At 36.9% G+C, this 61,856-nt stretch overlaps 2 protein-coding genes, 1 long non-coding RNA gene and 5 other non-coding genes across 8 annotated transcripts; 7 read left to right on the top strand and 1 right to left on the bottom strand.

The window, feature by feature from the left end:
• Positions 1-6,778: 6,778 nt before the first annotated feature.
• On the top strand, positions 6,779-6,850 carry Trnae-cuc. Its single transcript has one exon. It is a non-coding gene; the product is annotated as a tRNA-Glu (tRNA).
• Positions 6,851-9,086: 2,236 nt separating this feature from the next.
• Positions 9,087-9,158, top strand: Trnae-cuc. Its single transcript has one exon. It is a non-coding gene; the product is annotated as a tRNA-Glu (tRNA).
• An 809-nt stretch (positions 9,159-9,967) lies between these two features.
• Trnae-cuc lies at positions 9,968-10,039 on the top strand. The gene has a single exon. It is a non-coding gene; the product is annotated as a tRNA-Glu (tRNA).
• A 1,219-nt stretch (positions 10,040-11,258) lies between these two features.
• Trnae-cuc lies at positions 11,259-11,330 on the top strand. Its single transcript has one exon. It is a non-coding gene; the product is annotated as a tRNA-Glu (tRNA).
• A 1,393-nt stretch (positions 11,331-12,723) lies between these two features.
• Positions 12,724-12,806, bottom strand: Trnal-cag. The gene has a single exon. It is a non-coding gene; the product is annotated as a tRNA-Leu (tRNA).
• A 14,085-nt stretch (positions 12,807-26,891) lies between these two features.
• LOC122757539 lies at positions 26,892-29,734 on the top strand. Its single transcript, XR_006357602.1, has 2 exons — positions 26,892-27,137; positions 29,649-29,734. It is a non-coding gene; the product is annotated as an uncharacterized LOC122757539 (long non-coding RNA).
• A 1,704-nt stretch (positions 29,735-31,438) lies between these two features.
• On the top strand, positions 31,439-57,722 carry LOC6582634 (myeloid zinc finger 1). The gene is made up of 8 exons (XM_044009489.1): positions 31,439-31,600; positions 46,416-46,568; positions 53,069-54,108; positions 54,223-55,120; positions 56,214-56,411; positions 56,474-56,760; positions 56,844-56,948; positions 57,064-57,722. The coding sequence occupies exons 3-8, from the start codon at positions 53,599-53,601 to the stop codon at positions 57,658-57,660; spliced, it is 2,595 nt and encodes an 864-aa protein (XP_043865424.1). The 5' UTR covers positions 31,439-31,600; positions 46,416-46,568; positions 53,069-53,598; the 3' UTR covers positions 57,661-57,722.
• Positions 57,682-59,664, top strand: LOC116804312 (protein TRACHEARY ELEMENT DIFFERENTIATION-RELATED 7A-like; the record flags this gene model as incomplete). The annotated part of the gene is made up of 2 exons (XM_032731037.2): positions 57,682-57,689; positions 57,732-59,664. Coding segments are annotated over 2 exons (381 nt in total), but the record flags the coding sequence as incomplete, so codon positions are not given.
• Positions 59,665-61,856: the final 2,192 nt, after the last annotated feature.

The following is a 61,856-nucleotide window of genomic DNA, read 5'->3' as shown; positions in this document are numbered from 1 at the left end:
CAAAAAAGTTGGCATGCGATTTAGTTTTTTGGCAACGATAAAATGTGGGGTAGAACGAAGTGGAACGAGTAGAATCGTGGCGGAACAGTTAATGTTACTGCTGGAATCAACTAATGTTAAATAATTTATGGGCGGAAAGTTTATTTGTATAAAGTTTCTTACATGCAAATATTGCCCGCATAATTTGACAGTTGCTTTACCCTATTTCGGCAGCACGCCTGCTCTCCCTGTCGCACTCATACACACGGGCAAGAGGCAGGCAAAAGTGCAACCGAAATATTTTTTTTCTAGAGCAGCCCTGCATATAACTGTAATGCAGGTTGCTCTCACTCCCTTCTCTCTCGCTCTCTCTCTGTTTCTTCTTCTTTGCACTCTCTTTTAGAACTACAGTTCGGAGGTTTTTTCAATGCTCGCCAAATAAACTTTTATTAAAGCTTTCGGAATAACGGAAACACTTAGCTACATTTATGAGCGCCATCAATTCGCACCTTAAGCCATGCCAATTGAGCGGTGATAAAAAAGGTTTACTCTACACACTGACAACATTTTGGCCCACAAATCCCACCACGTTCCAGCGCTCTGTGGCTGTTAGCTGACCAACTAAACTTGGCGCAGCGCCGAGCGACCCGCAGCCAAAAGCCAATGAATAGCCCAGCGGGCAAATGCAAAAATGGAATGCAAAAAACTCTAAAGATGCACACCAAACGAAGTTCGAGGTCATTGCATTGTACACAAACCCACACACACACACACTAAAACACACACCAGCTCACACATAGTACATATACACACATAGTTACAAATAAATAAAACAACAAATGAATCGAGTCCCCCTCGTAACGCTCTCGTGCCTCATGGAAGACCTGGGGGAGAGCTGAAAAAGTTCCAGTCAAAATTGCAAATAAAGTAAATGGAAATGACTAAAAAAGTGAAATCCACAAAAAACGACCACGGCATCAGCTACAGCAACAGCAACAGCAACAACAGTTACAGCGGCCAACTGCAGTTTGCCGAGCTTTGATTGTTGTTGTTGCTGCGCAGCCTGCGGAGGAGTTAGCGACGCGGCGACTACCATTTGGCACAAAAGAAGAAAAAGCTATTAAAAAAAATATATCGTGCACAAAAAAACTATGTGTTCGGCGAATGACACACAAAACAAGTAAGAATTATGAAGCGTGAAGTGCATGACGCAGAATTACCCTGCAATCGAAATGTATTAGGAGCAAGAGCAAGCAAAACATTTAAATTATTAAATACTTACATATATGGCAAAATAAATTGTTTGAAATAATTATTTCTTTCATAGGTATTTCAATAATTGTAGCTATTCAAGCGTGAGCTTATCAATAATTGTAGCTGAGCATACTTTGCCTGCATTTAATTGCGTGCAGGGTATACGAAAGCACAGCAGCAAAAAAGCGCAATTCAAGAAGATTAATGTTACTGTTCAAGGATATTTCGCTCTATGCTATGCTTAAGCTTTGCGCTGCCAGCAAACGACAAGCAAGAGAAAAAGCAAGAAGCGAGAGTGCTCGAATAGCTGATACCCCGTAAGACAGGCTGAGCTGCTCTCAATGAACTTTGTGTTCATTTGAATTTTTGTTCTCATATTTTATATTTTTTACAACTTTGCCATTAACTTGATCGGCTGCCTGAAAGATTTTTAGGCTTAAAGCTACTAGTTACCAAAATTGAGATATGAAGCAACTGTAGTTAATGCCATGGCAACTCCCTACTAATATAATAGTCTCAACAATCTGTAACTGTCCCGCCTTGAAGCTGCTGTTGCTGCTAGGCATCGAGTGGAGTGTGGAGCACCCACTCTACAGACAAAAACTACGCACATACACCACACACACAGACATCACATACACACACACCACACATTCTCACAGTTAGATTTTAATGACTAAGCGTCGCCTTTACAGCTACTGCTTAACGACCAGAGGCCGTCTGTGGCTAGCACAGCCCCTTCCCCTCCCTGTTTTCAGCTGATTGTTTTTAACGAGCGCAGACGTTAGGCCTACTAACACTCCCATACTCCCATCTTGTCCATCCCCCCTCTCTTCACTCTTTGGCTTTGTAGTTGAAAACTTTGTCTGCGTAGGCGTAAACGCTTCTACTGAACTACTACCCCGCCCTCTTTTTCTGTGCAGTTATCTCTCTCTCTCTCGCTCCCTCTGCTCTGTCCACTTAGCAACTGGTCAGTCAGCAGCTCCGAGCTTCAACTGCCAACTGACTGACTCACTTAATGACTGAGCGGCGAAGCGTGCCCCGAAACGGCAGCAGTTACTCCTGTTATTGCCTTAGCTCCACCTCTGCACCCCAAGCTCCTCACCCTTCCCCAATACTCGCGCTGCGGCTTAATGACGCATGACTGCGAATTTTGCATTCAGTTCGTGTTTAGTTTTGCGGTTTTGCCTTTTGCCTTTTGCCTGGCTGCGTTCAACTGCAGACAAAGAGAAACAGAACGAAGAGCCCCAGACGAACGCAGAGCGAACGGAGTTTTTATGTTCAGCTGCCCATTGATTTGATGGGGAGGGTAGCTTAATGTTATGCAAGTGCATGTGATGGGTTATAAAAATAATTAACATTGTTAATATTGTTTGAATTTTAATAGGCATAATTATGATGATTATCAGGATATTAAAACTAATGATTAATGCAAATGATTATATAAACTACGATAATGTTGTGAAAATTAAAGGCGGAAATTAATAATAAATTTGAAATAATTATGATAGTGCTAACTATGAGTAACAAGTAAAAATATTGATAATCGGAATGCGGAATGATAAGCATACCAAAAGTAATACACATATACATTATGATATTGGAAATAATGATAATAATTAAAGTCATGATAGTAATTACTTTAGCTTATTCACAAATAGTTAATCTTAATAGTTACGATCAAAACTTATTAGTGTATAAAAATATAGGGTATCTTCTAGCTCCCCCTCCCTTATTTCAGTCCGCTTGGCGTATTCAAACTCTTTTTATGATTTTGCGCTCATATTGTTTTCGTTTTGATGAATGCGACGCTTCAAGTTGGCATAAAAAAGCGCAAGTGATTTCCAAGTGTAGGCAAAGGGCATCAAGAGAGAGTCCGTGTGTGTGAGTGTGTGAGTGTGTCTATAGGCAACAACTACTTGATAATTGTGAGCCGCAAGTTGTTCACATTGTTGCATGCTAAGTAGCTGCGAGAACTGCGCACACCCTCTACCACCAGCCGCACACCCACACACACACACTCACGCACACACTCACACACACACACTTCTCAGACAGAGAAGTTGCTTTTATTGCTTGGCCGGGAACTCGGCGCATCCGACAAGGTCTCTAATATGTGGATATGGGTCGTCATCGTCGACAAAGTCAACGAGTTGGCATCGTCATCGACATTTGCATCTCGTTTCAGAGTGTGTGTGTGTGTGTGCATAGATGTTGTTCTTATTTCTTGGCATTTCTGTTTTGTTGCGCACATTCCTGTTTGCCATTTTCTACCATATACAGTCGCCTTTGCCCTGACTTCGCCCCGCTTCGACTCGACTTCGCCTTGCATTCGCCCTGCCCTCGACTTCGCCCTGTATGCGTTCTGCTTTGCCTGTGCTTCGCCCCGTTTCGCCTTGCCCTGCCCCAATGTCAAAGCGCAGCAGTCGCATCTTTGTGCCACGGTCAAGGGCAATTGAAATCGCTTTGCCAGAGCGAGGGGCGTATGAGCAGCGCAGTTAGAAATAGCGCGCGCGAGTGAAAGAAAAGGAGAGAGAACGCACACATCCTAATATATTTGGATATATTTATTATTTAATATTTAATTCATAACTAATTTATAACTCTATTCTTATTTAATTGATGCCTAATTCAAATCTGGGAATTAACTGAAGTACAGAAAATAATAAATAATAAAAATGACTCAAATTTGCATCTTAGTTCGGGTTTCTGTACTCAGTTTGATCCGTTTGAAAACCACCAATTTAAAAGTTAACTTTCTTATTCGCCATTTCAGTTAATCTACGGTTCATTCGTAGAGCCCGGGATATTATATACCTCCATGCGAGTGCCTCGTCTCTAGTGAATTTCCTTTTCGGAGTTTTGGGTTTTACCTTTACTCTCTCCTCGACTTGCGTCTCGAGAACTCTGTGATCTACAAATTGTTCCCTCATGATCTGATTTAGTACTCTATATCAATTATAAAAACACCTAATAAATTAATAAAAAGAAAATGTAATTTTCTTGAATTTTGTACACTTGAAATTTAGTCTTTGCTTATAATTTAAGAAAATAGATGAGACTACTGTGTTAAAAGGGGGCTAGAAATTGACAAGAAGGGCATAGCTAAAGGGTTCGAAAACTTGTTAAGACTTTCGCTACAGTCTCTCAGAGACTCTACGTAACTTTATAAGATATCTATTTGATTAATCTACTTCTAACTAGTCTATTCTTATTCTTAACAACTTATCATCTCATTAAGAAACGGAAATGCCACAGAGATGTTATTGATTGTCTCCAGAGCACTGACAAGACAGGCTTTCAGCATTTGGTGACATCGACATTTGGTAATTAAAATTAATTTTTCACAGAAAAAAAAAAAAATGCTAAAACGAGGCGAACTATACGAAAAGACGATTCAACTGCATTCAAGTCGGTCAGGCTGGCTGGCAGGCAGGCAGGCAGCCCAGCCGTGAAATCTAGTTTTCCCAGTTCGGAATGATAAATGGGGTCTAGTTAGCGTAGCGCCAAAAGAGAAACAAGTTCACTGGCTGCTGTGTTGTGCAGAACCCCAGCTTTTATGCACCCATCTCTCTTCCTCACTCCCATCTCTCTCTCTCTCTCTCTATAATCTGATCGTGCAACTCTCTGTTGCTACTTTTTAATACCCTGTATATAAGTGTGTATGGAAGTTGTTTGACAGTTGATATTGCTTCTTCCTAGTGCTTTCTAGTGAGTTTCTTCCTAAGGTAATGGAAACAGACTTGAATATAGTTTATTTAGCAATTTTAGTTTTCCTACAGGGTATTTTATTTATTTTTCATTTTAATACAATTTTTTCTATTTACTCAAAACATTTAAGTAAAGTCTAACTTCATATCATTTAATATGCATATAGAGTATCCCACCGTCGATCAGTGTTCGTATAACTCCGTTTTCGCTACCTGGTTTGAGTATGTGTTGTATTTCAATTAGAGCAAAAGTCGTCCTCAGCTGCAATTAGCAACAAAGTATCTGGCAATGTGTGTTTTCGCTATTATCATTTAAATTTATGTTATGGTACTACATATATTTGTTACGTCCCACTCTCGATCGGGGCACTCCTCTCCCATTCACCTGGCATACCTTACGATTATGGCCAGCATTGGGCAATTTGTTAGGCGCTGGCGATGCGCTCTGCCAGATAAAGCATAAAAAAAGAAAAGGCAGCCAGGTCTGCTCGGCTGGTTGCGCGAGCATTCAATGAAAATTAACTAGGGACAAATTGTCGATCGTGGCTCGACGCTCGATCGGTAGCCAACTGGCTGATGGCATTGCACGCTTAACGGCTGCTGCTGCTCCGCGGGCCAACAGCTAGCGAAAGAGTTAGCTGGGTGCTCTTGTTTGCTGGCCAAATTGCAGCCCAACACGAGGATTGAGATTATTTGTGGATGCCTCTTGTAAGGCCATTCTCTTTTATAAGTTTTATAGCAAGTGCGTCTAATAATCATATTTGAGCTATATTACGTATACTACTTTTATAGAACTCTCTTTGGCTATCTTAGAAGAGCACTTTAGAACTTGCTTATGGCAAGTGCTTCTAATAACAATATTTGAATAGAATTGTATTGCCGTCTCACATTGGCATTCTCTCTCTCCCTGACTATTTCTTTTCCTTTTTAAATATTTCTCTTTCCTATCGCTCTCTTTGCTCGAAACAGTTTTAAAAGCCTTTTTCAGAACCTGTAAACTATCACTATAAAGTTGATTCAAGTTTAAAGCTTTTCTGCGCGCCTGTTGGCCTCTTCTTTCTTTTTTTTTCGGTTGCTACCCTTATCATCCCCTGTTTGGTATTCAGGCTCTTGCTCTTTTAATAAATGAAAATGTTTTTAATTAATATGCTTCAATATGTCGAGTGCGGCACTTTACTTTATTTTATGCAGCACAGTCAAGCCTGCCCCATACCCTGCGCCACACCCACAGCCCGTACCCCTTGCTGGGCTGCACATTCAGGCTTGATTATTCAGAGCAAATGCCGGGGTTTGTTTGAGGCGGCGCCTCCGTTTTTATTGTTTCATATTTATTCGTATAAGCCCGTAGGCTAAATTTCAATATTTTATTTACATATAAAAAGCATATACATACATGCATACACAAAAACACACACTCGCACACACAGATATACATATGTGCAGATGTGTGAGTAAGAATCCTTCGTTTAAGCAATGCAACATATAAATGCCTGCTTCCCCTTCCCTTTCCTTTCTGTTGCTATAGCTTTCGGCTCTTTGTCAAGCTTTTACGTTTTTGTTGTCGCTCTGTGGCCAGCGGCGAATTTGTTGCTGCTATTGTTTTTGCTTTTAATTATTCAATGCGTAGACTGCGAGCACAGCAAAGCTCTTGTTGTGTGTATGCCGTCTATTTATAGCTATTGCATTTCATTTGTCTTGTTCTGTGATTGGCTAGCTTACGTTTTGATGCGTAAGAAGCAGAGCTGCACTAAAGTTTTCTATGCTCTGTCTATTTATAGGCACTGCGTGTAAATTAGTTGATTGCTGTATAACTTTTTGTTCGCTTGAGACAACCATCCCATATTGTCTAGTGGTTAGGATACCCGGCTCTCACCCGGGAGGCCCGGGTTCAATTCCCGGTATGGGAAGATCATTTCTGGTTTTTTTTTTTTTATATTATAAAAATATATAGATATGATGAGTATTTTATACTGAAGTACTTTTTTGTTTTGAAAGGTTTGACGAATGACCATCAGCTCAAGTCTTTTAACCAATGGAGGCATATTGAAGAGCACTTCACTACCAAAATTAATAAGCTTTCAATACATGCATTCAATTTAGACAATCTGAAGTTACTTTAGGCTTTCAAAATTCTATTTTTTTGCGGCTGGAATATTCATCGGCGGCTGCACCCCTGTTTTTTGTGCCAAAGCATATGCATATTGCAATTTCTCATTTCCGATGCCACTTTTTCTCTCTCTCCCTCTTCCTCTTTTATTGTACAATCTGCATGGAATTTCAACGTAACAAACCGCAAACTTCATTTACAAAATGGCCATTCATTTCAGGCACCTCCCCCCAGCCCACCCATTCCAGACTCGTAAAGCATGTACCTGGCAATTTTTATTTAAAAATGCAAAAGGCTTTGTCGACGCATTGTGCCTTTTGTTGTTGTTGCAATTGACTCCTGACTACAGCATGCATTAAAATTGGCAATCGTCTCTGTGCGGTTGAATTGCTGACAACCTGACTACATGGCCCAGCACCACACCTGACGCAACCACCCAACCACCCAACCGCCCAATCACCCGAGCCACCCGCACCACCTGCAACAATTGCTTCTGACAGCCAACGGACTCCAACTTCATTAGGTGTTGCCCGCCGTTGGAGGAGAACATGAAAAGGTATATCCACAAAGCCAGCTGCCAGATATTGCATGGGGTGTAAGGTAGCACTATGATAAGCAGCAGGTACATACCTACATATGTATATATGTACATGTATGTTTGTATATAGAGATGCATGCTTATATAGAACGAAGTACACTTGCCTAAATTATATATTAATATTGAATCATATCATTTAAGCAGTTTATATAAATGTTCTCTAAACTATTATAGACGTAAGTTAAATAAGTTCAATTTGAAGGTTACAAATTTTGCTAAGTGTATTAAAAATATTTGCTGTTTTTGTTTTTTTTTTTTTTTTTTTTTTTTTGTCTAGGCACCTAAACGTTCGTCATATCATATTTTCGAAATAAACTCTTATCTATTTCATATTGCAGTCTAGCTCTTTGGGCGATAAATCTATTGATTGAACTTGTAATTAAGCTATCTATTTATTTTTAAATATTCCACTAAACTTTGCTAGTTACAAATTTTGGTCAGTGTAATTTAGGAGTCGTTATCTGATTATTCTATTTTTAACTCAATATATTATGTTTTTTGTTTTTTTCATTAAAGTACAATTTGTCCTCACATATTCCAAATATGGCATCATATTTTGTTGTTCAGAAATTTCGCTCAGTGTATTGCCGTGTGGCAACCCCCTTTGCTGGCTTGCATTTGGGTTTTTCGGCTGCGCCTTTAGTCTGTTGCATTTTTCGGCAATGTGCGCTGAGGGCGGAGCAGTTTGACTATGTGTGTGTGTGTGTAAGTGAGTGTACCTGTGCGCGTGTGAGTGTGCGGGTGGGTGGCTGGGTTGTTGGGTGCGCCGTCAGTGGCTGCATCCTTGCAGTGAGCTCTGCCAGTGGCTTGCTGCTTACTCGCTGCCTCCTGATTGCCCCCCTGTGACTGCTCGGCTGCATTTGCATTTTTTATATTTACAGTTTATACGGTATGCATATTGGTTCTCTCTCTATCGCACCCATGCACCCGACTGCAGTTGGCTGCAGCACACTGTGCTGCTGGCTACTGCTATCTCGCTCTAGCTCATTGCGTTACATACACCAAAAATCGATAAAGACAAAAATTCAGAAAAATGCACTTCATGTTGCCATTGTCGTTGATGTGCGTACTTTTTGCCCGAGCTCATATAGTCGAGCATATACATATGTAATGGCATCAAGTATATACATACATATGTATATGGTGTTTACATATGTGCGTATATAGGGGATCAGACCTTATCGCACACCGTGCAGCAATCGCATCGCATCGTAGTTCCCTAACCAACTGCATTCGAGCTCCCAATATTGAAAGGGACTGCACTTTGCACTTTGCATTTTAAGGCAGTTTAATTCAATCAGACTCTGTTTGTGAATATCCATATATTTTTGGACTGATTGACGGGGATATACATATATATATATTTGGGTATGGGAAGATGTATGATTCGAGTGCTTACATATGATAAGAATCACGTCTGGGCAGAGTGCATTAACCATCCCATATTGTCTAGTGGTTAGGATACCCGGCTCTCACCCGGGAGGCCCGGGTTCAATTCCCGGTATGGGAAATAATACAATATATTATTAGCTACTTTTTAAAACAAGTTTATTATTTTGTACATCCGGAAAATTCTTTAAAAATCTAAAAGTCTTTGTATGCATAAAAATGATATAAGTAAAAATGATAAAGTAAAAGTATAAAAATAACTATTTCATCTCATTCGATCGTAACATTTTCCTTAGTCGTTCCCTCCAAATGCGTGCATTTTTTTTAGACATAAAAAATGACATTCTTTTGGGCTCATCGTGTTTTTGTCCCCTTTGCGTATGATCATCGTTAGTTTCAGTATTATCATCAGCATTAGTATTAGTAATGACATCAGCATTGGCATCTGCATTAGTATTAGCATAAGCATCAGCACTAGCATCAGCACTACAATCAGCGGTGTTGCGACTCTGACCCAAATCTCTCCAAATATTATTCACTTCATTCGCCAGTTTTGCATATTGTCGATAGTGATCAGCTATAATATGCATGCGCATTTCAATGATTTTTACACGCCGAGTGGTTGCATCCATGTAACAGTCAAATGCGTCATTAAATATATCGATTGGTCGGATCAATTCATCAGGGGTAGTCGTATAGCCAAATGACTCCATAGTTATATTTACTTTAAAATCTTGCCAAAATTTGTTTATGCATCTCCTATTGATGAATTTTGATATAAAGTGAAAATAGAAATGAAATAATTTTTAGAAAGCCAAATTTAATCTAAAAGCCTACTTGCCTTTACTCTGTAAATCTATAGGTTTTTTGCATACTTATAATCGTGAGCGTGAGTCTTAAATATGACTTTTGGCTAGCGCTGATCACCACTCCCATATTGTCTAGTGGTTAGGATACCCGGCTCTCACCCGGGAGGCCCGGGTTCAATTCCCGGTATGGGAAAATAATTATGTGGATGATTTTTTATTTTTCTCAAATAATGTATTATTTTTTATTTAAATTTTATTTTGTTAATTCCCTTATATATATTTTATTTGTTTCACTTTTTTATAGATTGTCTAAAAGTAACTAATAACATATCATTATCATTTATAAGCATCTATGTACAAATTATTAAGCAGTATATTTACTTTGGTATGCATATAATATATAACAAGTAAGAAAGCTCTAGTCGAGACTGCTCGACTACGAGATCCCCTGAACCCTTGGAGCAATAGATATTTCAATACTTTTTCGCGACTTTCAGCTTACACAAGAAACACCCACACACACACACGCACGTACGCACACACAGGCATACATACACACACACGCATACAGACACACATACACACACACACGCATACATACACAAACGCATACACACACACATACACACACACATACACAAACACATACACACACAAGCAACCACGCATTAACACACATGAGCTGCAGTGTGCGCTTACTATGAGAACTTAATTGTTTAATAACTTTTTTTATGGACGTACGATCTTCATGAAACTTTTAGATTATGATTATAACATGAATATGCATGTAATTGCCAAAGCACAAGTCTCTAGTATTTGAAATACGCTTTTTACAAAAGTGAGGGTGAGGGGGTGAATTTAGAGGTGGGGCGTAAATTCTAACAAAAACCGAAATTGTATAAATTGCAGATAAGCATACATTAAAAATTTGGAGACTCTAGCAATAAAGGTGTAGAAGATATAATTTTATAACTGGGTTTCGATAAGGTTTTTTATCGATAAAAAAAAGATCGAGATGAGTTATCGATTTTTAATGATAAACTTGATATGCGCGCTGTAATTACGGACATTTTAAAAAAAATTTGAAGTCTCTAGCTCTTATATCTTCTGAAATCGACGCGTTCATACATACGGACAGACGGACAGACGGACAGACGGACAGACGGACGGACGGACAGACGGACAGACAGACGGACAGGGCCAAATCAACTCAGCTCGTCACCCTGATCAAGAATATATATACTTTGTGGGGTCTGCCACGCCTCCTTCTGCCTGTTACATACATTTCAACAAAACCATTATACCCTGATTTCCCATTGAAAATGGGTTCAGGGTATAAAAATTGGATACTAAATCCGATAATTTTTATATAATTGTAGATGAATAAATATGAATTTGGAAGCGATCGCACGTCCCATATTGTCTAGTGGTTAGGATACCCGGCTCTCACCCGGGAGGCCCGGGTTCAATTCCCGGTATGGGAAGACAGAGTTAAATTATTTTCATATTTTGTTTATGTTTTTTAAATATTTGCATACACACTTTAAATATTTGTGTATTTCCTCTGCGCACATTTACTCTCATCTATATTTGAGTTTTGTGCTGTCCATTAGCTAGTTAATTGATTTACCTGTAATGAATCTTCATTGACAACTTCACAAAGGACCTGTCTGAACATCCCAGCGAAACACCTGTGAGCTATTCAGTTGCCGATAATCCAATTACGAGTGCGTATTACCCATAATACATGTTGCTGCATGCAGACAAATGCGAATTGTTAAAGTTCGTTGAGCGAAATTTGATTGGCCACGTTTTTTGCGGGCGTCTGTGAGGGAGTGAATCAATGACTGGGGGCTGGCGGCTTATGTCTAGGTACAGGTACTCAGGAGTCCTAACGAAAATTCAATGGAATATAATATTGAATTATTCGAGAAAGGCGTACAAGAAATTGTTCTGTGTTGGGTAAATTAAATAAAAGCAATGCATAAAATATTTTTCTACAGGCCGACAAAACAGGAAAAAAACAACCGCAATGCATAAACAGCCCCGCATTGATGCCACAGAAAGTCCTCGCATGTACTACGACTACATAACATCCTGTCTGTACTGACCGAGCGATTCACGTACCCTCATTTACTTGCTCTCTGTATATAACGCACTTAAAGCCCATGTCCATTACACAAATACAATCTGCCCAGCCTACCTATGTCTGGGCGCCACCTCTCCAACTCCCAGCACTCCCCCACTCGATGCGTTTCAATGCAGCTGGACCCTGGACTCTGTGTCGCTGTCGCTCCCGCTGCCTGTCTCTCTCTCACTCTCTCCCACACCCGGGCGAACAAAAATAAACACAGGCTTGTATTAATGAAAAATTTCGCGTACATCGAATTCGCATCATTAAAAATAAACCCAACCAAAAAAATATATAAATTAAGGCCCGAAAATTCGCATATGTGAAAGAGGCGAACAATTTTTAAGGGTTGCAATTTTTGCTGTCAAAGTAAAACAAAAAAAACAAAAAAAAAAACATTCGAAAATGTTGTATGGAAATCAATTCTGTTTTTTTTTTTCGCAAATGGCAACAATGCCAATACATATGCGGGTACATAACGTGTGCGTACATGAGTACGTGAGTGTGTGGTATATGTTTTAATGGCCACACAAAAAATTATTCTTGTTGCATTTTTTAACTGCGCAAAGCACAGACGAAAATTTTGGTCAAAGTTTGGCAACGGAATAAACCGAAAATGCAAGTAAAAATGATTTGAAGCGTCTAAAATGATTATTAAAAATTAGTAAAGATATTATTTATATTAAAAAAAATAAAATAAATAAATAATTAAAATAAAAATAAATAAATAAGAAATAAAAAAAACTTGTCAGAAGTGGGATTCGAACCCACGCCTACAGAGTAGACTGCGACCTGAACGCAGCGCCTTAGACCACTCGGCCATCCTGACTTAACGTCGCACCGCATCTAAATGCTATATGAGCGGGGGGAATTACATATCAATGTAAATTAAGTTAAACAATTCGAAATCGAATTCGAAGTAATTAAAATAGGCATAATATTTACTTTCACACATGTATATGTATATATTTAGATATGCGCAACTTAAGTTAAGAAAAAATGTGAATTCTGATTTAATGTCAAAGAAGTGTTAGCTACATTTTATGATTAATTTCCGAATGCTGCCCACTGTTCAAAAATAATGCAACACCCTTGTCTGCAATATTTACAATTGCATGCAATAACTACACACATATATACATATATAACATAATAAAAGAAAAAAGTGTATCCAAAAACTTTTCACATGCGCCAACTTTATTGTTTTTGTTTCATTTTTCGGGCTGCATTGCAGCAGTTGCAACAGAGAGGCGTGCGCCCCATTCGTGGGCATGGTTAATCAGACTTGACGCAGGGATTAAAAAAAAAAAAAGAATAGCATTGCCGAAAAGCAATAAAAAGTGCATGCAATCGGGACTAGCTGACTGCGCTATGAACTGCAATGACGGATAGAGTAGGGGTATTCCTGCAGGGAAATTTTGCATTAAAGTTAGTCGAGTTCTACTTAAAGTAACTAATATTAAATGTATATTAAATAATTGTAATATATATTAAGTATATTCTTTAGTGGGTTTCCCAATATACCCTCAGTTGTAGCGCAGCAGAGGTTTTCGTACACTTGCTAAAAAATTAAACAAAAATGTGCGCCAAAAAAGAGAAATTTATTTTAATGTCAACCCATATACCATGTACCATGCTCTATAACATATGTATGCAACTGTATATATGTGCAGCTCTCTGTCTCTCTCTTTCAGTGTCGCTATCTCATTCTCACACTTACTCTCTCTCTCTCTCTCTCTCTCTCTCTCTCTCTCTCTGTTTCTCCATGTGCATGCTGTGCGTAGCCCAAACCCACATGGAAAATAACTGTACTTATTATAGGTTCCACATGATTTAAGAGCGACAAATTTGTTTTTTTTCGTTAAACAATAGAATTATGCAAATTTTTAACTAGTTATGCAAATTATAGCTACATTTATATTGTCAAATAGATATAGATAATATATGTATATACATAAATGTGGCAAACGCTTGCCATTTGCCAATTTGCAATTAGCCAATGAACGTTTCTTCTTCTTCTTTTTTATCAATTCATAAAAATTACATTTTATTTACCTGGAGCAAACACTCAACGTGCTAATTAACTATAATTACATTGCCAATGATAGGACACGAGCATGAATTATATACTTAAAATAAGTATATAAGTATATACATATATGGCCTATGGCCATGCATTATTTTTAATGGCATTAAAAGCCATTTACAATGTTTAATGAAGGCTTATAAATGGCTTTACCAAGCAGCATATTAATAATAATTTATTTAGTTTCGATTCTCTATGTAGATTACAAGGCTGATAGGCTGATGAAATGGAAGGGGTGTAGTATAAAAGAAGTCAGAATGAACTTTCAAATGTGTATAACAAAATATATTCAATGATATTTTAGATTGACGAGATTTATATCAAAATTTCTTATCCATTTTATTGTAAAATTACCAAAAATTGAATTATAAAATAAAAATAGTAAAACGTATGTCTGCATATTTATTCTTTCAACAAATGTTTAACTTTTATGTCATATTATATATGGTCTAGATTGATATTTGTAAAATTTGAAATATGACTACACAAATTAAAACAAAAAAAAAAACAAAAAAAAAATTAATTAAAAATTGTGTACAAAAATTAGGGTAAAAATATTATTTAATACTTGATGAAACAAATACTTAACTATCAATAAAATAGCATTACAACATCATTAAAAATATTTTTTTTTTTTTATAAATATTATTACGAAATTGATCAAGCAAATATTTTTTAAATATTTATTTAAATTATTTTAAAAATCGTCTTAGGAATCGTAAAGTATTTAAATAATTTAAATCAATATGCATTACTATAAATATAATATATAATTGGACTTAGATATACTTAGACATGCAAAATATAATTTACAAATATAGACATTCTCAGTCTATGTTTCTGCAAACTTACTTATAAAAATCAATAAGGTCTTTTCTTTTCGGCTATTCACATATATTATATATACATTTTATAGCTGTATATATATTTATTGTGGCAGTTGATAATAGTTTTATATAATAGCCATGTATGTATATATTTAAATATGTACAGCTCTCGAATATAACGCCCAATATATTGTGTATACGCCCTGTGGGCGGGAAAATTTGCGTGGAAAGAGCAAAACGCAAAATGACAATAAAATCAAAATAAAATGCAAAAAATGTGCAGCACAACAAAAAATGTGAAATTAAAATACACGAAAAGAAAAAATTAAACAAAATATACAACAACAACAACAACAACAACAGCAGCAGCAAAATGCGTTGCGTGCGTTCGTTTTGGGCTGGATTGGGTTGGATTTTGGTTGGTCGGCCTTTTGGGCAAGGAAAAAGGCGGGTAAGAGCGAAAAAAAAATATAATAATAAATTGCATTATAATTTCTTTTTTATGGAGAATGCAGCGGGATGAAAAAATAATATTAATGTGCGTATATATGAATCAGGCGACATGCGAAGTGAATATCATTCACAGTTGACTGAAGAGGTTTGGCCTCAATGAGTATATTAGAATATTTTTATTTTATATTTTATATTGCAATAAGTATATTAATAATAATATTAATATATACTATATAATATATATATAATAGAGTTGTTACTCTACTAAAATAAAAATTATTATTAAATAAAAAAATATATTATATATGAAGCAAAATAAATAAATTAGAATAAAGTAAAAAAATTGTAAATTATAATTGTAATTGTGAAAGAAAAATAAATAAATAACATTAAAATAAATGATAATTGTAAATTAAAAATATTTAAAAATATTTTTGATATATGTAAAAAAAAAAAATTAAAAAAAATCAAATTTATAAAATTGTTAAAAAAAAAAAAAAAAAATCATCTCTTGCTCAGCCAAATATGCTGCATATAATAGAATATAATAACTATCGAAATAGAGCATAATAATAAATTTAATTTTCAGATTAAGGTTCTATAAGTAGCTTTCGTCTATTCCCATATTGCTTGTCTTTAAAATTAGTTTAAAATATTTATAATATATACCTGCTATATAATAGATGTATCCATTATCCATTTCTTTACATCTTCAGTTTTCTTCAGCCTAATTTTCTCTTCTTTTCTACCCCTCTCCTCTTGCAGTTTTTCCCTCAATCACACTTCACTCACCTCGTGCAGCTGTTAATGTGCCAACAATTTCAAGAGCTCAATTGTGAATGATTGTTGCGCGATAAAAAATGCAACACAAACGCATCTAAAAAAGAATTTAAAAAAAAGCAGTTTTTGTTGTTGCTGTTGCAACAGCGAATGAGAAGCATGCGCGCAGCAGCAGCAGCAGTAGCTGCGGCAGAGGCAGCGGCAGAGGCGGCAGCAGGAGTCGCCAGCTGGAATGAGAGTTGCATTAAATGCGTGGCTGCCGCCGCTGATGCTGCCGCCGCCGCTGCTGATTATGCTGATGATGCTGCAACAACAAAATAATCGTATAAATTAACATGCAACATACATAAAATGAGAAAAAAAAGAAAACAAATTTCAATTGCGTGTGCGTGAAAAATGCAGCAGTGGGCTGGGTGGGCGTGGCAGGGGGCATGCAATTATAGGGCTGCTAATTATATTGACAGTCGAGCAGCAGCAGCAGCAGCACAAAAAAAAATAAATGAAATGAATTTAAATAAAAACAAAAATGAAATAAAATAAAATGAAAATCAAACAAACGCCCGCCCGGCCGCTCGGCCCCACATTTTGTGGTTTTGTTGCAACTGCAAGTCATAATGAGTTTTAAAAGGCACACGCACAACATCTGCTGTTGTTGTTGTTGTTGCCTGTCGCTGTGCATTTTGTTGCTGCACTGCGTAACGCAGCATAAAAAAATTCAGTTTCGAAAATGCTTTGTCAACAGCAACACACATTCAAAAACTTTTCGGTTTAGTCGCATCAGTTTTCTCTATATGTATATATGATTTTCGCCTAATTTTCCAAAATGAAAAAACCCCAAAAAATACAATGAAAAACAAAATGTAAAAATAAAATGCCTTAACAATTAGGAAAATCAACGCGAAAAGTGAGTGAAATGTTGTTTACTAAACAAATATTGCGCATACGCCATGCCAGCCAAAGCTTTCATCTAAAATGCTGCGCTTAGTCTATGTGTGTGTTTGTGTGTGTGTGTGTGTGTGTGCTTGTGTGTGTTTGTGTTTGTATTTGTGTTTGTGTTTGTTTTTGCTGCCACCCCTAATTAATGCACCTAAAGTCCAGGCTGAAAAAAAACCCCTATTCATTCAGCCCATTCCTATTTCTCTATTACGCTGACGACGTCGACGTCGTCCTCTTCGCTATTTTGTGGTTTTTTGACCCACCCCCAACCCCAACCCCCTCTGTGCAATTTGCACTCTTGTTTTTGTTGGCTTTAGTTAGCTGCGCTCAATGCTTCAACTGATTAACAAAATTAGTTTAGAAAACTCTGCACACGCGTTCGAAACAAACCAAAAAAAAATCTCCGTTCGGTTCTTTTCGTCCACAAAAATCTAACCAAAAAGGAAAATTTATACAAAAATATCTGTAGATTCAGTGTAATGTTTTCAAAATTTTAGCATTCAACGTTGTGCAAAGGCGTAATCCTCTACACTCTTATTATATGCATTATCGAAATCCATAACTGATCCAGCAGTTAATCAAAGTTTTGGTATGCCCATATCGAATAGTTGATACATAATAAGTATTAGTCGACTTGTGACTACATGGACCATATGCCGTGCTTAAAGAATGTGTTTAAGATAGATGAATATTTAGTTTTTTATTTGGATTTTAGGTATTTAATTAAAACAATAAATAGTTGAAGTGTTTAGTGTATATTTTGCTCAGCTGAGATGATTTTCAGCTACGAAAAAATAACAGAAATCGTTCTGGAAAAAATTCTTTATCTAAATTCAAATGCATATTTATATATATTATTATAAAATTTTAATTTTTTAATTTTTATAAAGAATATATATTTATAACAAAAATTTATATACATATATAAATAATATAATACCATATGATTTAATATGATAGGATAGTAAATTGTTTAAAGCTGAGCAATAGTTGGAATAAGACTAAATCTAAAATTTTGCTACCCCAACATTTGAGTTTAATAATTTTTATCTGTGGAAGACTGGTCGATTCTACTTGAAAGGACATTTTTCATATTATCAATTAGAATGTACTATATAAATAATATTTTTAAAGTTCATTTTATTTTAAATATTTTGTATTAATTAGTTATAAAAATATTCTTTTTAAAAGTTACATGAATTGAGACACAAAAAGAGAATTAATTACAATTTTCAATCTATCATATAATTACAATTTAAATTTAATTATAAAACCATTTTTTTTATAATTTCAAATCAATTTTAAACTTTAATGTGGACATAATAAGTTTTTATTATTTTAGTCGAGCTTAAATTTAAATTTAGTTTTGTATTTTAATTATAATTAATATTTTTTTTTATTTTTTAAAGATTATAAATTTTTTTTATATGTTAAAACAATTCTAAATTTTATTTTTTTTTGTAATGGTTTGCTCTAATTTAATTAACTTATATTATATTTATTTATATATATTTTTTTGACACAAATGTTTATTGAATATAAATTTTATATATAGGTAAACTAGCATTCATTTTAAATTTAATGCATTCCATATAGAATATAATCTAAATTGAATTTCAATTTCTTATGAATATATAATTTTTGCCCATTTAATATTAAATCTAGTCATAAATTTCTAATTAAGTTTGTCGCCTTCAACTCGTGCTGAAAACGTTTCGCACTTTAATTTTCATTAGAAAATTGTTTCCGTGTGCGGCCATGTCTATGTGTGTGTAGGTGTGTGTGTGTGTGTGTGTGTCTATGTTTCTGTTTTCATATTCTAAGCGACCCCAACGGAGGGCAGGATGCGGTTTTGTTAACCATTTTGTGATCTATTTTGCTCGCAACGAGAGTTTTTGGCGCTCGTTTCTGGCATTTGTGTGTCGCGCAACGATAGACAGCCGAGGGGCGTGGCGGGGGGGGGGCAGGGCGTCGAAGAGTCGTCTTGAATGAAAGTCAAAGTAAAAGCAGCGCCGACAAAAAACCTAAACAAAACATAAAAACGGCGCTGAGCAGGCAGCAACAGCAGCAGCAGGCGGAGGAAGAGGCGGAAAAGGAAAAAGAAGAGGGTGAGGCGTGACTGGGAGGCAGAGGCAACTAGAAAACAGAGAGCGCCAAAAAGTTTTGATAAGGCCAAAGCAAAGCAAAGCACAGCGGAGAGTCAGCCAAAAGGGCAAGAGGTGGGTGGGGCCGAGGCCGGGGCTGGCGTTGCTGAAGAACGCGTCATAGGGAAAAAAGGCAAAAACGACAAACGGTAAACAACAAACAAAAACAATGTGAGAGTTTTGCCCGCCGGTAGAAAACGAGCAAAGAAAATGAAGACGACGAAATGCAGCGCGAAAATGAAAACGCCGCGAGACGACGACCAAAAAGAGTGTGTGATAGAGAGGTGGAGAGGGGGTGGAAGAGGGAAAGGGTGTGTGATGGGGCAAAGGGTTGCGCAAGGGGGCGTGAGTCAGGTGCTGATGCTGTCGCTGACGTCGCTGCCCTCAGCTGCTGCTGCTGCTCTTGCTGCTGTTGCTACTGTTCTGCCGGGTTGAATGCACGCCGCGTGCAATAGAGAGGGCGGCAGCTGTGTGCGAGCGAGCTAGCAAGCGCTTGGGCAGCCTAGCTCTTGCCCAATTGTGCGCTCTCTCTTAATGGCAGAGCGCATGTGCCTTTGGCGAGCTCTCTCTCTCTCGCACAGATGCTGCACTGGCCAGACAGAGAGAAAGAGAGAGAGAGAGAGAGAGAGAGAGGGGCGAGCGCCTGCTGGGGTGATGGGATCAGTAAGTGTGGGCGCTCTGCGCTGGGAGGTGCTGCAGGTGCATTTATTTATTTATTTCGATTCATTTCCGCTTTTGTGTGCGCTAAATGAAAACTCATTTCCTTTTGATGTTGATGTGGCTGTTGTTGTTGTTGTTGTTACTCTTTTTGTTGCTCTTTTTTTTTTTGTTTTTCAATACACACGACATTAACAAAGGAGATAGACACATGTGCCATCGCTCAAGCTAGACAGAGTGCGAATGGGTGCGCGCTCTCTTACGCTCTCTATCTGTCTTTCTCTCTCTCGCTCACTCTCGCACGCTCTCTCGCACTTTTAGGTGCTGCTGCGCGATAATGAAAAGTATAATGCACCAAAGTGACATAAGGCTGTAAATTAAGCAACAACAACAATAAGTGCACACACACAAAAAAAAAAAAAAAAAAACTGTAAACTGTCGCCCTTTACATACTACACACACACATGTGTGTGTGTGTGTGTGTGTGTGTGTGTGTACATATGTGCTAGTGCCCACTGGCATATAAAGCCGCACCATTTACTGTTATCTGCATATGCTGCACAGGGCTGAGCATAAGCTGTGCCTGTGCTAGCCAAAACTCCCCATGGGCTGGGGGAGTGTGGAGTGTGGGGCGTGGGATGAGTGCTGTGGGTGCTGGGCGGCGGACGGCAGCTGTGTGGTCAATGCTAAATGACCAAAACTTCACGCGCGCATGTGTGTGTGTGTATGTGTATGTGTGTGTTACATTAAATGAAAAGCCCTTTCATACCAAATTACAATTATGGTAAACATACACATAGTCGCACACACACACAAACATGCATGTCCAGCATATAGCAGGTAAATTTAAAATGGTTTTTGTATGTAACTGTATTTTTGCCGCTGGCCCATTGATGCTCTTTGATGGCAAATGGCATTTGAAAGAGAGAAAGAGAGAGATGGAGAAAAAAATAATTCTGGAAATGAACAAAATTTGCATAAAAATTGAAAAGTTCAGTATTCTAAAGCTAGAAAACTAAACGCAATATTTAAGCCATTTTAGAAAGAAAAAGTCAATTTAATATTAGTTTTAAAAAATAATAATAATTAAAATAAATAAATAATAAATTGTAATATAACTTAACAAATGATTCAATTATGTTATCTTTTTTAAGTATGAATGTATATTAATATATATATACATACATTTATGAAAATCATTTTATGTGTATTAATTGTAATTGAACATTTATTTTTAATTAGAATATTTTGAATATGATCTACATAAATATGTTTTTTTTTTCTATATTAAATCATGTTATAACATAGAAATTAAAAGAAAAATTCAATTTAGTTATAAATTTGAAACTTATTCGTGGACTATTGGCTAAATTTCCAAATAATTGTATATTTAATTGTCATAAATTTGCCTAATACAATTAAATATTTAAATGAAATTTTTAAATAAATTAATTATTATTTACTAGCGAAATATTCGTCAAGCCGTCATTGCGTCAAGCAGTCAATTAATAATATTTAAATATCTTAAAGTAGTTGCCGAAATTCAACTCAGCTCAATCTGCGCATATCGAAAGGCATTTGGGAATTCCCATGTCTAGTTGCCCTCTATATATACAGCACACACTCGCACACTCGCTTACATGTATGTACACTTGTGCATGTATGTACATACATATGTATTTAGCTACAAAAAACATTTTTGGCTAATTCATATTTATTGCCGTTCCATTTCTTTCTTGTTGTTCTTTCGGCTTTGGGTTGTCTGCGCGCCCGGTTTATGGAGCTGCCTCTCACATTGGGAGCATATGCTGTGACCGCCTGGCCCGCCCCCGCTTCGTTTCAAGTTAGCTTTTTTGTTGTTCTGTGTGTGTGTGTGTGTAGTCAGCAGCGCAAAAAACAAAACCGGATCGAAGCTACACACAAATACAAAACAAAGCATAAAGCTCCCTAACCGGCACACACACAAACACATGGATAAAGCTCACCCACATACACACATATACAAGCTCATTTGCAAAGATAACAAAACAAAACCGGCTTTTGTATTTATTTTTTAATGTTTTTTTTTTTTTCGTATTTTGTTTTTGTATTCGCGAGCTCTTAAAGCGACCTAATATTTCCTTTTGTTTTTACAAATTTGTTGCAAAAAGCGAAGCGCAAAAGGAATAAGAGTCGGAGCAGGCAGAGTCGCAGCGATAAGATAAGACAAAGGGCGCCTTATCACAGCTGTTTATAAATATGTATGTATGCACATACACATGCGGGCTATAAACAGTTGCAAATATGCATACAAACTGACACTGCATATACATACATACATATAGTGTATATGTTTGCTTGTGTGCATGGAAAAGCTTGTTCTTAACCTATACCACGCAAAGCAATTGCGATAACAAAAACACAATTAAAAGGCGCTCTCTGCTGGCGCGAGTCGCCTTCTTCGTCTTCTGCTTCGTTTTGTGTAGTTGTCTGAATGCCGAGGCCAAGAGGTAATCGCTCGAGAAGAGCACAAAGCGCAATAACAACAACAAATATGCCAGACACAAATGCCAATGCACGCAAAAAGCTAACAACAAAAGTTTCTCTATGCTCGCAGTGTGTGTGTACAACTATTTCAAGTAGTTTTTTTTTTTTTTTTCATTTGCACGACTCTTTGCTGCTTGCATATGTGTGCGTGTGGGTGAAGTGTTTTTGCTTGCTTCTATTTCTGGTGCTGTCTATTTGCGCAAAATTTCTCTAACTGGCGAGCGAGCGCAACAGAACCGACTTGTCGTTGGCTAGAGAGAGAGAGAGAGAGAAGAAGAGAGCGTAAGCGCCCGCGAGCCGAAGAGCGGGAGAGTAGAAGCTTTGATGTTTTTCGTATGCTTTGTTGCCAGTTTTCGTTGGCGTTTTTTTGTGCCGGCACACACAAATACTAAACAGCCGGCAAATGTTTTTGTATGCTCACACAAACACAAACACACACACACACATAACCATGCACACTTCGCTCTCCTTTTTGCATGCATGTGTCACAGCATTTGTTGGCGCCAAATATTTGGCGCTGTTGCCGCTTTTCATAGTTTAGAATGTTTAGTTTCTTTTTAGCTAAGGCACATGCGACGTATGTACGTACATTTATTATGATTTATTCGAGATATTATTACCCAACACTGAAGCATCAGCATCAATTAGAATTTCATCCGGCTCGGTTTGATCACACCAATCGTTCAGGTCATTCAATATATTTTCCCAATCGCCATTCTCCCTGGCATCGTGTGTCTTAGCCAAGCCGATGCCTTCGGGTGCTTCACGTTTGGCATTGCTTTCTGCCAATAGATCAATTTTTTGATTAATATCTAGATTGCTAAAACCACTCAATAATTTCTTCCAATCGTCTTGCTTAACGTCGTCCAAGTGATTTGCCTGATCTACCTGATTTGTCCCCTTCTCCTGCCACTCACTGTTGCACTGCCTGATGTCATCCTGGTTATGCCAATCGTTCAGGAACACCTTCCAGGCCTCGTGCTCATCGTGCTCCTGCTGCATCTGCTTCTTGGCCGACAGCTTCAGCTCCTGGGCATAGCTCTGCTCTCCCAGCAGATCCATACTATTCAACTCCTCCAGGTGAAGCCGCAGCCAGCATCTAATCTTCGTCGGCAGCTTCAAGCACTTTAGGCCACAGAGCTGCATTCGATTTGGCCCCGACTTGGGCATCATTCGATTGGCGTTCAGCAGACTCCTCTCCTCGGCTGTGCTCAGCAGAAACTGTATCGGCTCGATGCGATGCTTCACATCCTTCAGTATCGAGGCAATCTTCTCGTGCCTGCGCAGGATGCTCAGCAGCTTGAGACGTGTGCATCGAAAGGCCCACAGTGCCTGCCGATTGTCTGCCGGCACCTTCTCGGTATTCCTAGTGGCAAAGATCTGAGTACATTTTTGGTAATTCACATTTGGCTTCCGTGACCGTTTGTCCTTCAAATGCTTTGGATTTCTCATCCCTGTCTAAGTTTAGTTTAGCTAACAAAATAAAGTTACTGAATATTGCGTATATGAAACTTGCGAATGTCTTTTCTGTGGCAGAGACTACTGTAGTCTTCTATGTGATCAGTGACTCACTGTCTCACAAAATGCATAAAGACAGATCTATTTTTTTTTTCTATAGAAAATATTTAGATTTTGCTTTAGTCCCTACTCTGTTGCCTACTGCCTAATGCCTCTCTATGTGTATCTCAGGGTGAGCTTTGTGTCTAACAATAAAGAAAACATTAATTTGTATAAATTGATTGACCTATGTTTTTCCTGTTACTCATTTGCTCGCCTACTTGCTAACGCCTCTCTATGTGATTTTCAAATTTACTTGACTTTATGTTAAAAATATAATTTTATATTAAATATAAGAATTTGTGGCATTTTCATAACGGTTTCGCTCTTTTATTTATTTGTGATTGTTTTTATACATTTTAAAGTGTTTTAATTTGATATTATAAATATATTCAGCAAAATTAAATATTTTTAAAGAATTTTATGCCTTTCCATAAACCATACTATTATCATTTTAATTAATAATGATAATATATTAATAATTAATATATAGAAATATAATAAAATATTTGTATATATTTTATGTATTTGTTTCCTCAACCGTTCAGTTTTTTACGCCTTTCTATGCAATTCTCACTGCCGCATTTTCTTGCTATAGGGCATCCAATAATGTACTCATGCCGCAGTGTCCTACAAACACACATATATCTGCCTAATCTGTTCCGTAGGGCGCTTTAATCATGCCACTTTTTGTGCCTCTCGTTTTTCTATAGCTTTGATAAGTCTATATAGATGACGATTATCAGTGCAAAAACATGTTTACTTATAAAGAGAATGTTGACTTATATTATAACAAATTAAATTGGGCTGGAATAAATTAGCTAAAGAGCTTTAAAGCAGAGAGTGCGTCTAATATATGCGCCTTTCTAAGACATTATGGGGTATATACCCCTCTCTTCACACTCTGTAAATTTGTTCACAGAATTGAAACTAGTTTTTTAGCATGCCCTGCTGTCCATCATTAAGTATGTCTACTGTATTTAGCCAAATAACTAAATTTTATTTCATTTTAAGTCGACTGTTTTACTACAGAGCTGAGCTAATCCCTTGGCAGCTTCAGGTGCTTGTAGGCCTCCTCTGTGTGCTTGTCCTTTTCGAGCAGGATGTCACGGACGTCGCCCAGTTGCTGGATGATGCGCTGCTGCGATGCCAGGACATTCTGCAGCTTGACATCGGCGCACTTCAGCATATATTTCATATTGGATGAATCGGGCACATCGCCCAATTCGTCCACCTCGATCAGATTGGGCGACTTCTTGCCCTCGCATACGGTGTAGCTGAGCTTGCGATCGGGCGACAGCTCATCCGGCGGCGTCTGGCGTCCATCCAATACGTCCGGCAAATTGGGCAGGCAGCTCTGCTGCAGCACCTTCAGGCAGCCCGCCAGCGAGGTCTCAATCTTGCTGCATTGCTCCACGGCGCGCTTGATGCAGTCTGTAGTTGGTTCGTTGGGATCCATTTTCAATTTGAGTTACGATTCACTTGCAGTTTTTACACTTTGTTCAATTTTTTCTCGTTTACGACAAATTATCAACTATATAATATAATATATAGCTACAATTATCGACTGGGTCGTGTGACTGAACTCGCTTACGAATTGTGTGACAAATGGATCTGGCAGTTGAAGCAAGTGTTATGCGATTAAATAGATTTCCCAGGGCTGCTTAGAGAAATCGACAATTTTTGACATTTGAAGCAAATGTCACTTGGATCTTAGAAATTTTACGGAATAGTTGAATAGAATTGAGTGAAAATTAAAGTATAATCGATAATTATCTATAGTAATTTTTTAGTCAGATAAACATAAATCAGGTTATCCTAAAAAGAAATGCGTAAATCTTGCAGAAAGTCAATAATTCGTAAGATAGAAGTAGTTAACGAAATTTTGACTCCTCTCTAATATATTATTTTTTTGTTCAATTTAAATATAGATATAATCAGATACTTAAAGTATAAGATCTTAAATTGAAATGAATTAAGATACTATTGAAGCACATAGTTACTATAAAGTCACATGTGAGATACATTCTTCACATTTATGGCATCTATCCATTTATGTATTTCTATTTTTTTTTTCTAACAGCTACTCCTAACAGCATTTCCAGCTGGCATTCTCTTGCTATGCTCGTTCCTGCCTCGTTTCAACATGCAGCACGTGGCATGTCAAAAATTTAAAAGGCGCGCCACATCCCCGACCCAGTCGCCTCGTCCCGCCCCGACACATGCTCCTGCTGCGTTGCACTTGATTTACCCAGTTCTAAGCTTGGCAATTTTCAAATCGTAACACTTTCACGCGCTGCGCGCCAAAAGGAACAGCGCAAGAGGAGACGCTGCTCAGACGTCAGACCTGTCGCAACTGCACACACACACACACACACATGCAGAAATACAAATACATGCACACAAACAGCCTGTACAGCGGCGCTGTTAATGTGAACCCTTGCTCTGCTCTGCGCTGCTCGTCGTGGAGCCACCCAAAATACCAACAACTTTGCCTCCAACTGACAGCAAAGACTCGCGACGCCAGCAGCGACGCGCGCGTTAGCAGCAGCAGTCGCGCGACAAGCACGCACAGAGAGTTTCCAACACAGACAACAGATTGTATATCTACACACACACACACACATAAGTATACATACATGTATGCATACACCTCCAAGTTGCCTTTTTGCAAAAAACTTTTTTCAGTGCTGCTTTTTATTCGCTTTGTTTGCCTTTGTCTGTGCGCTCTCTCACGTACACATACACACCCGCTCACATGTGCACATGCGAGTCTTGCTGCTCTCGTTGCTTTTGCTGTGAGTATCTCTCTGCCTGTGTGTCTGTGGGGGCCGCAGCAGCGTCGTGGATGTCGTCATCGTCGTCTTTTTGCGCTCGCTTCGTTTCATTTCGTTTCGTTTTTGCGGTCTGAGCGCGCGCGTCTGTAAAAAAGCTCTTTCAAAGTCTCTGTCGTCGTCGTTGTAGCCGCCCCCAACACACACCCCGCTAGCTTAATATATATACACATACAAATATATATGATTTTTTTTCTCGTATTTTTCCATTTCTTTTGCGCTCTCCCAGTTGCGGTCGTCGTTGGCGTCGCTGTCGCTGCCAACGTCAACGGCGCTGCTTGGCTTGGCCGCTCGCTTTCATGGGGTTCTTGAGCGTATGCAAAAGATTTTTGCACATATTCATCTTTTTGGCCGTTTTCGGTGCGTTTCGTAGAGCGCGCGTCGCGCAAAACTTTTCAGTCAACAACATTTTCGCGCTAAATTTGTCTTCGCTTTGTTCAGTGTGTTCTGTGTTGTGTGTTCTGTGCTCTGTGCTCTGTTTTCTGTGTGTACTGATTCTCTGTGTCGCCGTTTCTGCTGTTGTCTGCATATCTTCATCTTATTCCGCTTTACAATTTCTCGTCTTCTGCTGCGTCTGCCGAGACGCTGAGATGCCGATACATCAGCTTTGCTCTGGGATACACTTAGTTTCATTTCCTACATTTCACGTTGTTCATCTCGTTCGTCCGTTTTATTTATTTACTGTGTGTTTTGTTTCGTTCCTTCTTCAACTTGAGTGTTGCGAATCTATCTATACAAATATCTTCTCAGTGTGGGTGTATGTTTGCGTGAGTGTGTGTGTGTGAGGGATGTCTTGAAATTGATAAAGTGCATAAAATTGAGTTCTAAGCATGTATTTATTGAGATATTTATTTGATTGACGACCTTGGAATTGTAGGATATTGAATTGTGAAACAGTGCTTGAAAAGAGTTCTAAAAATAATACTGTTAAAACTCTAAGTGTCTTAAATAATACTGTAAAATAGCTCTATATATACCAAAAAGTGAAGAACTACTCAAAAACAGTTTAAAGAACAGTACAACATGCTTATAAGGATTGGGAAAGACTCAAATTCGCGGATGTGATATATAGATATAAATAAATCAAAACTGCAAAATTTTACTAAGACAAACATTTAATGCCTTAATATATAGAATAAAAATTTATGATTAAATTTATATAACATATGATCATAAGTTAAAATATATTTTAATTGCAAGAGATCCAAAGAAAACATTTGTGTACTTTTAACATATCTAACATATCTTGTATATAAACTATAAAAACTCTTAACATATACCAAGTATACTCTAAATAAAAATGATTAAGTCAAAAAATCTTAAAAATTAACTTTAAATAGTTAGTGAAAAATTAAAAATTGACCATGAATAATAATAATATCTAAATCATTTGTCAAAATAAAAATATAGATTTGTTTAAATTATATACTCAACAAGTATCTCAAGTATAAAACTGACAAAAATATGTATAAAATTGCATTGCAATTGTGAATAAAATACTTAAGACTATTTTTAAACAAATATACAAGATACAAGTTACAGTTATAAAATTCACACGAAAAAAACCGAATTGTGTATAAAGTACCTAAAACTTATAAATAGTTTGAGCCATAAGCATTAAAAGTGTTTGAAACAATTAAATGCAAAAATGCATTTGAAAATAAGTTTTATTTTGTTTGCCAAATAAAAAGTCAATGAAAATGTGCTAAACCAAATGAAACAGAGAAAGAGAGAGGAGCGCAAGAGTTCTAAAAATAAGTACAGAAAAACAGTTTCAATTAATGACAAAACACATACACATACATATGTATGTACATATATGTGTGCCTGTTTGTATATGGATTTGTCTAGTGATTGAGTATCTTCTATTCATGGCTTGTTGCGGTTCGCCAATTTTTCGCCCATCTATTTCAACTGTTCCCATAAGTACAAATGTCGGTCTGTATATGTTTATATGTAAATATATAGGTATGTGTGCGTGTGTGTGCGTGAGCATTGTACGTCATCTAATCGCTTGTATTTAAATGCAAATGCGCTCTTTAGCTGACAGATTTGTCTGCTTTGGCTGAAGGTGTGTGGCTGTATGTGTGTGTATCAGTATGTGTGTATGTGCCTGCAATCGCCGGCGGCAGCGCGTTCAACATTTCGCTCTTTGTTTTTCTGCCTTAGATTGTATCACAATTTGTGTGTGTGTGTGTGTGTGTGTGTGCTTGTTTTTGCACTTTTGCATATGCCCTGCCTTTGCTTTACCGCAATGCTTCATACGTTTTATTTGTTTGCTATTTGGCCACTCAAGGCGCAGTCAGCCAGGCCCACCCCCATTTTTACAAACAGCGGCGTTTTGAACTTGAAATTTTTGTTTGTTCGCTTTTAGTTTTGAATTTCCAATACTCGGCTCCTTGTTGTTGTTTTATTGTTGTTGTCTACGCCGTTATCCTGCCAGTGGCGCGCGCTCTTTCTCTCTGCCACTCGCTCTCCGGAGCGCCCAGCTTAGACAATTGCGTATGCCTCTGGGGCTTAGTTCGTTTCGTTTATTGTGTATTCAAAGAGAGCAGGAGAATGGGAGAACAAATTGTCTGTGGTTGTATTTGTGCGCGCTCGCCATGTGTCTGAATTATTTTTTTTTTGGCAAACAGGAAGTGAAGGCAAAGGCACACAGAATGATATCGATTACGATAACATGCGATTATTTGAATTGGGCATAGAAAATGTTGAAACACTGATAAATTGTTTAGAGCTGTTAGAAAATGTTAAACAACATAAAGAATATTATTATTCAAATACATTAATGAAGTGCCGTCGGCCTTCACAATTGCCGACGGCTTTAAAAAAAAATGTGTCTAATCGATTTTTGTTCTTTTCTCGTCACAGGTGCTTTTTGACTGTTTGGAACATTTTTAAAGATTACGTTAAAACGTTGTTGATACTTATTAAAAATATTGTTTTGTTAATTATAATAATAATAACAATAATAATACGAAATAATGATATAATACTAAGACTAAATCATCATAATAATGCAATTACAAATGTAATAATAATAATAATCTATAATATAAAATATAACTCATGTGCAATCAGTTAATAACTTTTTAATTTATTCATTCTAACAATTTATTTGTATATAATTTATAAAAATAAAAAAAAAATCTTCGACAACAACAACAACAAAGAAACGGAAAAAGAGCAGAAGCAAAAATATATTAAAGTTTTATTTCAGTTTTAAGCGAAAATAAAACAAAAAGTGATTTTTAGTTAGTTTCTCAAAATTTAACAAACAAAATTCACAACAAAATTTGGAATACTACAACAACAACTACAACTACTACACAACAACAACAACAACCACTGCAACAACAACAAACAACAGCAACCAACCGACAACATTATAAGCAACAACAACAATTTATAATACAAAATATAAATAAAAATAAAATAAATAATAATAGAAAGTGAAACGTAACAATAAAAGCAAATACAAGAAAAATAACATAACTGTAAACGAAATAAAACTATAAAAGCAACAAAAAAGAAAATCAAAAACAAAAACAAAAATCAAAACCCGAAATAAAACCAAACACAAAAACCAATCCAACAAAGCAACAGAAACAGCAACAACAACAACAACACAAAAATAGCAACAAATCGAAACGAAACCGAAATAGCCTTAAAACAAACAAAAAATAACCAAAAAACAAAAGCAACAACAATATAAACCGATAGACCGATAAACCGATTACAAAAACAGCAACTGAAACAAACGCAAAAAATAGAGACAGATAAAAACAAAACAAAAACCCAAAATAGAAAATAGCAACGAAACAGAAAACAGAAAAATACCGAAAAAAATCAGCAGCAGAAGTGAAAAGGAAAACAAAAATAAGAAATCAAAAGTCAAATTCCAAAGCCAAAAGCAAAAGCAAACAAAAATAAAACGCAGAAAGCAAAACCAATATCAAAAGCAAACAAAAACAAAATAGCCAAAATTTGTTAAATTTTTTGTGTCTCATTAAAAAATATTAATAAAAAAGAACTAAAATATTTATAAAAAAAACTTTTGTGTTACGGTTTTTCAATTTTCGTCTTTTAAATTTACGTTCGTAAAAAAGAAAATGTTCTGAAAAAGTCTTTGAGCAAAGCAAAAGCTAAAAAACAATTTTTCAAAACTTTGATGAAAACTAAAAAAAGGTGAACTGAAAAAGTGAAAAAAACGAGGCGAAAGAAAGGAGAAACAAAAAGAAAAACAAAAATTATGAAAAAGGGTTCAAACCCCATTTAGTGTGTGTTTTGGCTAAGGAAAGCACGAGACAGTTTGAGCGATATATATATCGGTAATATATATATATACATATATATAAATATATATATCATAAAAAAAAAAAAAAAAAATTTAAACTAAAGGCAAATATTCATATCGTGGCAAAAAAAAAAAAAAAAAAAAAAAATTTTAAACAATTTTCAAAGTAAATAAATTATTCGTAGTGCAGAAAGCAAATTAAAGAACAATAAAAAACCATTCAGAAAAAAAAAAATAAAAAACAAAAAATAAAAATAAAAACATTTTAAGCTATATATTAAATTGTATTACATTTATGATAAACGTCATGAAAATTGAATTCAATTGAAAACCCACAACACACAACCCTAAAAATATAATAAAAAAAACAACATATTTGAGAATTTAAAAACAAACAGTTTTTTGGGCCAAATAAACAAATATTTAAAACATAAACAACATTCCCCATTTCGACATAATCCTTGGAACAGGAATTAGAGACGAACAGAAGAACAGCTAAATCAAACATTTTGGGATTGAACAACTGGTAAGTAACGGGCCTATTTTTTTTTAAGATTAAAGACAACGTATACTTGATATCCATATAACATTAGGGATGAAAAATATATACTTTATTTAATATATATTTTATTTTTACTGTAGATAAAGTATAATATAAATTAATAAATATATTATTCATATATCTCATTTACGTTTTAGAAATTTACTTTCAGTTATAAATTTGTATTATATTATGGTAAATATACGTACAACAATTTACAGCACAAATATAAAATTTTGTACGTATACAAAAATATATTTTTATATAGAGAAATATAAAAAAATATATAGAGAAATAATTAATATTTCTACCAAAAAAGAAAAAAAAAAAAATAATAATAAATAAATAGTAATTCTCAAATATATGCATAATGCCACAGATCCCCATAATATCCACATTTTAATAGTTTTGATAGTTTTGCCCCACCCCCTAAAATTGTCAATTAAAAGTTTTCTGACAGCCCTCGATATGGACTGTCATATATAATTCTTTGATGTCGCAATTTAATAGCAAAAATAAGAGTGTTCATACAAAAAAAAAAAAAAAAAAAATGGTACAGACTGATGCAAAGCATTAAAATACGCATCAACTGTGCGAGCGAGACAGATAAAGCGCCAGTGGTCAGCGGCGCATTGTGCGAGAGAGATGGCGACAATGCGCGCCAAAAAGCAGGCAATGAAAAAATGAAAACGCCTATTATATAAGGGAGTCTCTTACATATATCTATATACAGTGTATATATGTATAAATGGGTGTGTGTGTGTGTGTGTATAAGTGTGTATGGCTCATCTACATGCAAATTGCATTTACGCGCAAAAAATTAATTATTGAAAAAATTGCGCGAGCTGCGACAGAGGCTGAGGCAGCGACTGTGGCAGAGGGAGGAGAAAGCGAGAAAGGGTAAATAACCATGGCACCCAAGCACTCACCCACCCCAGTGTTAACGCTGCTGTGTGGAGCCAGTGGGCTGTGGTCAGTGGGCGTGGCACTGCTGCCGCTGCGGCTGGCAATTGAAAATCGAAGCACAAGAGTCGAAAGGATGAGCGAACAGCAAAAAAGAGGAAGCATTACACATATTTTTTAAATGAATTGAAATAAAATTTCGTACATAAAAATGGGCATACGTGTCTGTGTGTGCGTGTACATAAAAGTACAGTTGACGCCATACAATTTGAGCAGCAAATGGCAGCAGCAGCAGCAGCAGCAGCAGCGGCAGCAGCAGAGCCTCTGTCCAGGGTTGCGAGGCGTGCGAGGGGTCAGGGCTTGTGGGTTGGTCACTCAGCATCCATTTGACATGACAGAGCAACGACTGTGGTCTGCACACACACACACACCCACACACACACACGGACACGCACACGCACATGTCTGTGTGCGTAAGTGTGAAAGAGACTGACTGTCTGCAGTACGTATTATAGATATTTGCTACGCCTGCCACCCACGCATTGCAAGTAGCTGCAATTTCAAGTGGTTTATACCCCATTTGCCACCCACTTTATATAGATGTATCTTGATAATGTGCGTGTGCGGGTGTGTGGCCTGCAAACCATGCAGAAGTCACCTTAGATTAGTTAATTAACTAAATCTAATGCTGATCCAGTAGCTCAATTTATTTTAAATACTGCAAAAAAAATGTTGAAAATGGAAGTTCGATTTTCTAATGATACAATTTTTTTCTCAATCAATTTGAACATTAAAAATCATAGTAAAAATTACGAATATATAAAAGTATTTGAATAGGTTTTTTTAATACTATTATTTAAGACTTTTTTGTTATAAAAAATTTGAGCTTAGTAAAAATAACTCCAAGCTTTGAAAACCTTTATCTCAATTACCTCTCAATTACTTATACGATAATCCTTTCGATTTGATTTCTCTTTTACTTTGGTTCATGACAATTTTCTTGAGTCTCAATGCCTCTACAGCTCTATAGTTAGGTATCGATAACTTCATAGTCAAGTATCGATAGTTAGCTATATAGCTATACCCTCTAGTTGCCATTAAGCTATTTATTGTATTTATTGTAGTAGTTTTGTTTTCAGTGTTTCTAAGAGAGTAGAAGAGAGTGTAGTATTTGTTTTTAGTGTTTCTAAAAGAGGGCTTTACTTAGGGCAGATCTATGTGCTGAGGCTGAATTTTGAATTTCGTCTTCAGGAATATTTATTTTACGAGCGTCTTTTCCTTTAGACTAAATTTATCCGCACACAGCTCTATTAATGAATTTTCCAGCAATATTCCAGCTTTTAGTCTATGTTTCTAGGTTGCCATAGATCCTAGGTACATAGATGTGTTAAAGCCTTGTCATTATTGACAACATTCATGTGCATCGTTTTATATGTTTTAGTTCTCTTCTTCTTCTCTTTTCGTTACTTTGCTTTGTTTGCCCTGTTCTACTCTGTTTTTTATTTCCGCTGCGTTTGCAGTTGGCAACAGCAGCTGCAGCAGCACTTGCGAAAAAAGCAGCAGCACCACCCGCACCACCTAATCGAGCCAAAATGCGAGGCATCCCAAAAAAAAAAAAAGTTAAAAAATTCCGCACACTTTGTGCTTTTTTTTTTCTTTTTCTTCTTCTCTTACGCTTTTTCGGCTACATTCTTTTCCATGCCATTTCGTTAATTTTATTGCAGCTGCTGCGAAATTTTCATTTTCTTTTTCCACATTTTTTTACCCAAAAATTTCTCTTCTTTTTTTTTCTGCATTGTCATTGAGTGCAACTACATAGAGCAATCGAATCGTATATAGATGCGGAGTCTAGAGCAAACGTGACATATCATTACCCGCGGGTAAATACCCATAGGGGCAGGGAAAGGGGGGGGCAGTGGGAGTGGCAGCTGGGCAGCTGTCAGTTTTTTGTTGTTGTGTTCTTCGTGTCTATAACATCAAAAAACATTGTAAAATCATTTTCTTTTTTTTTTTTTTAACAGCGAAGGTTTTTGCTCGTGTGGAAGTGGAAGGGGGAGGGAGGGAGGGCGAGAGGGCAGCTCTGTGAATTGTCGAACATTTTCGGTAAGAGATATGCGACATGTTCTGGCAAAAAATAATTAGTGGTTGGCTTTGAAGAGATAAAAGTCAAGAGATATACATAGATAAGATATGAAATGGAATTTGGTTTAAGTTTTAGGGCTGTTTATTGGAATAAAAATTAAATAATTAATATATATGTTTAAATCAATGAAATGATAAATAATTAAATAATAAATAAATAAACAAAATAAATTTAATTATAATTATTAAATAATTAATATATATGGCTAAATAGTTAAATAAATCATTGAAATTTAATGATAAGCTAATAAATTAAAACATTTTAATATTGATTGAATTCTTGAACTATTGCAAAAAAAGGGGAAAAAAAATAATAAAAAATAATAAATAAAGACATATATATGTTGTATATATTTTAAATTAATACAGTAAAATAAAAATGATAATAATAGTAATAATTAAATATTAATATATATCTATAAAAGATTAGCATTAAATAATAAATATAATAATTATTCAAAATATTAATAATTAAATAAATTATTTTTAAACAAATACATTGACAAACTAATAAATTAATAAATTATAATGCTAAAACAAAATATGAAAGGCTTAGTATTTTTATGTAATTATCATACTAAAATAAATATCATTTTTTGATTATCAGATAGATCAGCTCCCATTGTAACCTACACTTCTTTTTCTTTATTTTTCCCAACTCTTTTCTGTCTTCTTTTCAATCCTCGCACCTCTTCTCATCTCTCTAATGCTTTTCATTTTTATGTATTTTCACCTGCACTTTAATAATCTTTTCATCTGCTTAAAGTGAGGTGCGAGGCTTTGTTTTAGAATGTTGGCCCTGTGCCTGTGCCTCCTGGCCCGCCCGCCCCGGCCCCTGCTCTCTCTGTGTAGCACGTATATGTCAAATTCATATTTGGCTGGCTTTTGACAACTTCAAAAGCATTGCGAGGCTCCATTTTTTTTCTAATTCTTTTTTTTTCCATTTGCTGCAAGTTGAATGCCCCCAGACGCCACATAGCTAGGCAGAGGCGCGCAAATAGTATGCGATGTCTAACTGCTTGCCCCACTGTGTGTGTGTGTGTGTGTGTGTGTGTGTGTGTGTGTGTGTGTGTGGCAGCAAGGCCAACGCGTGCAACGTGCGGGTGGCTCCAAATGATGGCCAACCAGTGCAGCACCACAGCACCATTACCACTTTAGTTGGGTGCTTAGCTTTGGGGACTGAGCTGGGGCTGGGGCTGGGGCTGAGTTGGGGATTGTCTGCCGCGCTTCCTGTGGCCCGCACATCGTGCACATTTTCGCTTTTGTGTGTGTTTTGAGATTCTACACGTACTTACGACAGCGACGACGGGCAGCGGGGTTAGATAATGTTGCTGTTGCTGTTGTTGTTGCTGTTGTTGTTTATATTTGCTTTCATGACTTTCACTTGCAGTGCGACGCATTGTGCCACAGATGTTGCCTAAATAGAGTTACGTGAGCTTTCCGCATGCGAAACAGTTTCAAGAGCCAAACGAGAAGTGCTTAATTAGAGCTCCACTGAATATGTTGGGGGTGGATCTGCCATACCTGAAAGCTGTTATATTATATTTTAATTGCGAAAAAAAACGAGGATCTTGTTGAAATTAATGAAAAGGTTGTGGGCAAACTGAGAACTGAAACTAAGACTTGAAAAAATATTTGTTCATGTTTTGAGAAAAACATAAGAACTGTTCAGTTAGATAAGTAAATCTGAGCTAGTTCACAAATGAGGCAGGATGAAGAGTGTTTAAATACATATTCAAGCCAATTTTGCATTAATTCTGATTAATTTTCCTATTGATATGTATTTTGAACTAGTTCACAAATGAGCAAGGCTTGCGTATGTCTGCTTGATCATATTTCTAAACTATTTTTCTTTTAAATCTAATCATTTTTACTCTTTATATATTTTGAACTAGTTCACAAATGAAGAAATCTTCCTTAAATATGCTTATTAATAATTTCAATATATTTTTTAATTAATTATAATAATTTTTTTTTCTTTATATAAATTTTTTGAACTAGTTCACTAATGAAGTAAACTTCCATTAAATTTGGAAGCCACATTTTCTTTAATTTTGATTATTTTTAGTTTATATATATATTTTTTTTTAACTAGTTCACAAATGAAAAAATGACTCATCACAATTTTTAAGCAACTTTTGTTTTAATTCAGATTATTTTTAATTGTTGTATATGCATATTTTTTAAGCTCCCTTTATATATGTATATTTGCATTATTTCTATATCAATTTCCCAAGCCTACTCCAACAAACAGAGGCGTGGCCAGACCTTTTAATATAATATATAGCTTTAACTTATGCTTTTTATACAAATGTGGAATGAAGAGAGGAGAGAGGGAGAGAGCGAGAGAGGGAGCGAGAAGCTGCATGTCAACAGCCTATCAAAAAACAGCTCGGCCATGTAGGCGTATGCGTAATATTTTGCATACGCCTCGTGGACCGCTGCACTTTGTACGCGCCGCACTGCATGCATTTTTCTTTTGTGAGCCACGAAAAAGGGTTTATTGCAGTTGCTATGCGCACATGTCGTCGGTTGCCATGCCATGCCACACCATAAATAAAAGAGCTTCAGCCAAAGAATTAAATTATTTAAATACATTTCCAGAGTTGTTATGGAAATGCAACAGACTCGGCCAGCTTTTTTTATATGCTCCAAATTCACTTAGGTTCTTCGTATTCTGCAAAAATAAGAGCTTAGCCTGCCGCAAGAGAAAACTATAAAACTAGTTGCTGAAAGATATTTGATTCCACTTTATACGCTTTTCAACAAGACTCTTAAACAAACTTCAGCATAAAATATATATGTATATACATATATTTATATAGTAGCTGCAATAGTAAACATGGCGAACAATAGCTTTTAAAATAAAATACGCATGAATATGAAAATCTGATGAGGACCTTTATGCACACACCTAGCTGCTCCTCCACTCCTCTCTCTCTCTCTCTTCTCTCTCTCTCTCTCTCTTCATTCTTACACTCTGATGCCATTTGTTCTTGCTACAATTGCGAATGCAGCAACAACAATGAGCACACACAAGTGCACTTTTTACCAACAACAACAACAACAACAACAGCAACAATAGCAACGACAACAATTGAGGCTCAACAATAGTTGCCCCCTCCCCTCAGCCTTGTGGGCGTGTGCCCATATGGCAATAAAGAATTGAAGCTGCTGGCAAAAAGCAACTTTGTGAGTGAGGCGCCTCACTCTCCGCCCCTGCCCCTGCCCCTGTCCCTGCCTCCGCCTCAACTCCAGAGTTTTGCACATTTGCTTGATTTATATTGAAGGCTGTCAGTGGCAAAAGGCCTTAAACAAAGTTCCAACTGACGTTTCGACGGGCAACGAAATGCACAGTAGCTTAAGCTGTCCAATTACCTGAAAATATTACCTTAAATACAATTTGAAGTTGTCGTAAAATTTGCTGAATGCCATTTGGCTGAGCTGAAGCAAAAAACCAAAAAGCTGTGACTTAAGACATCTAACTTGAAGTGTTTATTAAAATTTAGTTGAGTAATGTTCAGAGAAATAGAAAAGTATCACGGAATTAATCTGCAAGGAAGTTGTCATGGCTTTTCAAGAGCTTGAGGGCTCCTAGAAAGCTTTAATGTGTTTTAGAGTACAGGCAGTACTTTATTAGTTTTTGACAGCTTTAAGAGTTTAAAAAAGCTTTCACTTGCTTTAATTTACTTGTTATATATAGCTTTGTAGAGCTTAAAGCACTCATGCATGACTTTCATTCTTGTAAATTACCTTTTCACAAAGCTTTAATGAGCTTTATGCTACTCTAAGCCTAGTCTTAGTCGCTCAAAGCTCTTCTTATGGTTTTCCATTTAGCATGCATTTAGAATTTTTCGCATTCATTACAAACAGTTTTCGCAATCTTCTTATATTTAACATGATCTTCTGTGGAAGCTGCTTAGTTTTTGGTTTTTTTTTTTTTGGCCCATTTGCGAGCTGTAATCGAGACATAAAGCAACGTGTCAAACGAGTCTAATGCAATTAACTTAACCGACTGCTGGAAAATGCAATTTAGCGAACTAGTATATAGATTTTCAGCTGACAAAATGACAAAAGACGGCGACGACGAACAACTTAAATACCAGGGAGGACGGTGGGATAGGGCAAAGAATGCTAAGCGGGTACAGTTTGTCATTTGACAGGTGTCAAAATGCAACCGTGCGTAAGTCAATCTCTTCATCTCTCTCTCGCTCACTCGCTCACTCTTTCCGCATATTGCTGTCACTTTTCATCTACGCTCTCATGCGTAGAGTGTGAAAATCCGCACGCACCTGGCGGCAAAGTGAGAGGCAAAGCTGCACAAAGGCCACGCACCGACAACAACAACAACAACAACAACAACATTCTGTGTCCCATCTTAGTCTGGGATTTGTCTAAGGGCATTCATGTAAGTAATAGGATTATTTAGAGAGTGGGCGGTGCTGACAGCATGGGCCACGCTTCAGGTTACCAGCTCTACGACCCCCATTCAGTAGCCGCCCTGCCCTGCCCTGCTCTCTTCTCTTTTTGACATAGTTTTGCAATGTCTGGCAACTTTTGGAGTGGCCCTCGTGGCTCAATTTTATATGAATTTGTTGCAAAACCTTTACTTATATAGAAAAATATATGTATGTGTATACTAATGTGTGATATGAATTAACATATTACGTATACGCACAGTATTTCTATTGGTATTTGAATTTAATAATTTAAAATTTCTATTATTTGTTGGAGTAGATTTGATATATATTTCAATGTGTGTATATAAAATAAAATAAAGAAATTATTTAAAGTGCACTAATGACGCTTAAATATTAAGTATACGTCGTCTATAATATTGTTATTTGTACAATTTTAAACAGATAGTATTTTAAAATAATGTCGGGCTATTTTTTTTTATATATATAAAACACAATTATTTGATCAAATAATTTAGTTAATGGACTAGCGATTAACATTTCATACATATTGTATACGTATTTAATTTCGGTTTTTGTAAATATACAAAAAGCATAATTTATTATTATTATTTTTATTTATTTTTATTTCAGTTTTTGTAAATATATTTAGACACTAACCATTTTTTTTTTTTTTTTTTTTTTTAAATCAAGTATACTAATTTTTGTTGTTTTATTTTTTTTTTTTATTTCATTTTATTTTTTTTTTTTTTGTAGATTATAATAAATTGCTTCGTTAAGAATACTGAATTATTGTAAGGGCAGTTCATAGTCAGAGACTGTGGGGCTATAAGTAAAAACTTAACTTGGCTCAAATTATATTGTTCAAATCAAACTGTTACCAAAATTAAAATGTACCTTATGTACCTATTCCACTGATATATAATACATGCATGTAGCATATAATTATTTCTCATATACTGAATTTCCTATATATCATAGAATTCTTTGTATATATTTAGAATATATTTCCCATTTCACATTTTTCTCTCTTGCTAGATTACGTTTAGTTTTTTCCTTTTGCATCGCAAGATATGTTCATTTGCTGTAGTTTTTACCCTTATTTTCCTTTTGATTATTTGCGTTGTTATTATTATTATTATTATTATTTTTTTTTTGCTTTTTATCGCAATTTCCTTTGTGAGCTTTGACTGAAAGTGAAAACGTGCAACTGATTGGAGCAAACTCTGTGAAGCGTTGCCCAAGCCCCTCAACTTAGGCCTTGTGAAGTGGCACAACCCCTTGCCGCCCCATCCCCTAATGAGCTGGGAAAAAAACATGTTTTTAATACAAGGCAAAGGCAAAGTTTTGCATTTTATGCAGACAGCCGAGAGACAAAAGGCGGCTAAAATTGTGGCAGGCTAATGAAACAAAAAGAATTTGTTTGAGAACCTTAAATGTGCTTGAAAATTATATATTATTATATATATAATATTTCATTATACATATTTTATTGATATATTTTTTATATTTAATTCATTATAAAATCCTCTCTGAGCTCTGTTTATTATGCTCATTCATAAAATTAAAATTAGAGTATTCCGTTCGTCTATCCGGAATGATATATACCAATTGGAGGCGTGGCACATTTGGGAAATTGTTTTAGTAACGTATGAACAGTGAATAGTGTATGATGCAGTCAGTTACGCCCGACTGATTGTACATTTAATGTGTTTTCCTTAATTTCGTTTAAATTACTTTCTCATCTCAATTTATATATATATATTTTTATTTTATTTTTTATTTTTATTTTTTTTTGGCAATTGGTTTAAACTAGTTGCAATTGGATTAAAATCATTTATGTTATCATCAAATAGCACTCAATTAGAGGTACAAATGAAAGCATTATCAATCTGCTAAATATATGTATATATTCACGCTGCTTATCAGCCTCGGCTAAATATAACTGTAAAAAACAACAAGCTGCAAACATTTGAGATAAGCGCGAAATCAAACAAAACTAACATAATAGAATAGAACTAAAAAATAAAACACTTCAAGTGTAATCAAAAGTCAAATCAAAGCAAACTTTAGAAAACTATTTGAATTGTGAATGAACAAAAAAAAAAATAAAATAAAATAATATAAAATAAAATACAATAAATAAAAATAGGAAACATTTGTTATCAACTCGGCTCAGCTCGGCTCGGCTCACCTCAGCAGGCATGTCACAATATTGCATTCTATTTGTATTTCTTTTTTATGCCAGGTGCGAAACGTAAACAAAATCAAATCGATAGGTGAGTGAACCAAAAGGCAAAGCCAAACAGTGACAGGAAAATACCTTAAAAAAAAAAAAAAATCACACAGAGAAGAAGTAAAATGAATGCATGCAAAATGCAAAAGCAATAACAAGTGCACTAGCATAGATGCAGATACATATAGAATAGATATATAGAGATAGATACAGATACATTTAGCAGCAGCTAAAGAGCTGCCAACAATGCGCAGCGAGTCTAAAATTAAGCATCTACTAATGCCAAAAAGGCAATGCAAACATCCACTTTGCGTATCTTTCGTATGCATTTGGGTAACTTTGAGATACAAATTTGATATATGTACATATATTTAAAGGAAACAAGTCTGAGTAAACTTTTATGATGCTACGTTTAGGCTGACTGTTAATAATATAGTGTATAAGTGTAGCGTATAAGGTTGCACCCGATGAAATCTATGAGGTTTGCCTAGATATGCTCAGCTGACCTATGTGAACTAGCCAAGCTGTGCAGCTATCAAGCTGAAATTTGATATAGAAACTAGCTTTTAGTTGCTGCTACTAATAAAATACAAATTGGCTAAGCTGAATTTGGTATTTCATAAAATGGGAGCTAGAATATATGGAATAAAAATTATTAAACTATAAAAACTATTTGGTAGACTTTGATAGTCTCAACTAAAACTTATCTTATTTAATATCATTAAAAAATATATATATTAAAGAGCTGTCAAACCTCTCTTCTTCTTCTACTTCTACATTTGTCTATCTCTATAAGACGCCAGAGTATTTAATCAGCCAGCCAATGAAAAATGTTTTTTTCTTGATGGGTTTTGCTGCTGCTTCATCTACTTCTTTTTCTTCTTCTTCATCTTCTGTGTTTTTTTTTTTGTACTTGTGCTGCCTTTTTTTTTTTTTTTTTTTTTTTGCTCATGCCTTAAAATCACATTTAAACTTGTGTTTTTGTTGTTTTTGCAGCGTTGCCAAAAATGAAATAAAAATAAAAAGGCGAAACGAAAGTAAACAACATGCAAAAACGGCACAAAAGACACGAAACGAGACGTTGTCAGCAGTTGTAGATATTTTAGTTCTTTTTTTTTTGTACTGCCTCTCTCTCTCTCACACACTCTCTTTGACCTATGTACAAACGTATGTACATATATATCTATATATATGTATGCTGTATGTCTATCTGTCTCTGCCCCCACCTTTGTGCATGCTCAACTTGTTTCGTACTTATTAAGCATTGTTGTTGTTGTTGTTGCCTGTTGTTTTTTGATTGTTTATACAAAAAAATTCGTTGTTTATTTATAAAATATTGCATACACATCATACAATAATTTACTTTATTTTGTACATGTGTCTTTCTTAATCACCCCCCACCCCCCACCATCGCGTACCGCAACCCACTCTGCTCCACCCCCCACCGCCTACACCGCTCGCACCTGTCAATCTAGCCTCTGTCGCTGCCGCCCCCGCCTTTAGTTCCTCCCTCTCTCTCTCTCTCTCTCTCACTCTTTCTACATTTAACGTCAACCCGGAAAACAACGAAATCAAATGAACAATTGCAAATTTCGGTTCTTTGGTCACGATAAGTGCCTGAGACCGTGTGGGCGTGGCCACTATAAATTTTGGAGGCGGGGCGCACAGCTAAAGTGGGGCGGAGTGTCGAGCGTCGGTGCGATTACACTTCAATATTCCGTCCGTCTGTCCCGCTGTGGCCAATGTGGGTGTCGTTCTTAACTGATTGCCCAAAAAACTGCTAAAGTATGGGCCGCACTGGGGGCTTGGTCAGCAGCAGCAGCAGCAGCAGGTCTAGAGGTCGAGCTGTAGAAGGCATATAGAATGAAGTAGGCAATGGCATGGGAGGGAGGGAGATAGATAGTGATTTATGAGCTAGCTTCAGCACAAGTGTCATTTAATGAAGATTTGTGTATTTAAATGAATGGCAAATTTATTTTCTAGAATTTTAAAGAATATTTAATAAACAGAAATGGCTTTAATCCCCTGTCTATTCTTCATAAATAGTAGGAGCTAGCATTTCTACTACACTTTCACAGCTCACTTGAATCCTAAACAGCTCTTAAATAGTAGCAGACGTAACTAAAAGAGAGCAAACCAGAACACGATAAAGCGAGCGCACACGAAGTGCAGCAGTGGCAGCAGCTGTAGCAGCAGCAGCAACGGCAGCAGCACGCGCTAAAAACAGCTGCGCTAGCAGCGCAGTTAGCAGCGCTGTTGCCGCAACATTAGAAAATCGACAACAGAGCGTCAAGAGCTGAGAGCACAACATAGAAAGAGACTGATAGAGAGCGAATACCAGTGTGAGCAAGCACTGCTAGCGACTGCACCAACACTAACAAACTTATGTCTTGTACACACACACATACACTGACACAGCTGGGGGCCTACGTTCGACCCGCCGGCAAAAAGTTAAAAAAATTTGCAATTGTTTTGGCTAAAAAAGCTTAGAGAGCGCACGTGTATCAATGTGTGAGTGAGTTGTTGGCTGCCAGCGTGCCTGTGTATGTGTGTGTTTAAGAGAGAGAGAGAGAGAGATTTGCTCGCTACTCGCCGCTCGCTGCTTTTTGCTTTTTTTGTGTGTAGACATTGTATTTGTAGTTGGCGGCGAGACCAGAGACCCCCAGACTCGTGGCCATAGCCATAGCTAAAAGTTGGCGCGCGCTCCGCTCCCACAAAATAATAAAAAAAAGAAGATAAAATACAATAAAAAAAACCACTACATCGCCTCGCTGCGCCTTGCGCTGAGTTTCTTTTCGTTTCGTTTCGATTCGCTTTGGTTTCGGAATCGGATTCGGCTTGTTGTACTTACGATTTAGTGTGCGCGTTTGAGTGTGTGTGTGTGTTTTTTTTTTGGCATTTTGTTCGATTTTCGTGCCGCTGCTGCTTGCAGTCGTCGACCGCCAACGACGACGACGTCGACATCTAATAAAAAAGCTGCACACGGTTTATATATAGAGAGTACGCAAGTACTTGTAACATAGAGCGCAGACTGCGTGCAAATTGCCAGCAATAAAATAACTAAAAAAAAAAAAATAATAAAAAATAAAGGAAAAAGGAAAATGTAGCTGAGGCGCAAAACTAAATAGAAACAAGTAAACGAAACAAACAAAATACAAAGCCAACAACAAGAATATTGTATAAACAAAACGTATTTTGAAATTGTGTTTATGTGTGTGGGTGCGTGATACACGCGGCGTATACGCAACGCATTGCCAGGAAGCTAAAAAGCCAACAGCAATAGCAACAGCAACGACAGCTACAGCAGCTGTCAATAAACCGCCAATATTTTTGATTAGCAAGCAAAATACTTAAAGCAAAGCGTTTATAAAATTTTGTCAACGTTTGCAGCATTTTGCAATTGCAGCTAAGAAAATAAACGAAAAAAGTTTTGATGTAGCTGAGGAATCAAACGGTACGCGGGGGTGTCTGCATCTATAACTCTCCGTGTGTGCATGTGTGTGTGTGAGTGAGCTACTGTGAGCACGTGCAATTGTGCTTTAGTGTATTAGTGTCTCTCGCTGCTTGCTCGCTCTCTCACTACAAATTCGCCTGTGTGCGCTTGTGTATGCGTGCGAGTGTGTGTGTAGCAAACGCCGCTGCAATTTGCAAATTTTTTCGTCTACACGCCGCTGCAACTGCGCGCTATAAACTTTTTGAGGTTAGTGTTAGCTGCCCACATGTGTGTGTGTGTATGGGATTGTGTGTGTGTGTGAGTGTATGTGTTTTATGTATACATGCTCTAATATAGCAGTTATACAGTTTTACAGTTAATATGCATAGATGCTATAGACCTGCATGCGGAGTACATTTTTCGGGTTGCTTTGCCTTTGCCTCTGCTTTTGTTTTTGTTTATGCGACACACATAGTTATCGCTGTTATCGTTTTTATAGTTGTTGTTATTGTTTGTGGGCTTGTTTGCCGGCTAGCTGCCGAAAATAGTTATTTGTTTGTTTGTTTTTTTTTAATGGCTTTTGGGCTGGGTTTTGGGTGTTTTGTGGCTTTTTAATGGCGTCCAAGTCGCTTTTATAGCCTGTCAATTAGCTAATTTGAGCTAAAAGTAGATTTTAACTCGCAGATTTATTGGGCCGTTGATCTTATAAGCAAGCCTCAATTATGTGCCTACTATTTTACAGATACACTTCGAATATTCAGTTAGATATACTATTGAGAAATTTGGATTGGTAATTTGGTTTAGCATTCGTAATTAAGTTAAAACATTTGTTGTATATAATTTATTGAGTATTCCATTTCTTTGGCATATTAGGTTTCTTTAAGTCAAGTTAATTAAATATAACTATCTGTAATAAACTGTTTTACTTTGACTACGAAAAGAAAACCAAGTCTAACAATAAACTTATAGTAAATATTCCGTAAGCTAAATTCTAAATTAAATATTAGTATATCTTCATATTCCCAAAAAACTATACATTCTTGTATCATATCTTATTACATTGAATTCTAATATGAAGGGTATCATTATATTGGTAAAATGTGTTTAACAAGTAGAAGAAGAAGAAGGCATAGTATGTTAAGTAGACATTTTTTTGATCAGCCAACAATAGAGAGAGTATAGCCCTAGGCAATTTGTCTATCTGTCTCTCCTGTATGCGTCGTTGTATAGATACGTGTGTCAATATGCGAGACTATAAAAGGTAGAGAGAAAAAAACGATATTAAGAGAGTGGCAGACATAAATTGAGAGTGACAGCGAGAGAGAGGCAGAAAGAGTTAAAACTTTTTATATTGTATGTAAAACTACCGAAATCAATATGACACATAAGTTCTTAGACCACACACATACATACATACATATATCACATTTTTAAAGCTTGACTCACCAAAGATGGAATAAAGATTCTCTTCTGGTAACACTGATGCATTTTACATTCTACGATACCTCAATGGCATATAGGATATCTTTAAATTAACTAGTTTCGACTAAAGATGTATCTTTTGTTTGATTAAAGTTTTACTTTTTTATAAATAAACTCATACAGCTATAAATTCAATTCTTTTAATATATCTAACTAAATGTTTGAAATATTTTATTCTCTTTGCAGCATTAAAGGAATAACAACTATAAAATTTCAATCGAAGCAGCGCAACCAAAAAATAAAAGAAAGGATTTCACAGCTAAACAACATTTGGAATTAATTTTTATTTTTGTGGCAAAACTAAGGAAAGGAAACACATTTTGCAAACAAAAGAAACAGGTGAGCTAAGAAATAATACAAATAGCGAAAATTTAAAGAAAATTAACTATTATTAATGAAACACAAAAAGGAAAAGAGAACAACAAAAACACACTCAAGTTAAAATGCTTTGCGCGTAAATCAAGTTGACAAAATGCAAAAGAGGCAAAAGGATAGGCAAGCGGGTCGAAGAAGGGGAAGGGGGCATGCAAAGCGAAGTCACACACACGCACACTCATACATACACACACAGAGAAACGGCACTAATGAGCAGCAGCAGCAAGAGCAGCAGAAACAACAACAACAAGTAGTCAGAGCAAAGCGAAATACGTGAAAACTAAAAGCAAATAAAGCAACAACAAAAAATTTGCCACAAATCATTTGCGATTTTTTTCCACTCGTTTTTTTTTTTTTTTTTCGAAATTCCCCCTGGGGCTAAATTCGTTTATATCGAGTATGTACAAGTGTGTGTGTGTGTGTGTGTGACAGAGAGAGGGACGGTAAGCGGGCGCATAATCTGTGGTGCTGGTGCGTATCTACAAATGCTGTGTGCGAATGTCAGCCCATAAAGGAATATGATGAATTATACGCGCGCGCAAAAAAAAAAAAAAAAGAAGCAAATTCAAACCGAAATTTTTGCACAAAAAACTAAAATCCACAAAATGTTCAACAACAAAACAAGCAAAATCACTTAATTGTGTGCCCGCAAGTGTTACACTATGCCTGTGTGTGTATGTGTAAGTGTGCGTGTATGTGTGTGTAAATCTAACAGACACATCTGCAATAATCTAATGCATGTGTGGCGTGTGGAACTGCTGCCATCCAATCGAGAGCCCATCTATCATCGCACGAGATCTCGGTTCGAATATTTGTTCGCCTTTTCGTTTTTCGTTTTTTGTTTGTCGCCGAAAGTCGAGTTCGAAATAAAATGAACGGCGTTAATTAAATGTACAGATATTTACATGTAGAATACGAGCTGTCAGTGCAAGGAAAGGGAAAAGGCATGAAAACGAATGTGAAATGCTCTAACTGAATTAGCAGGGATTTAATTGAGTAATGTTAGCTTTATTTTATGTTTGATACTTATTCGTTATTAAATTTAAAATTAATATATATACAGAGAAAATAAGAATAAAAATATATACCTTTACTTTATATATAAATTAATAATTGTTATTAAATTTTACTATTATTTGAAGGGTGTGCTTAAAAAAATATTAAATTTCATTAAGCTGCAGTAACTAAACACAGGCCTAAAATTTCATTTATTTTCTATCTACAACCTGCCAAACACAAATTTATGATAGGGCCATAAAATATATAATAGAGATACATACATATGCATAAGTGTATAGATAGATTCATATGTATGTGTGAATATCTATGCATGTATTTGGAGTAATGTTAGCAGAACAAAAAAGAGAAGAACGTTGGCAAAAAAATAAAAAAAATTGCTAACAGCGTCAAACAATACAAAAATTGGACGCTTGGACGCTTTGGTCGCCTTTATATGACTCACATATTTTTTTTTTTTTGTGTACTCTTTTTTGTGTGTTTCTGTCGGTCGACAATTGTGCCTTACCTGTAGTTCCCTCTCTCGCTCTCTCTGGCTCACTCTATTCCTCTCTCCACTCTGCCGCACGCTTCAGCTCGCTCTCTTCGGCTCTCACGCTGCTGCTGTGTATTGAATTAGACGACTGCACAAATTACGTTAAATTTTTTTGGCGCTCGGTTTTGTTGTTGGCGTCGCAGCAACAAGCGCAAAAAAGTTTGCCATTTTTGTTGTTGCTTTGTATGCCCTAACCTTGAAACCAAATTTTTGTTGTATCGTGCTATCTTCTTCTTATTCTTTTTTGCGCTATGCCAGATAAATACAATAGATAGATAGGCCCGTTCTAGTGTGCGTGTGCGTGTGTGGAGCTTTTAGTTCCCCAATAAATTGGCTAAATAAAAATTGAAGTTGTAAATCAATTTGAAAGTTAAATTTGTTGTAGATCCGTTTTGGCTATGAAGCGGGTAATTGAGAGAATGCTGAATCACTTGGCAGTTCGTTTATGTAGTTATTTATAAAGTGGAGTCTGTTTGCCAAGTGTGTTTATATCGTTCGATAATATACTATATGGATTTGAGCGAGAACATTATATTTTAACTGCTTAAAGTGGCTTACATAATGCAAATTTAGAGTAAAGTTGAAGTGAAATGTTGAACTGTTAATCTACATATGTATGTTAATAATAGATGCAAGGAAATGCAGCGTAGCTAAGTATAAAATTTGAATATGTTAATAACATTTGTAGGTAGCTGCGCGCTGTTAACTACTTAAATCGGTTACTGTTAACAAATGAAGCACTGTTAATCATATTTGATCTTAACAGCAGAAGAGGAATGTTACACTGTTACATATAGATGTAATTAACAGCGGCCAGGCAGATCGCTGTTAACTGCTTTAAAACTTTATGTTGAATCCCTTCAACTCTGTTAGTTTATTTCTATGCCAATTTCATGCTTTCATTTGCTGCTGCTGCACTCGAATTAGAAAATTATTAAATAGTTATTTATATGCCTTTTCCCGTATGGCATTTGTGCATTATTTCGTTTTTCATTTTGTAGCCAATTTCAGTGCATGCTTCGCTGGCAGTGAAAGTTGTCAACGTCCACGTCCATGTTAACGCCCCCCACGATTTCTACTCTAGTTTTTTTTTTTTTGTAATGCCTCTTTTTCTTTGCTTTTCTATTTCTATTTCGATTTCAATGGCGTGTGGGCAAAGCATTGCAAAGCGACCAATGGGAGGCAGCGTTTATAGCCATTAATATCTGGCATTCATCTCTATGTCTGCTGTACGAGTGCATGAGTATCTTTTATCTGTATCTCTATCTGTATCTGTAGTAGTATCTGTGTCTTGTATCTGCTGGCACAACGCGTGTCTATTGTGCTTTGGCTGTCAGGTGTGAAGTAGGTGGAGTTTTGTCTGCCTGTCTAAAGAGTGAATTTCGATTTGCTTGGTTGGACCTTTGTGGTTTTTCAACTGCCTGTGAAGCCACAGTCCTGAATGCTCTTTAGTGTTTAAGCTGGCGGTAAAGATGGGAGAGAATTAAAGCTTCCATATAAGGAGCACAATGAATAATATCTTCTAGGCATGCAATGAAATACTATACTAACTATAGATAATTATGGGACTTCTGAGTTCATAGCTGTAAGAGTCTGATATTGTTTATTTTTAATATTTAAGGAACCTTTTAACTAGGTTTGATCAATCTGAAGAAGACATTCGTTTGAGTTAAAAACTAAATCTTCAGATGAACTAGTTTGATTGCTACAATTTCAAAGCAACCTTGTTAAACCTTGATGTTTGATCTAAAAAAGAGATTCCTTCGAACTATATAAACGTTATTTTAAGATGAGAAGTTTATAAGAAATGGAGTCCCTTTTTAAGAGAGATCCAAGCTGGTTCAAGTTACATTACATGTCGTCAAGATTCATCAGGCGGGCCTGAGCGATTGTTAAGTAAAGCACATTGTCCCGATGGATCTGCTAACACTCATTTAAATGGCCGCACACGCATTTAAAAATAAACCGCTCATTACATTTGCTCGCTGAAGGCGGAGAGGGAGGAGAAAGGCGGCCAGAGTGTGGAACGGGGCGAAAATAAAACAAACATGCCGTGCTCATAGATAGATAGTGTGACTCGAAATGCAAAGTTAGGACTGGAGCAGGGAAAGGGGACAGGGACAGGGGGCAGAGACTGGGGGCAACTGCAGCCGGCAACGAACGCATAAATTGCAACTGCTGTCGCGCTGCCAATGGAGCGCAATAATTCACAAATAGCAACAGCAACTTGGACGGCTCGAAGTGCAACTGCATTGCCACTGACACAGAGGCAGAGAGAACGAGAGTGAGAGAGAGAGAGAGAGAGAGAGAGAGAGAGAGAGAGAGAGAGAGAGAGAGAGAGAGAGAGAGAGAGAGACGGAGAGCCCTAACCCCCCATCTCATAGTTGCTGGGCGCCGTTCCATGCCAGACCGTTTCTGTTGGAGGTATCGTGGCTGGCAGTCTGTTTGCTAGCAGCGCGTCGCGTTCATTTACGGGTTCAAGGTAGTTTAGTTCTCTCGCCTCAAACGAATCGAACTCGCACACACACACACACACACACATATGCTTATGTATATACTCGAATCTTAAGTCGATGCGTTGCGATTCGATGCGGTAGCGCAAACTTCTTGCAATTGTTGTTGTTGTTGTTGTTCTTAGTGTTGCTGTTGTTGTTGTTGTTGTTGCTGTAGTTTGTTGCTGCTGGCACGCATCGCGTTTTCAATTGAATTTTGTTTCCAATTCATTTTGTCATTTGGCAAACATTTTCGATTGGAGCTTCGCAATTTATTGAGACTTAAGGCGAATTTGATGCAGCCAAATGTTGGGGACTTAGCTTGAAGAAAATGTTAGTTTGTTTGAAGTAAGTTAAACACCTTAGAATTATTAGTTTGATTTAAATTCTTGTTTACAACTGAGGATAGGAGGATTTGTGTATTTATAATATGTATTTAAAAAATAAATAAAATCATTTAAGAATTATAAAACCAAAAAGTATACATATATACATACATATAAATACATATAAAATGGTTAATGTATAAAGTATTAAAAATATATAAATTTTATATAAACTATAAAAAATATATACAAAATTTAAGTAAAAATACTCAATTAGAAACAAAAAAATTGTTTGAAAAATATAAAAAATAAAAATATATATGAAAGAAAAAATACTTATAAAAAAATACTTATAAAAAATATTTATAAACAAATATTTATAAAAAAATATAAAAAAATTAAAAAGAAAAAAAATAATTAAAATATTAAAATACATAAAAAAAGTATATTAAAATTATATACAAATACAAAAAAAAAAAAAAATAAATAAAATAAATAAATAAGTAAATAAAAAAATAAAAAAATAAGTAAATAATAAATAAAGCATTAAAAAATAATAGAAAATAAGAAAAATAAACAAAAATTGAAAATTAGTTAATAGAACAGAAATATACAAAGAATAAAATAATAATAATAATAATAATACAATAATAATATTAAATCAACTCTAGCATATTGTAACATGCTGCATTTCATATATCTATATAAGGAACATGAAATACATTCAGTTTGCTCTTCAAACACACAAACTAACAAGATTTGTGTTAGGGAGAGTTCCCAAAATAGATACGCCGATGGATAGGGACAGTCTAAGCACTTGTTGCCATTTGGCTTAACAAATTACGTATTTAAATATCTTAACATTTGGCAACTCAAGTCAAGTTAATCGAAAGTCTTTAGCGAACTTTAGCGGGCTCAACGCTTAAAGCCAATTACAATGCCTGGGGCCATGTCATCGGAAATTGTGTTCCGTCTATTGCATGCCTATAGATTGGCACTAGCTGCGAGCCAATAAATCGGCTATTCATGCCTCTATGGTCAACTGTTTCCACATGCCACATGTGCTCCCACTGCCACTTGTGCTTGTGCTTGGGCTTGTATATTGTTAATGGATCTATACGCTGGGGAACAGGCCACGAACTGGGCGTGCGATTGTGTGTGCCGAGACCTTGATCCCGCATTATAAAGTTGGCACGTCGTCGTGGAGCAACAGGGCAAAAGTAAAGAAACAAGCAGAGAACAAAATAGCAAAGCAAAAAGAAAAGATAAAAGACAAGAGTCAGAGTCGGAGCCAGGCAAAGTCAGCAAAAGGAGACACTCACAACATGTGCCTGCATTTGGGGGTGGGTGTGGAAGCAGCGACAGAGGCAGAGCCAGAGACAGAGGCAGAGAGCCACTGTCAGGCATCCCTCTCTCTCGCTCTCTCTGTCTCTCTCTCTCTCTTGCTCAGTATCTCTTGCGGCACTCCTCTCAAACAGCCGCTGCTGCTGCTGATGATGATGATCTTCATTGTTTTTAATTTGCGTCGCATTTTTGTTGCTTTTCACTTGAAATTGAGATTTTGTTGTTGCCTGAAATGGGAAATTAAACTTTTTGCTTTCTTTTGTGTTAAATGCGTTGAGAATGCAAATTAATTAGAAATTTCGCTGAGGCTTTGTATAAACAGGAAAAATTGCCTATTTCAATTAATTACGTATACGCCTCAGATTCATTTAAATTTAGAGGTGAAGGAGCGGATGAAAGCATTTAGAATATGTATTTTAGTTATTTACAAAATATTTATAAATAAGAAAAATTAATCAAAAAAATTATAATAAACATAAACTAATTTATAACTTTAAAAATATTAATCAAGAAAAATATTAAAAAAATATATGAATAAATAAAAAAGAGTATAAAAAAAATATATTTTTTTAAATAAATAAAATAAAATAAAATATTTAAAAATATGTATGTAAAATGTTTATGAATTAATTTTTTTTTATAATTAAATAAAATAAATTTTTTAAAATTTTATTCATTAAAAAATATATATATGTATAAAAAGTGATATAACTTATGACTAAATCGAATTGTTTCTTCTTCTCTTTGCAGATCTATAATAAAAAGTGAAAATCTGCTCATGTACGAGAAATTCGATAAAACCGAAATTGCATTTCAGTCAGAAATTTCGAATAAACATGTGAGGAATACATGTGGTTTGGCAACTCATTGGAATCAGTGAGAGAGAAAACATTTCAAATATAATTTAAAATTAAACAACGAGAAGAAGAAAACAATTTAAACAAACACAAGAAGAAGACAATTAAGAAGAAAGGAACTTCAAATGATTAAGAAAATGCGAGCCTTGAAAAGAAATAAATGAAACAAGCAACAAAGCAGTAAAAACAAAAACAAACAAATAAAAAATCGAAAAGCAAAAACAAAAAATCAAAAATGTGCAACAAAAGTCAATAAGGAAAAGCTAACAGTAAACGCAGCATCTACTGTCTACAATCCCAGAAGGGAAGCTGCAACAACTTGCAGCAGCAGCAGCAGCAGCAGAACCGCAACAACAACAACAACAGCAACAGTTAGAGCAACAGCAACAAATATAACCAAACCGTAACGAGAACCACTACAAAATGGCCATCAATTTCTCGGCCTCCTTTGCGGCCTGCATAGCGGCAGGCCTGAAGGTGCCGCGCCAGATAATGTACTGCATTACGCAGGACACGGGCCAGCCGTACGTCCTGTACAAGGACTCGCAGGACGCGGAACGCAATGCGGGCGCCATCGGCGCCAGCGCCACCCAATGGGGCAGCGAGATGTACCCCAATATACAGCAGCAGGCACAGCAACATCTCAGCGCACAGCAGCAACAGCAACAGCAGCAGCAGCAGCAACAACAGCAGCAGCAACAGCAACAACAACAGCAGCAGAACGCCACAGTTGCGGCGCAGGCAGCGGCAGCAGCGGCCGCCGCTGCAGCAGCGGGCCAGCCACAGAGTCCGCCGAGCGGCCAGGAGCCGCGCGACAATGGCAGCGGCGATGGTCGGCAGCAGCAGGTCTCGCCCTCCTCCAGTCCGTATCCATCGGTGCAGCAGCAGCAGCAGCGAGCGAATGGCAATGCCGACGACGACGCCATGAATCAGGTGAGTGGAGTTCCAAGCTGCTTTGATTATCTCTTTAGTAGTGAGAGAATGTTGCTTACCTTACATACCCCCTCTCTCTCCCTCTCTCTCTGTCTCTCTCTCACCGTTTTGCAGCTTGCCAACCAACAGAACTCCGCGCCAAATCCAAACCAAAGCAGCAACGAGCCGCAGCACGCGCCCACGAATGGGGGCGAGGCTGGGCAGGGTAATCCGCATGTGCAGCAGAATGGCGGCGGTCAGCCACAGGGTGATCCGAGCAATGGCTTCCAGACGCCCGACTACTATGCGCCGCGACATGGAGCGCCGCAGGGCGGCATGCTGGCGCCACCTGGCTTCCCGCCGTTGCACTACCTGAACAAGGGCGTGCTGCCCATGGAGCAGAACGGAGGCGAATCGTATGCGCTGCCCGAGCTGCTGCCCGGCCAGCAACAGCAGCAGCAGCAGCAGCAACAGCAACAGCAGCAACAGAACGGAGCCCAGCCGAATGGCGGGCAGAACGGCGGCCCGGCCAATGGCAATGCCAATGAGGGCGCCGCGGCGGCCAATGGCGGAGCAGCGGGCGCCACGGGGACGACGAGCGGCCGCACGGGACCTGGCCGCCCGCACAAGAACAAGCCGCACAGCGATCTGCGGCTGTTCAAGTGCCTCACCTGCGGCAAGGACTTCAAGCAGAAGAGCACGCTGCTGCAGCACGATCGGATCCATACGGATGCCCGTCCATTTCCGTGCTCCGAGTGCGGCAAGCGCTTTCGACAGCAGTCGCACCTGACGCAGCATCTGCGCATCCATGCCAACGAAAAGCCATTCACCTGCCCGTACTGCTCGCGCAGCTTCCGGCAGCGAGCCATACTCAATCAGCACATACGCATCCATTCGGGTGAGAAGCCCTTCGCCTGCCCCGAGTGCGGCAAGCACTTTCGCCAGAAGGCCATCCTCAATCAGCATGTGCGCACCCACCAAGGCGAGCGACAGTTAACACATCCATTACCGATAACGATAACGATAGGCGATGGTACAGCACTACGCCATCGCCACCTAGTCAGGGCCGCAAGGCAAACCAGCTATTTGACCCCACTGCTAGATCCTCTCGTAGCTGCTCTCCTAGTGCTAGAGCGAATCGTTTGGCTAACTGCGTTTGCAGCAATGCAAATCCCTTGCAAAATTCTCCAAATTCCAAATTCTAAATTGAGCGATGTCTTGGCCGAAATTAAATATATATATATTTTTTTTTTAAAACTATCTATAACATATTCTAAATTCAAGTTGTTGACTATTTGAGAGTGTTTGAAAATGGAAAATAGACTCAGAATGCAAGAGAAGTAGAATAAGGAAAAATCTGCTTGAAAGTGAATTCAGATTAAAAATCTGCCGAAATTAATTATAAATCAAGCTGGGGAATATCCTCAATGTTGCAAATGATTTGATAGAGGAAAGCAATTAAATATTATTTTATCTAATTTTTTGTGTCTATTTATAATTTTTAATCGTGGAATGCCCTTTATGTTATTTAAACAGTTAAGAATGAGTTTTAAACAGAAAAGAAATATTAATTTAATTATTACATAGGTGCATAAAAAGCAAAAATTAGTCTCAATAAGAGCAACAAAAAATCTTAAATGCCTTAAAAACAAAGGAAAAAAAAAAAAACAAAAAAATAAAAAAGCTTTACTAAAATTATATTTCAATTATAAGTAAAAAAAAATTTTTGAAAGTGCCCAACAAAGAAACAAAAAATTAAAAATAAATAATAAATTCTTAGCAATCTCTGGCATTTTAAGCAATAATTTTCGAAACTTGCAAAAATTCGGATGTAAAAAAAAATTACAAAAAAAGTTCATTCCGTTTAAGGACCTCAAGCAGTCAACAACTTTAAAAAGGAAAAATAGCTAAAAAAAAAAAAAAAAATAATAAAAAAGACATAGAAGAAAAGAAAAGTAAACAAATATAGGATAGAATCTCTCTAGTTTAGTGCAAGATGCTAGGCGACCTATGTGATAAGATCGAAGGTGGCTATGAGCCAAATTTAAGCGCTGCTAACGAAGGCACTCTCTGGTTTAATTATTTTCATATACACCCGGCTGTGGATCAACACGTCCCTACCACAGATGTCTCGCCGCATCTCATCTTCAAGAACGGACCCCATCCGACGCTCTGGCCCTCGGACGTGCCCTTTCCGGGCGAGGATGCGGACTCGAAGGGCGACATTGCCGTCGCTGGCGGCGGCTACCACGACGAGGATTCGCAGGGCACACCCGACGGCAGCGGTGGCATGCACTATCCGTCCTACTTCAAGGATGGCAAGGGTGAGTAGAGAGAGTAGCTGGCCACTGTCCACTGGTTTCTTAATCGTTGCTCTTGCTAGCAGGCCAGAAGATCCTGCCCGAGGTGCTGCAGCATATTGGCGTGCGGCCGGCGAATATGCCGCTCTACGTGCGCTGCCCCATCTGCGACAAGGAGTTTAAGCAGAAGACGACGCTGCTGCAGCACGGCTGCATACACATCGAATCCCGGCCGTATCCGTGTCCGGAGTGTGGCAAGCGTTTCCGCCAGCAGTCGCATCTCACGCAGCATCTGCGCATCCATACGAATGAGAAGCCCTTCGGCTGCATGTACTGTCCGCGCTTCTTCCGGCAGCGAACCATTCTGAACCAGGTGAGTGTGGGCAGAGATGACAATGGGAATGGTATTACATATCTATCTCTCTTTCTTTTTCTTCTTCTTCTTCTCCGTTTTAGCACTTGCGCATTCACACTGGCGAGAAGCCCTACAAGTGCGGCCAGTGTGGCAAGGACTTCAGGCAGAAGGCCATATTGGATCAGCATACGCGCACCCACCAGGTAGTTGTAGCCTAGCCGAGCCCCCCAAGCAGCGCCCAATGCTGGCTGGCCCATTGAAAGACATTGACTAATTCCCGTCTCCATCTTTTCTTCTTCTTTATTGTCATCTTCATCCCAGGGCGATCGTCCGTTCTGCTGTCCCATGCCGAATTGCCGGCGACGCTTTGCCACGGAGAACGAGGTGACGAAGCACATTGACAACCACATGAATCCCAACAGCACCAAGGTGCGCCGGCAGCAGCAACAGCAACAGCAGCAGCAGCAACAGGTGCAGCAGGTGCAACAGCAGGTGCAGCAGCAACAGCAGCAGCAGCAGGTGCAGCAGCAGCAACAGAACGCCGCCGCCTCGGCTGCTGTCGTCAATCATCTGATGAACGATGCCAAGAGCCTGGCCGCGCAGCAATTCCTCAACAACAACAATCCCGCCGCCGTGGACAACAAGGCCAACATATTGCCAGTGCGCAGCATGGCGGCGAATGCGGCGGCGGCAGCGGCCGTCGCCCAGCAATCGGTGGTCAAGAATGAGCTATACTTTCCGCAGTGCTACGGCCCGCCCTTCCAGCACCCCTTCCACGCCCAGCAGCAGCAGCAACAGCAGCAGCAGCCGAGCGCCGCCCACGCCAATGGACCCACGCCTCCTGTGACGGTTACCGTGGCCAGTGCGCCGGGCGTGGTGGTGCAGCAGAATGCGGCCACCTCTGTGGTGGCCCAGTGACATCCCACCACTGGAGCAGCTGGAGCACAACAGCAACAGCAGCAGCAGCAACAACAGCAACAGCAGCAGCAACAGCAGCAACAGCAGCAGCAGCAGCAGCAACAGCAGCAACAACAACAGCAACAATCGGTGGTGGCAACAACAACAGCGCATCATCCGCCGCCACCGGCGCCACCGACAAGTGCGCATCATATCACGGCCACGGGCGTTGCAACAGCCCCGCCCACATCGACACACGCCCCCACGGTGGCGGCGCCGCAAACGGTGACGCTGTCAATAACATTGCCGCCGCCGCCACCGCCAACGGCGCATCCGGCGCACACGCATGCAGGACATGCACTGGCGGCCACGCCCAACGGCGTCGCGCCACCACCGCCGCCGCCCACACTGTCGCACGCGATACCCATCCACCCGCACATACACTCGATATTCGGATCTCTATGATGTCATCAGTAAACAGCGCAGCTCTACGAATCATCCAGCAGCAGCAGCTAAGAAAGCAATGAATGCTCCAGCCACGCCCACATTTTAAAAGCAAACAAAAATTCTGCCCAGCTTTGTAAAAAGTTGTGACAGTTAAATGAAAAAAGAAAAAAAAAATTATATATACATATATATAAATATTCGCAATATTTTGTAAGTTTTTAATAGTTTTCTTAAGTTCTTTAAAAATGAAAATCAAATCAACAAAACACGAAATTCTCCTAGTTTTTAAACGAAAGTCAAAACACAGTTTTGGTCAGACATACGTATATATATATATTTATATATATGTATATATGATGCAGAACGTAGCATGAACAGACGAGTACTAGTCTTTTCGAAAAGGACTCTAAACTCCTTTGACACACACACACACACAGACACACACATACACAAAACGGTTGAAGAAGCTAAAAGAGAAGTTAGAAAAGAAGAAAGAGAACAACTTTAGCATAGATCAATCCAAAACACAACGTTATACGATTCCTTTTTTTCTATAAAAGCAAATTTTATTTTAGGATCTTAAATTTTAACTTTACAAATTTAAATCGAAAGTTCACAGAGTTATACGATTTTTAGGCGTACTGCTTAGAGTAGTGAGGGAGGGAGACAGAGAGAGGGAGAGGGAGAGGGAGAGAGAGATAGCGCAAGAGTGAGGCCGAGAGTGAATGATAGTGATAGATGGGGCAGCTAGCGGTACGATTAGTGGTATAAATAGAGAGAGAAAATCAAGAGGCGTTCGACGTTGCGCTGAGCAAATTATGTTTAATTTTGTAATATCTTTTGGCAAAGAAGAAGACAGCAGCTAATTTATTTGAAATATTCATTTGATTTAAACATATATAAATATATTTAAATATATTAGTTTATCTTGGAGTTGCGCGTAAACTTTGAATGAGATGTGATTTTTTTAAAAATAATAATTATTAAAAAAAACAAATCATATGCAATTTAATGTTTAAATTAAAATATTTTTATTTTAAGTTTGTAAATTGGAAACAAACAAAATTTTTGTTGTCTTCCCCAGAATTGTTTGTGTGTAATTTATGTTGAGTTTTATTAAGTAATTAGCAAACTATATTTTATATATATATACTTTATATATTCAACTATGTCCACACATGGCAACAGACCCCAACTCCAACCACAACCCCAAACACAACTACAGCCTCAACCCCAACTTCAACTTCAACTAACAAATTGTTTATAGCAAAAGGTTATCCAGATGTGACTCTTCAGGTGCCATACATTAAATGAACAATAGTCAGACGAACTGTTTACTAAATCTGATATCAAATCAAATATGTGTGGATATAAAAAAAAAGAAAGAAAAACAAACAAAAAACAATTTTAAAAATTTAGTTTCTTATATCAAATTTTCCAATGTACCGTCAAAGCATTTATAATTGTTATTAAACTAATAGAATATGTTACCTAAAACTGAACAGAAATTAATTATAATTTAGCTAACCCCGATTTGCAAGTAATTTACTCACACTTCTATCTATATATATATATATATATATATATATAAAAAAAATATATATATATATAATTTATATTATGTAATTTTTAATGTTAAGTTTCGATTCGATATCAAATTATGCAAATTGATTTGTTTTTTACTGTTTTAGTTTTTAAAATTATGTTTGCATCTTATTATTTAAACATTTTTTAATAAACCAACAAATAATTATAATTTTTTTCTATTATGATTTTGCAATTCGAATTATGGAGTAATACAATTTTACACTACACAGCAAAGCATACGTTTCGGCTTGGGCAAGGCGTCTGATTTTTTGTGATAGGCTCAGTTAAATAAAAAAAATCACTTTTCGGCTATTATTGGGCAAAGAAAATTGTAAATAGTCAACCTTTTGGCATAACACGAGAAATTTAACGAACAAAACACAAAAGTTTTATAAATAGTTTAACAAAAAGAATAATACTATTTAATAATATTAACAACAAAAATTGTTTGGCATCGTAAGCATTTTACATTAACAAAGGTTAGTCAAAATTTTTAACAAAAAAATTAAAACAAAAAAAACTTTTAGGCACATTTGAGAAACAACAACAAAACGAACAACATCCAAATTGCATGGGGCAACATCAAGAAGAAGAAACACAAGAGATTTCTATGATATCCAATACGAACGGCTTTTATTGGAATTAGACCAAGTTAATCGAAAAAAAGAGAACAGCATGATTTGCTATAAGTGTGAACAAAATATTAACACTAAGCTATAAATCCTTTAGGCCTTTTTAGACGAAATTTTTAACAATTATGTTTGGCTTTAAAACGAATATCGAAAATCGAAAAAACAGTTACAAACACACCTTTTGGCTTTAAATCAAAATTATGTTTAGTTTTAGTTAACTAAAATGAATATCTACTATATAAATATAAATAATTATATCAATTATGGCAAATTATGCTATAATTCCAATAAAAGCAAAAATTTAGACTGAATGTCGCTGTGATAAATGCAAAAAAAAAAAAGAAAAACGAAAAAAAAAAAATTAACAATTACATAAAACTTTTGTAAATTTTTAGGCATAAAAACAAATACAAAATTTAACACTTAATCAAAAAATAACATAAATTTAGGCGCTAAAAATTTAGAAAAAAAAACAAAAACAAAAAAATTCTATATAAAAAACTAACCAAAATTTTCCAAAATGCTCCATGGAAATTTATGATTTTCATTTTGTGTTTCCTCAAATATTTTATTTGTATTTTATAGATATTATTTTTTTGTAGTTGCAAACGAAATTTCACAGAGAACGAATCAAAAAGAAGAAGAAAGCATAAAGAGCTCCCAGACAAACGACAAAAATCAGAAATAAATGAGAACAATAAGAGAAAGGCTGCTTCAGTGTGAGAGTAAAACGAAAAGCTCAAATAAAGGAAAATAAACAAACCGGCAAAGACAAAATGAAACCCTAGATGAGAGTCAGTAGAAGAAGAAGAAACACAGAGACAAACAGCCTAGACAGAAAAAGGGGCTAATAATGAAATGAAATCGTAGTTTAAGCCAGTCCTGAAAACATATATACATACATACTCGTATATAAGAGAACCCTCAATAAATAGTTAAAGTTATAGAGACAGAGAGACAGATGACAGATGACAGATAGACAGATAGAGAGAGAGCAGAGAGTTCTACACACGAACAAGAAAGTTACAAGCATACCTAACAACAACCAACAACAATAGCCCAATTTAAATAACCAAGAGTACAAATACAAGTAATTTTTATAGCAGAAATTTTAATTGCAGTCTCAATAAAGCATCCATTAAACAAATATGTAACTACACACACACACAGATACACATACACAGAACACACAGAGGCATGGATATGAACGAAAAATGATAAAAATTACCAAACTTGGCAAATCAAAAACTTAAAATGCGAAAAGAAAAAAAAACCAACTTGACAAGAAAACCAAAAGAAAAAAAAAAGAAAAACGAAAATTTCAAGAGAATCCTTTCTTCTTAAAATTAAAACGAGAAATTATAATAAAAGCTAACAAAGAAATGAAATCCTAAACATAAAAAAAAATTATGATAAAAAAAAAACATTTGAATATAATATTTAAAGATAAATGTATTCAGAAAACAGAAATTTACAAAAACTCATCCGGCTTACAGTTCAGATCAAAACCAAAAACAGAAACTCATAGTAAATGCCCACAAACAACAACAA

This window comes from Drosophila mojavensis, unplaced genomic scaffold, assembly GCF_018153725.1.
Source record: "Drosophila mojavensis isolate 15081-1352.22 unplaced genomic scaffold, ASM1815372v1 contig_74, whole genome shotgun sequence".
NCBI classification, from domain to species: domain Eukaryota; kingdom Metazoa; phylum Arthropoda; class Insecta; order Diptera; family Drosophilidae; genus Drosophila; species Drosophila mojavensis.
The sequence above is the reverse complement of the archived record's forward strand: the minus strand, read 5'-3'. Positions and strand labels throughout refer to the sequence as shown.

What these genes read in the sequence shown, in the direction of transcription:
- LOC6582634 (XM_044009489.1), top strand. Translation starts at nt 53,599, where the DNA reads ATGGCCATCAATTTCTCGGCCTCCTTTGCGGCCTGCATAGCGGCAGGC. An exon ending in CTACTTCAAGGATGGCAAGG is followed by an intron (nt 56,412 to 56,473) that starts GTGAGTAGAGAG and finishes TCTTGCTAGCAG; the next exon opens with GCCAGAAGATCCTGCCCGAG. An exon ending in ATACGCGCACCCACCAGGTA is followed by an intron (nt 56,949 to 57,063) that starts GTTGTAGCCTAG and finishes TCTTCATCCCAG; the next exon opens with GGCGATCGTCCGTTCTGCTG.